At 48.1% G+C, this 71900-nt stretch overlaps 1 protein-coding gene and 1 long non-coding RNA gene across 2 annotated transcripts; both read right to left on the bottom strand.

Annotated features, from left to right (window-relative positions):
• Positions 1–25553: 25553 nt before the first annotated feature.
• Positions 25554–34175, bottom strand: Ckap4 (cytoskeleton associated protein 4). The gene is made up of 2 exons (XM_021235099.2): positions 33628–34175; positions 25554–27917 (listed from the first exon to the last, which is right to left on the bottom strand). The coding sequence occupies exons 1-2, from the start codon at positions 34048–34050 to the stop codon at positions 26616–26618; spliced, it is 1725 nt and encodes a 574-aa protein (XP_021090758.1). The 5' UTR covers positions 34051–34175; the 3' UTR covers positions 25554–26615.
• Positions 34176–51614: 17439 nt separating this feature from the next.
• Positions 51615–67237, bottom strand: LOC110343475. The gene is made up of 4 exons (XR_002385766.2): positions 67190–67237; positions 64882–64990; positions 63111–63326; positions 51615–52014 (listed from the first exon to the last, which is right to left on the bottom strand). It is a non-coding gene; the product is annotated as an uncharacterized LOC110343475 (long non-coding RNA).
• Between the last annotated feature and the right edge of the window lie 4663 nt (positions 67238–71900).

The raw sequence follows: 71900 nt of genomic DNA, 5'->3' as shown, positions 1-71900 counted from the left end.
AAAGCTGAGGCCCTGACAATCCTGCTGCAAACAGAATGAGGTTGATATGTGAATATCAACATATATCAAGTATAAGGTACAGGTCCAAGGTCAGTCTGGGCTACATAGTTAGTTCCAAGCTATCCTAGGTGACAGTATGTGACCTTGTCTCAAAAGACAAAATAAATGAAAACATAAGACACAGTCACCTAAATCCTGGGCAATAGCCCCAGGAAAAACAAGTTATTCAAGGATTTGCTCCTTTATCTGGGCAATGCAACACTCTCTGACCAGTCATCCTGCCCAGTCTAAACCTGTTCTAATTCTTTTATTTGCAACAGCATCTCCTGTTTCCCAGGTTAACACTGAACTTGTTGTATAGCCAAGGATGGACTTGAACTTCTAATCCTCCTGCCTGCTCCTCCTGAGTACTGGGAATATAGGTATTAATCCACCACATCTGTTTCTGCAGTGTTGGGAACTGAACCCAGAACTCAAGCCATACTCCCATCCAAGGCTTGATCCATCCTTTATATTCAACCAAATGATCCATAAGCCAGTAGGGTCTGAGCGTGGCATGCCCCCACTCACAGCCCTGCACAAGCGCTCTCCTGGGCACACCCTCTGCCATGTCCCCATTGCTACCACAGCCACATCCCATGGATGGCCACCCCACAGCCCTGTTCTCTGACACTAGATGCTCCCCAGTTCGGGTCCTAGAGAGCCTCCCCTCCATCTTTACCCACATAGTTAATGCTTGCTCACTCAGAAAGTATTTGTTCAGGTCCTGTTATGCACCAGGCACTGGGAGACGGAATTGTCACCCGTCAGACCAGGCCCTCTGGCACTCCGTGGGGATTACTGGAGTCTTAGGGGTAGAAACTAAAAGTAAATGGATAAGACAAACAAACTGAATGCAAAGAAACAAAAATCACAGTGTTATGGGACAGAGTAGCTATTGTAGACAAGAAGCTCTAGAGGCGGGTAGTGAGGGAGTGGCCTGAAACGGGCGTGGTTGTCTGGGCTGAGGGACAAGAGAGTGTCAGAAAAAAGCAGACAGCACATTCTAGGTGAGCACAGTACACGCAAAGGCCCTGGGGCAGGAAGGAGGACTGGGCAGTTAAAGGAGAGGAGACGTGTGTGCAGGTGGTCCCCGTAGCAGGTCTGTGGCCATAGGCAGGGCGCTGGACTTCTCCCTGCCATCATCAGCTCGTTTGACACCTCTGCCTTTGCATGGGAAAGGACAGTCCGTCAGCTTCTTCATGGCCCACCTTTCTGAGCAAGACTCTTCCTGCAGGGGTGCCAGCAACTGACTTTCTTCTTTTCCCTGATGCTGTCTACCAAGTTACTCAGCTTCTCAGTACCCAGAGTATCTCCATAAATTTCCATTCTATCCTCCGAGTACTATTAACTCAATCTTGCAGGTAAATTAGGCAAAACAGCAAAATGCCCTCCTATTAGATTATATAGAAACACGTACTCTAAATTTTCCTCTTGGGCCACAATTATTAAGGACGTGGGCTTTGAAATCAGACAGATTGTGTAACCTGCAGACTACTGTCACGGGTAAACTATTTCCTCTCTCTTGGCCGAGCGCATCGTTGTCCTTACTACGCAGTGTTCTGGGAACTGTTTTGCAAAGCAAGGCCTTTGATCATTTTCTCAGAGCATAGAGCTGCATGTATAGCTTCAGCAGCGACTGAGTCAGCCCTTCCCATCCCCTGCGGGCACAAGCCCATCTCATCGCTTCCACTACATAAACCTAGATTTGTGTGGCAAGGATCCCAGCCACCCACCAAAGCTCGCACAGCAGCAGGACAGAGGGGCCTAACCCAGAACTGAGCCCCCATCTCAGCAGTGGCTGTCTTTTCAGTGTAGACCAAGTCCCCCCTCCCCTCTTCTCCTGGCCTGTGGCTTCTAGAACTATTAAAGGAATAAGTTCATATCGTTATGTGGTATTAAGTGTATGGTAATTAATAACAGCAGCCAAGGAAATTGGTAGTTAAAGTTTTTTAAAGATCAGGCCTAGTTCAGGCACACGCCACCCTTGATCACAGCACTTGGGAAACAGGCAGAGGGTTCTCTGTGAGTTCAAGGCCAGCCTGACCTACAATCTGAGTCCCAGGACAGCATGGCTACATAGAAAGACCCTGTCTAACAAAACAAAACAAAGCAATGCATATCTCAGGCTTGGAGAGGCAGCTGAGTTGGCAGAGTGCTTGCCTGGCATGAAGGAAGCCCTGGTTGGGTCCCCAGCACCACATGGCCCCGGCATGGGGATGCCCTCCTGTAATCTGAGCACTCAGGAAGTGGAGGCAGAGGATCGGAAATCCGAGGCCATCCTCAGCCACATGGCCGCTTTGTGAGCAGAGCGCAAAAGAGTCCATGAGAGCCCAAAATAGAGTGATACCAAGAACTTATTTGGGGAACACTCATGAGTGACAATTAAGCTAGAAAGCCACCATGATCTTCTGCCCAGGGACACTAGAAGCTTGGATTAGATCTCCGACCACCACCCAAGAGAGCATGCACAATTTTTTTTCTGTACTTATCAGTTCACATGTAACACCTCAGACCACACCCTAAGGACTGGAACCCCCAAAGCTATTGGATAAACAAATTCTCAAAACACTGCTTTGAGGGTAGCCCAGGCTACATTAAGATCCTGTCTCAAGAACAACCAAAGTGACTCTAAGACACCCCTACACACACACACACACACACACACACACACACACACACACACACACACACACACACACACAGAGGCCTTGTGAGCACTGTGAGCATTTACGGTGACTGAACAGGTCAACAAGAAGTCCATGCTCTCACTGAGGTGAAAAGTGTAAACACCAGACTTCATTATCCAGGACTTAAGGGGCCTTCACCCTTCACTAGACTAGAGCCATCGTCACAGAAGCTGAGAGTCTCAGCTTCCCCGTGGGAGACCCAGAGCCTGAAGGTCAAGAAACTGATTATCCTACTAACAAAAGTATTTTTTCCACCTTGGTAAGAACTAAAAGATTTTGTTTCCACCTGACACGAAACAGGCTTGTCTGCAGGAATGTAGCATCTTTGTGGCTATTTTGCCTCCCGCAGGAAGAATACTAAGGAAAAAGCAACCGACTCTTTCCATTCATGGCCGGCAGCGTCTCTCCCCTCCCTCTGTAATTACCCTGTGCACTTGTTGGTCACTTAGGCTTGGCAGCCCTGCCACCTCCACCCCTGCCTTTGCACTTATGAAAGTCTCTTAAATAAAGCACAAAAGAAATTGCTTTTCAGAATGCATACCCATGGTGTCCAGCCACTGGTCCCCAGACTTTCCACAGGAAAAGGTCCCTAAACATTGTACCATAATAGTTGTGGTGGTCTGAAAGAGAATGGCCCTCAAAGGACGCGGCACTATTAGGTAGTGTGGACTTGTTGGAGTAAGTGTAGTCTTATTGGAAGGAAGTGTGTCACTGTGGGTGGGGGCGCTTTGAGGTCTCATTTGCTCAAGCTACACTCAGTACGACACTCAGACCTCTTCCTGTTGTCTGTGAATCACGATGTGGGAATCTCAGCTCCTTCTCCTGATTGCCACCATGTCCTGCCATGATGATAATGGTCTAAACCTCGGAACTATAAGCAACCCCAATTCAAGGGTTCCCTTTCCTTTGCCATGGTCATGGTCTCGTCGCAGCAATAGAAACCCTAACTAAGATGACAGTATCTCTCTCCTGGCACCAGGAACACTATTTCTGGCAGCCACAGGTATTATGGGTAGATACACACCTGCTGAAGGCAGCCTCTTGTGCCCAGCCAAATCTGGTGCTGGGTGGGGTGGGTCACGGCAAACACACGGGGAAGGAGGGCCAGGAGGCAGGTTGTAATAAGACCCACCTGTTGGAAACAGTCTAGGCAGCTGGCTTCTTCATAAGGCCGTGCTATACTGTTAAAACACAAACCAAAACACAGTGATCGTGGAGAAGGGGGGGGTCCGTGTGAAGTGAAGGGGGGAACGGAAGGTTCTGGAGAACAAAGGAATGAGGGGAATGGGGGGATAGGAGCTGTTCTTGCTAAAATGACACTATTCTCTTTGCTGTACTGTTTTGTTTGGGGGGTAGGGAAAAGGGGCTCCTTTGAACAGGCTATTGTTACATAACCTAGCGTGACCTTGACTCAAGGTCCTCCTGCCTTGGCCTCCCGAGGGCTAGCATTGCAGGTGTATGCCACCATACCCAGACCATATGTAAATTTTTATGTATTTATTTATTAATTTATTTGTAGGGGACTTGAGGACCATAGCTTGTATAAATCAGAGGACAACTTACTGGCATTAAGTAAGCTTCCAGGATCAAACACAGGTTATCAGGCTTTCCAGCAAGCCCCTCTGAGTCTTATCATTGGCATTAATATTGCTTTTTAAACTTGTGGCTAAGATACACACACACACACACACACACACACACACACACACACACACACTCACACGCATACACCCATGCTTGCATGATGTCTTGGCATATTTCAAGAGGTCAGTGTTCTGTGTACCTACTGTAGTTCAAGGTCATCTCTCTTCTGTGACCCTGAAGACATCAGATGTGAGGAGTCTCCTTGTTTAAGGGAGACTTAGTGGAGAAAAGTTCCCTGGCCTCATGTTTTCTCTGCAGGAGCTGCAGTGGGCACGGCTTGGGGGCGGGGTGAGAATAGAGACTCAGAGGATGGAGACTGGAGGCCAGAAGGACCTCTGAGGACCACATTGCACCTCCTGGAACAGGCCCAACAGACTGTGTGTAAGAAAACCAACACTGCTGTACACTCAGGGAAAGATTCTGAGCCTGAGCTACACTTCAGGTGATGGGAAGCCAGGAAGAGATGCAGGAAAAGGAGTCAGTTGAGAGGAAGAAAGAGAAGAAAGGAGGCTACAGACCACGCAAGTCTCATGGTTTTCCGTAAAGGGCGTGTCTTAGTTAGGGTTTCTACTGCTGTCTAAAACAGAGTGACCGAAAAAACTCGGTGCGGAACGGGTTTGCTTCAGCTTACAGTTGTGGGCCATCACGAAGAGAAGTCAGGCAGGAACCTAGAAACAGGAATCTGGAGTCAGGAGCTGATGCGGATGCCATAGAGGGGCGCTGCTTGCTGGCTTGCTCAGCCTGCTTTCTTACAGAACTCAGAACCAGCAGCCCAGGGATGGCCCCACCCACCAGGGGCTGGGCCCTCCCCCATCAACCTCTAATCAAAAACAAAATGCTCCCACAGGCCAATCTGGTGGAGGAAATCTCTCAACTGAGATTTCCCTCTTCCCAAACGACCCCAGACTGTGTCAAGGTGACAGAAACAACACAGGCAGAGGGAGAGTGGCAGAAGGAGCAGCCAGATGCTGCGGAGCCTGTGTGAGAACAGGAGCGCTGCCTTTATCTCTCCCTTTCATGCTGGAAATGGCACAGAAACGGATAATGGTGACAATGACACCAATCTAGAACCCAGCATCAAGAAGCCTCTTAGCAGCTTGGCTGAAGTAGAAGGGAACTGTGTCACAGCACATAGTGGGGGCTTCTACTGTGAACTGTGTCACAGCACATAGTGGGGGCTTCTACTGTGAACTGTGTCACAGCACATAATGGGGGCTTCTACTGAGAACTGTGTCACAGCACATAGTGGGGGGCTTCTACTTCTACTGTGAACGGTGTCACAGCACATAGTGGGGGGCTTCTACTGTAAACTGTGTCACAGCACATGGTGTGGGGGCTTCTACTGTGAACTGTGTCACAGCACATAGTGGGGGCTTCTACTGTGAACTGTGTCACAGCACATAGTGGGGGCTTCTACTGTGAACTGTGTCACAGCACATGGTTTGGTGTTGGAAGCGCCTCAGGTACCTTGAACTTTTGGAGCAAAACCTGTACTTTCTAAAGTCTAAAGATGTCCGTAATTGGCCTACAGCCCTAACAAAGGAGCCTTCTGGGTACTCAGAAGAGAAACCACAAAGGTAGATCATAGGCACACCATGATCCAGAAAGCTTGTCCAAACTCAGCCAACCCTAACCATCACCCAGTCAGTGGCCGTTAGCCCACCCATTCCTCTCCCTCCTGAACTTTTTACCTTGCCAATATCCTGCTCTATGTGCTTAAACAATACCCTGCTACGTGCACACCTGGCACCCAAAGCAACCCCCTCACCCCCTCACCCTCTCACCCCCTCCCATTCTCCTGCTCTACTAAGTATATTAGCTGGCCTGAGGAAAATAAAACTTGCCACTTGATTAGACACTTGTCTTGTGGGCTTTCTTTCCTGTCTCTTGTCCCCATCCCCGGTCCTTAGGTCTCTTGCTCCAGGTTGACGTCCTTCCGGTCGATACAGTTTGGTGCCTTTAACGTATGGATATGTGATAGGGAATGTTCTTCTGTGTATATGTTTGTCTTATTGGTTGATGAATAAAACACTGATTGGCCAGGCAGGATGGTAGGTAGGACTAAGAGACAAGGAGGACTCTGGGAAGTGTAGGCAGAGAGGAGTCGTCATGTGATCCCAGGAAGTGACATAGCTGGGCAGAATCAGAATATAAGCAGGGACAAACAGGAAATCGCTCTCTTCTCTTCTCTTCTCTTCTCTTCTCTTCTCTTCTCTTCTCTTCTCTGAAGAGACACTGAACAGTCAAGATGTAGGATGCCAAAGGAGTAAGAGGTTCCTGGACCTCTCTCCTCCAGTAAGACAAGACCACATGGTGATACTTAGATTTATAGAAATGGGTTAATGATTAAGAATAAGACACCTTAGCCAAAGGCCAACAGCTTTATAACTATATAGCGTCTGTGTGCTTCTTTGGTGCCAGAGAAGGGCTGCAGGACCAGTGGGGCCAGAAACATCACGTTACAAAATGGCACCTTCAACGTGCTGCACAAATTTCAGCCTGACAAAAGCTTAAAAGAGATTTTAGAAACAAAAGAACAGAGACAAGCATGACTTTTGGTAGCAGCATTTTCTCAGGTGGGCTCTATTTTGCTAGAGACAAGCAGAGACTCGAGAGGCTCCTTTAAGGGAAGTTTCCTGACTCAGCATAAATGGGAAAACTGCATGGCTCTTTTAAGAGGCCCTGCTAACAATTGAATGGTGTGTATGAGCAGCTGGCAGAGGCAGTGACCACATCTGCAAGCCAACAGCATGATGATTGATGGCAGCATGGACTAAGGTGGGGGGCACAGCTCATGGTGCTGGCAGTAAACATGCCCCCACCATCTGGGAAAGACAGTGACTAAAACAGCCATGACTTTAACAATGTTTAACAGACAAAGACTCGTGGCTAGAAAAAGATAAAGATTTATAGTAAAGGCAGATTCAGATGAAGTAAAACCTACAAAAGGTTTAGAGTGTGTTTTAAAAAAAATAGGTTTGGGAGAGAAAGAAAAAAGAAAGAATTAGAGTAGCCAGGTATGGTGGCACACACCTTTAATGCCAGCACTTGGGAGGCAGAGGCCAGCAGATCTCTGTGGTTTCAAGGCCAGGCTGGTGTACAGAGTGAGTTCAAGGGCAGCCAAAGTTACACAGAGAAACCCTGTCTCAGAAAACAAAAAAGAAGTAAAAGAAATAGAGTAATAATAAATAAATAGGTCACGTAAAGATGGAAACTATGCAGAGAGTCTGGACACTGTAAGGTATTGTTCTGTCTTTGAATTGTTTGACTGCTGTGGAAATAACAACCGCTAAAAGCAATGCTGCTGGATTAATCCAATTTCTATATTTCAAAAATGCTTTGACTTCAAAATTTAAGTTTAAGGACAAGTTGATTTGGAAAAGAATTTCTGCTTTTGTTTCCACAGAAAATGAAAAGCTGTGGATTCCTTCCAGACTAACATGGTTTGATCAAACAAGACCCCCTGAAGCAGTGGCCCAGGAGATTCAGCATCCAAAACAGCTGAGACGATGCAGCCTTACAGACTGCAACAACCAATATTTGGTCAGGTTTCTGTTTTCTCACAATCCCATCATATTTCAATCCCCCCTAACAGCAGGAAGTAGTTTGGAGAGAATGATGCCCAAAATTCCCAAATATTGTTTATATGTTTGTTTTCATTTAAATAGGATTGATTATAAATGGTTAATGATCACAGTCAAAAAAGTGGGAATGATATAGAAATAAATACTTTGCATTGGTATGGATATTCATTTATTGATACAAATTTAAGGTCAATTTTGTGTTATGTATATTTCTCTTCTTGTTTAGGTATTTTGTTTATATAGCTCATTTAAAAATGTAATGTATAATTAAGTACAGATTATAGATAGTTACCTTTAATAGTCAAAACTTATATTAGTTAGGCTTTCTAGATATACAGAGATATATATAGATAGTCTTCAAACCTTTCAAAGACCTATAGAATATATGGTATTTTAATGGTTTGGGGTTTTTCATGATAGTGAGACACAACTGCTCCTGACATACCAATTACATCTGAGAGGAAGATGGGCATTGAAGAAACTGGTTATGGAGTTTGCTTTCAATGTGGCAAGATTAGCCATTTGGGCAAGAAACTGCTCTTGCCTGGACTGTTTGATAGACTGGACATGTAGGACCCACAGGAAGATTACTGCTAAATTTGCAAAACAAGACAATACTGAGGGTTCCTGTTTAATGGAAAAGTCTGCCAGACATGCTTCAGGACACAGAAAAATGACTGACAGACTGCCAATTCAGGTGGACAATTTAAAATTTCCTGCTTTGCTGAGAAGTCTGGAAGACACACTATGGTCTATAGGCTGAAGATGAATGCCCAACATTACATAGGAACTTTGGATGGCTGTCGAGGCAGTAAGATGCCTGTCAATTCTAGAGTTTATATAGTATCCTTCTGAGGTCTTTGATGGAGCTGAAGACAAATAGCTATGTGTGGGAACACCAGACCTTGTTCAGAGACCCACTTCCCCATCAGTCTGGGAGTAGGCAGCTGTAAGACAATGTTTACTAAAAACAGGTTTACTAAAAGCAATACAATGCCCGGGGCAATAAGTTCCTGAAAAGGGTGTGCCCACGGGAACCACCCTGTCCTTGACCTTTTCCAAAGACTAACCGCATCCTCAGACCCACCCATCCCCACCTCTGGTGTCAGGGTATATAATAACCAGCCAGAGTAGGAATAAAGGAGAGCCTTCTGGAGGAGCCTTCAGGTCTATGTGTTGTCAATCCCCGACATCCTCCACACGGTCTCGGACACAGGCTGCGCAGCGGATGCAGCAGCTATGGTTATAGTTTTCCTTAGTTAGGATAAAAAATAAGTTACATATAAGACTTTATACTCACTAAGATAGGATAGATGATGGAAAATCTTGCTAAATGTTAATGGACTAAATGTTGTAATTACAATTCTTACTTGATAATTGTTTTTCTATATATATAATTTTACTATGTTAAAGTTAAAACCCTTCTTTTTATTTAGACAAAAATGAGAAGATGATGGAGAATGTTCTTCTGTGTATATGTTTTTCTTATTGGTTGATGAATAAAACACTGATTGGCCAGGCAGGATGGTAGGTAGGACTAAGAGACAAGGAGGACTCTGGGAAGTGTAGGCAGAGAGGAGTCGTCATGTGATCCCAGGAAGTGACATAGCTGGGCAGAATCAGAATTTAAGCAGGGACAAACAGGAAATTGTTCTTCTCTTCTCTGTGGAGAAACTAAACAGTCAAGATGTATGACACCAGAGGAGTAAGAGGTTCCTGGACCTTTCTCTGGTAAGATGTGGAGATACTTAGATCTATAGAAATGGATTAATAGTTAATAATATGGAACCTTAGCTAAAGGCCAACAGCTTTATAAGTATATAGTGTCTGTGTGTTTCTTTGGGGCAGAGAAGGGCAGCAGGACCAGCAGTGCCAGAAACATCATGCTACACTCTTCATCCCCCAACAGCATGATGACCACACCCATCACTCCCCAAAGCATTCTTTGTTCGTTTAGGAATTTGGTTGCCAGTACTGGGGATTGAGCCTAGGGTCTCCCATGCGCATGGAAAACACTCTACCACTGAACTACCCTAGTCCTTGGAATCATTTCTTCACGTACACAATCCCCTCCTCCCTTGGCCCGTTTGCAGCATCGGTTTTTGTTTGTGACTTCAGTGGACACTTAGGACTGCTAAGAGCCATCTTTGTTTTCTTCTCTTTCTTTTTCCTTTTGTTGTTGTTGAGACAGAGCTTCACTATGTAGCCCTTGGATGTCCTAGAACTCACCATATAGACCAGGCTGGCCTCAGATTCACGGAGATCTACCTGCTTCTGTCTCCTGAGTACTGGGATTAAAGATGTGCACCACCGTGCCCAGCTACTCGGAAACATCTTTAACTCACAGGCTCCTTTCAAGCATATGACACCACTTCCTCAGCCCCCTTCTTGCCTTCTATGTCTTCAAATACTTCACTCCTACATGCTGTAAACTCCCTGATCCATTGTGGTTGTGAGCAAGAGCATGATCTAATTACAAGAGCCTTGTGGAAACCCACCATGGCTCTGTGTGCATTACAGGCTGGGGTACATAAGGACACTGTTTGAGAGACAGGAGCCCAAGCAAGACAGGCTCATGGTCCAGGAGACCGGGGACAGCTCTCAGAAAACATTTGTCAATGGGATTCTGTCACTGGGTGTGGACAGTGATAGGGAGGAAGGTTTCTGACATGAGATGCTGGCAGATGGGAAAGGTATTTGCTCCCAACTGGTTCGCTGGAGAAGGAGGCTTCAGTGGAACAAATAATGAACTCATATGGAGCATGGTGGATCTCATAAGCTTGCCCCATGCATCAGTCTTAGTGGAAATCTACACACAACAGCCTGGAAGAGCGTGGAGAGTGAGAACTCACTGCAGTCAGGATGGAGCCCTCAGGTCTGATGGAAAAGGATTGCACAGATCCCAAGGGGGTGTGGCCTAGGAAGTAAGACAACCGGGCACAGGTGAGACAGGGAGGGGTGGACACCTGGAGGAGGAGGGTAAGGGGCTAAGAGGGATGGCATGGAAGACCCTGTCTTTGGAAATACTGGTGACCTGGGAGGGGCCGTCTTGGTAGCAGAGGGGAGCTGAGGGTAGAAGATGGCTGAGTGACATAGGCACTGGAGGTGATTTTAATCACCGCCTGCCTCCCCCGCAAGTGGAGATAACTAGAGAGGTTGATTAGAGCCAGGAGGAGGGAGCAGGGTGCCCCTTCCTCCCAGGTGAAGGGGTGATTTTTTCAACAGAGGCACAGTCCTCAGAAAAGCACCTCTAATGGTGACATATGCCATTAATTTCAGCACACAGGAGACAGAGAGGAGGGAACACCAGGCCTAATATCAAAATCCCAACTCAATAAACAACAACATAGAAACAAGGCAGAGACACTAGATTTTTACCTCTAATGAGCTAAAGGACCTTGCCCCAAGCCGGGGCTTCCTCATCTGTAAATGGGATTAATAATTGAACTCGTTCCCACACATGCTATGATGAGTGGAAGAGTTAGGGTTAAACAGTAGAAGTGGCCCTACTTTCACAAAGCTCTTATTCTGCCCTTACTGCTGAGCTGCTCTCCAGCCCTCTATTCCACCTCGGTAGAAACAGAATGAGAAGGCACAGCTCTAATGTGTTTTCTTCTGGAATTGTTTTCTCAGTACACGTTAGTTTCTGTAATAAGGTCAAGCATGTTTATATTCAATAAGTCATCATCATGCTCTTCATAGATTTGGTCTCCCAAATGCTCAATAAGGTAGGTTATTCTGCTTAGAATAACTCATTTTACACGTGAGGAGCCAAGGGGACAAGTCTAGGTAACTTGTGCCTAATCACACACCTAGCTCATATGCCCCCAAAACCTGTGTTTCTAAATGCTAGGTTGTCCCAGCTCTGATAGCTTTAAGAACGAGACCAACAGTGTGGGGAGTGAGAGTCTGGTGGGGGGTCCTGAACAAGTCTCCCTGTCCCAAGTTCGTAAATTTGGCACTGCATTTGTGCTACTCTGAGTCTGGCAGAAGTAAGAACACAGCGAAGATGCATTTATCTAGAGTGACCCTGTGTCTGCTGCTCTCAATGGCAAGCGGAACTTTGAAGGTCTTTTAAGACACTGTCCTTGAGTCTGTCAATTAAATGATCCCAAGTATATATAGACATCAGGAAAGAAGAGAAGGGTCTTTGTAGTGGGGGGGGCACAGAACATAGGTGATATAAAAACAGGGAGAGGGCACGCATGTCATGCACAGACATATATGCAGGCAAAATGCCCATCCATTGAGAAAATGGAGGGAACACCAGGGGCAGAGGGGGGCTTTAAGCATGATGGAGGGCACAGGGGACATGAGGAGGGAAATGTTAACCAAAATGAAGGGTGTATATAAAAATCCATATGGAAACTTACTATTTTGTAGGCAATGAAAAATATAAGTTAAAAACAAGAGAGGAAAGATTGAGACAGAGACAGAAAAACAGAGAGAGGAAGGGGAAGGGGAGGAGAGCTTGGAGAAAGGGGAAGGGAGATATCCTTCTGGGTTTCTAAATTCCATGGGTATTAAACAAAAATCTCAATGTCAGCTGTGGGGTACCTCCTTGTGAGCTGCAGGTCGGGATCCCCAAAGATCCATAGAACAATACAAGCTCTTGCCGTCCCCCATGGTTGCCCGAGCCTTGTTATTGAAGACACCACACGCCTTGGTTGCAATGTACAGAAAAATCGAGTTAGATCTGAAGGAAGTTTCCTCCCTGCTGGTAGCTTTCCCAGTGCCAGAAGGCGTTGCACAGGCTGCTGGGGGAAACCCCACCTATGAACCCTACAAGCTACAATACCAACCCACACTATGTACCCACTGGCACAATGTTGGCATGGCTGTTACTAGTTTGGATTTGGGGCCTGCTCTGTAAGAGGAATTCACTTGTGGTAATATAAGCACAGTCAAATGGCCTTAGGGTCTTAGGCCCCAGGGGGAAATTATACTGTTGTTTTTTGGCTAAATTAATGACACGGAGCTGATACCTAAATATTCTGTTTATACCCATAGACAAATGCTGCTTTCAGCGCTAAGGAGGGCATCTTCTCTTTGCAATGGGTGGTAAAAAAAATTCAGAGATCCAAGACTGCTCAAGGCCCTAAGAATAATGAGATAGCTGAGCACGGTGGAGCACACAGCACACAGCACTCAGAGGCAGGTGGATCTCTGTGAGTTCAAGTCCAGCCTGTCTACATAGTGAGTCCAGGGTAGTGAGGGCTCTGTAGAGAGAGAGACCCTGCCTCAAAACAGATAAACAAACATGAACAAAAAATCATCATCATCATCATCACAACAATAGTAATAATAACAACAACGGTGTGGCAGTTAGATGCTCAGCCCTAAACAGGGCATTTATGTCTCCCCATCCAGGGCTCAGGGAGCATTGAGGAAGGGAGGGAGGGAATAATATAAAGGTTGAAAGTAGGGAGTAGGGCCGTAAGATAGCCATCTTCTGGGCATGACTGCATCGTTCAACCCTGTCTTGCAGCTGCTGCAGTTAGTCCTGCGGTGGCGGCCTAAGACAGCACCTGTTAACAGTCAACCATGAAGGGAGGAAGGAGGGCTTGGCCCTGATCCCTCCCTTCTTAGTGAACCACTGGCTACTAGAAGGTTCTCAGGGGAAGGGTGGTATGGTGGTCTAATTAATAATGGCCCCTATAGGGCCATAGATTTGAATCCTTGGTCATCAGGGAGTCTCACTGTTAGGAAATGTGTCCTTGTTGAAGGAAGTGTGTAGTTGGAGGTTTCTCGTCCCACCCACCAGCTCCCAAATAACCACTCTAAGGCTTAATATTAATTACAATTGCTTGGCTGATGGCTCAGGCTTCTCTTATTGGCTACATATAAATTAATCCATTCTAATCTTTTCTATTTTTTCAGAAGGTTTGTGGCTTATTATCTCACATTTTACTTCCCCAGCGGCTGCATGGTGTAACCCTTCTTTCTTTCTCTATCTGTTTGGAGTTAGGCTATCTATATTCTGCCTGGCCATTGGTCAAAACAGCTTTATTCATCAACCAATAAAAGCAACACATATTTGCAGCATACAGAATGACATCCCATATCAGAAGTGTATCACTGTGGGTAGGCTTTGAGGTTTCAAATGCTCAAACTAGGCCCAATTCTCTCTCTCTCTCTCTCTCTCTCTCTCTCTCTCTCTCTCTCTCTCTCTCTCTCTCTCTCTCTCTTGCTCTCGCTCTTGCTCTCGCTCTCGCTCTCTCTCTCTCTCTGTCTGTCTCTGTCTGTCTCTGTCTCTCTGTGTCTGTCTGTCTGTCTGTCTCTCTGTCTCTCTCTCTCTGTTACCTGCTGATCCAGATGTGGAACTCTCAGCTCCTTCTCCAGCACCATGTCTTGAAATAAAATTAGGGCCGGACGGTGGTGGCGCACGCCTTTAATCCCAGCACTCGGGAGGCAGAGGCAGGCAGATCTCTGTGAGTTCAAGGCTGGGCTGGACCAACAGCCTGGAAAACAATACAGAGAAACCCTGTCTCGTAAAAACAAAAAACAAAAACAAAAAAAAATTAGGGACTGTTATCTGTGGATTTCTTTTTCTGAAAAGTCTAATTTCCTTCAGGTTTACCATCTTCCCTATTGTCACCTCTTCCAGGATGCATACATACAAAAGTCAAAATATTTCTTTGTTAACATTAATGTTTGAGTTTTCCAGAGAAGGGATTTCCTGACAGCAATCTTCAACTGCTTCAGAAAGAGAATGAGGATCCACTTCCTTGACTTCATCTGATTCGACTGGAGGCATCTGAACTGCCCCACATCATCGACTCCACCTGACAAGCACTATCCTGAAACTGGCTTGAAACTACATCACTCTACACAACTCCGGACCAAGGAACTGAAACAGCACATCTTCTACAATGTCTGCCTTCATGTGGCCATGATTCCCCCCATGACAATAATGGACTAAAACTCTGAACCTGTAAGGCAGCCCCAGTTAAATGTTTTCTTTTATAAGATTCGTTGTGGTCATGGTGGCTCTTCACAGTAATGAAACCCTCACTGAAACAGGTGGTGGCCATTGTCTTCAGCTGCACATCCAATGATGAGTCCTCTAGGCTTCAATATAGCCACAGACCGCCCTGGTTAAACTCAGAGGGGTACAGAATAAAAAGACATGAAGGTAGGAAAGGGTAAGTAATAAGGAAAAACATAGGAAGAGAGAAGAGAGTGGAGGGGCAATGGTAATCAGAAGAGATTGTATGTGTGTATGAAGTTGTTCAAGAACAGGTTTAATGAGTGTTTCCAAAGCACAGCCTGTGGCTGTCTGGGCTGAGCCTGGAAGAACTTCATTGCTGATTCACTTTGCATCTCTGCCAAGGGACACCCTGAAACCACCACGGAATTTCCATCTCCTAAGGAAACCAGCCCTCCTGTCGCAAACTGCAGAGATGGGGAACCACCAGTGTGTGGTGTCTGCATCTTTAGCGGTGTTTTTGGAATTAAGCATTCACCCCCAAGAAAGGCTAGGAGGCCACGCTCTCGTGCTGAATGCTCAGCAACTTGGGGTACTTTGATAAGCCTCCTAACCTACCATGTGACTCTGGGAGAGCCTGGTGAAGACTTTCCCCCCTCCTGGGCTTACTTTAAAATGTTTGAGCCCCCACAAATAAATTTCCCAGCATGCCCACCTTAGAGCCTGGTCTTGTTTCTTGTTTCCTTGGTATTCTTGACTGATTCCCATTTGTTCTCTCTGTTCAGGATTACAGAATGCCCCCACTAAAAAAGATCAAGAGGAAAATCTGGGCCAAGTATTGTATCTTTTTATTTTGACCAAGTTTGTAATTTTATTGAGGGCTCTTGTATGTTGTCATAGAGAGCGAAGTTCTAAAAAAGTGTCCATGATAACTAGGAGAGAAGCATAAGGGACAACTGAGATAGTTAGCTGGAGCATTCTAACAGGGTTTGGACCTATAATTTGGCTCACACACTAAGAGTCCTTAGCAAGAAGATTTAGATTAAAAATTAAGAATGCATGACTGTTGCATGCTCAAATAAAAACGGCCCTCCCAGGCACACAGGACATCGTAGGACAGAGAGCTAAGTGAAGTGGAGTTGTGTGGGAAGTGTGTGAAACGGCCATCATAATCTTGAACTCACGGAAGCTGTGAGTGTCTTCCACACAAATTATTCAAGATAGCATCTGCAGGCATCCATCATGGAGGGAAAAGGAGCTCACAAGTCCGTGATTGCTGGCGACTCACATGTAGCCAGATGTGGTTGAGAGGAGGAGAATTAGTTCAGCAGTGGAGTCCCCGGGAAAGGTGCCCGTGTGTCCATAAACAACTACTCACCCACTATACTGTAAGCAATTCTAACTCGACTCGTTGTGTCATTAAGAAAAACAGAAATAGAAGATGAAGGAGGAGGGGGAGGAGGAGGAAGAGGAGGGGGAGGAAGAGGAGGGGGGGAGGAGAAAGAAGAAAAGAATGCAGATGACGGCTCTCATTGGGAAGATGAGGCAACCAGTGGGAGTGTGAGGCCAACAGAAAAAGAGATGAAATTGATCCACACACATCACATACATGAATTTAAAAGTAATAAATAAACCCATTGCATACATTATGTATGCATTATTATATTACAAAAGACAGGATAGGATGATCATGTTGAGTTAAATCACAATTTAAGAGAGATCGTCCCATTTGCCCTAGGGTTATGTATTATTCCACAGAAAGTAAACAAATAACTTTTCAGTAGTGCAATAGGTTGTAATCCTTCAAGTGTCATATCTTACAAGTCACAAAGACTTTCCAACAATATGGTCTTTAATGTCAGCCACCTGGCCCCACCCAGTCCTCTGCTCCACACTGCCCTCTCTTGGAGACACACGGAAACAGCCACTAGGAGGTATTTGATTTTTAGGAGTCTTGCCTAACGCCTAATACAGGCTTCCTTGGGCACTGTAGGCCTTGTCTTTTTGCAGACTTCACTTTCTCCTGCATTTCTTCTTGCCTGCTGGAGCCCCAGTTCCCCCTCTGAAGAATGGAAGAAGATACACAGTGTGGAAGTCAGTGAGAGAGCACACAGTGCCCAGGTTGGGCTGAGGGTTGACCTGCCTGTGCCTGAGGTCTTATCTAGCTAGTAGACCCCTGACTTTGGAGGAGAAACCACACAGTACAACAAGAAAACCCAAAGATCTTTAATGTGCAATGCTGTGACATCACAGGCCTCAAAAGAGTCCCACAAAGCTCAAAGCTTCCATTCCTCAGGGTAATTCCATGTACTCATCTCAGAAAGTCTGAGGATGAAAAAACTCCAAGTGCCCTTAGGAACCAGAACCCTATATGGGTTAAGAAGCCCGTGTGGGTGAGCAGCAAGAACCGTGACAGGGCCTCCAGTGTGCAGACTCGAGACTCTAAACAACATCTGCTGACCTACAGAAGGCAGCTCGTTTCATAAGCTTTAACTCCCCAGCTCCCGGCACCATGGCCAACTGTTAATCACTGTTTACTGAGTATTTTATTACGTCCTACTACTTCAAACCTTATAGCAACGCCACGAAGTCAGTCAGTGCTACAGGCTTCACCTCCATTTGTGAGTAGGGAGACTGAGGCACAGAATATGAGAAGCATTCCTACTGGCAGACAGATTGGCAGGGGTTGGCTGGAGTTTGAACTCAGAACCCAATTTCTTAACTTCCAACGTGGGCTACACAGTACAAGCATGCAGGCATGTATTCTGGGCATATTGGAAATCGGATTTTGCCAGTTGTAGAGAGGGAGGAGTGATGAGCAAAGGGGTCAAGACCATGCTGGGGAAACCCACAGAAACAGCTGACCTGAACAAGGGGCAGCTAACGGACCCCAGTGTGACAGCTGGGGAACCAGCATAGGACCGACTCAGACATCCTGATCGTGGGTGTCAGTTGGGGACCTGGACAGTCTATGGGGCATCTGGCAGTGGAACCAGTATTTATCCCTAGTGCACAAATGAACTTTGGTAGCCCATTCCCTATGCAGGGATACTCTCTCAGCCTAGTCACACTGGGAAGGGCTTAGGTCCTGCCTTAAATGATGTGACAAACTGATGATCTCCCACAGGAGGCCTCACCCTCCCTGAAGAATAGATGGGGGGGGTTGGTGGGGAGAATGGAAGGATGGGGGAGAGGGAACTAGAATTTGTATATAAAATAAGATTAGTTTTTAATTTAAATAAAAATTAATTTTAAAAAAGAAATTGGATTTTGCCAGAGATAACCCATTCCCTAAGATGATCAGCTGAGCTGTGTAAGATAATACATGTGTCCCACAGGGTGTGACATTAACACAGATTCACAGTTAGGGGAGGTCATTATTGAAGTTAATGACTAAGTTCCACTTGATTTGCTGATCTAAGAGTCACTGCCTGCCCTTCTGGACTAGGTGGATGTGGGAAGAAGAAAAGTCCTTGGAACCAGTCTTCCAAAGATTCATATGAACAGAACTCTGTATCATTAGGCTTCCAAAGGTAATTAATGATGGGGAAGGTACATGTGTTGCAGATGTGCAAATGTGGGTCTTTTTAAATACCAGGCATGGGATTGTCTGTAATAGTATAGTCAATGATGCCAGAGCAGAAACTAAGATGCCATTCCTGTAATCCCGGGAACAGACACTAGATGGCGCCACGGTCTCTTCTGATGCTGGGTCACATGGTCCCCAGCAGAAAAAATTCAAAAGCTTGAACAGTATTCACTTTTTTACTGGTGCATCAGGCATAGTCTCAAGATGAACAGAGTTCACCTCAGCCAACAACCCCACTCTACCCAAATAAGTGTGAAGATGTCTGCTGACTACTGTTTATCAGTCTCTGGTGGAAACAGGGCCTTGGTTCAGACAAAAGCCGTTCAGCACTCCCCAGATGCCCACCTTCCTCCCCAGACCCCCACCATCCTCCCCAGACCCTCACCATCCTCCCCAGACCCCCACCTTCCTCCCCATACCCTCACCATCCTCCCCACACCCCCACCTTCCTCCCCAGACCCCCACCATCCTCCCCAGACCCTCACCATCCTCCCCAGACCCCCACCATCCTCCCCAGACCCTCACCATCCTCCCCACACCCCCACCTTCCTCCCCAGACCCTCACCATCCTCCCCAGATCCTCACCATCCTCCCCAGACCCCCACCTTCCTCCCCACACCCCCACCTTCCTCCCCAGACCTCCACCTTCCTCCCCAGACCCCCACCTTCCTCCCCAGACCCCCACCTTCCTCCCCAGACCCCCACCTTCCTCCCCAGACCCCCACCTTCCTTCCCAGACCCCCACCGTCCTTCCCAGACCCCCACCTTCCTCCCCAGACCCCCACCTTCCTCCCCAGACCTCCTGCTATCCCCAGGAAGCTCCAGAAGAATCGGGACAGGTGACAAAGTCAAGGAGAGCTGGAGCTGAGAGAGAATGTGGATATAATTTTCTCTCTCTCTACTTTGCAGAAAGGAAGCTGGTGGAAGCCCAGAAAAGACAGTGAATTACCCAGGGCAGCACAGCCTGGCAGACCAGCACCCTTATAATTCCACTTGGGCACTCCCCTTCCCTTGAGAGCCAAGCAAGCTAATGAGAGGTGGGGTGAGTTCTAATTGTGTGTGTTCCTAGGACTGACTTAGGTGTCCTAACACAGGGGAAGCTGCACCCGATGTGCAATGTGTACTTCCACAGGACATCACCACGTATGAGCACAGGTGGCGTGCTTTCACCACAGGCCCGTTGCCCAACAGGTCTTGCTCATAGGTGTCAGGAACCAACATGCTTGCTTTGCTGCAAGGAAGTGCCACGCCTTTCCCACCAAGGCCAGCTGCTCTCAGCCTCTGCTTGCTCCAGTGCTTCTCCAGTCTTTGCTTAGGCTGGGATGGAGCCAAAGTGAGTGATCAGGGAGCGGGGTTTGGCCATGTCTCCTGAACAGCTTGGTTTGGCAGCTTGGGTGAACAAGTTCCTCTGTCTGAGGCTTTGTCTCCACCCCAACCTGGGGACAAGAGGCAGGGCTACATTAGAGCCTCTTTAATCTTAACTGTGCAAGGCCTGTTTGTTGCACGGTCTGAACCTAGCACAATTATTTGAAGTGATTCCAGCACCGCATGGGACTGGTGTAAGTAGGTCTTCATAGGTTCTCTGATCTATATACTGCAAATATTAAAGTGTGAGTTTTCTCTATTTGTTTCTTCCCCTTAAAAATTAACTGTAAGGCCAACTGTCTTGCCATACATCTGTAATCTTAGTATTAGTCTGAAGCAGGATTATTGTTAGTTCAAGGCTAGTCTGAGCCTACGTAGTAAGACCCCGCATCCCCTCCCCCACACACAACCCCTTTAATTGAGGAATTTTCCTCACATACTAAAAGAACCATGGGGATAATTACGGCTGGAGAGTTGACTCAGCTGTTAAGAGCACTTGCTGCTGTTGCAGGGAACCTGAGTTCAGTTCCCAGCACCCACACTGGACAACCCCCAACCACACACAACTCCAACTCTCTGGCCTCTGAAGGCCCCAGAACATGTGGCATGCACACACAGACTCACACAAGAGAGACCTAAATAAAGGAGTGTGTGTGTGTGTGTGTGTGTGTTTGATTTTTCAAGACAGAGTTTCTCTATGTAACAGCCCTAGCTGTCCTGCTACTGCTCTATAGACCAGGCTGGCCTTGAACTCACAGAGATCTGTCTGCCTCTGCCTCCTGAGTGCTGAGATTAAAGGTGTGTGCCACCACTGCCAGGCCTTACGTCTTGATATTACTCCTGGTACCAAGCGTGGTGACTTGTCTACAGACAGAGAAGACAGGCCTACCAGAATTGGAGGGTGCCATTCAGCAAGAGGGCAGCCCTGCAAGCCATTGTAACACAGAGAGAAGAACTTCTAACCAGAAGCTTGGGGTGTGTGGCCCTAGATGGAGCATTCAAGTCAGCTTAGGGTTTAGGCTTGGGTCTGACAATCTGATCGGGATAGGAGGGAGGGGCAAACGTGCTGAAGGTGTCACAACAAGGGTACGAGAAACCAACTGCAAGTGAGACCCCAGAAGAGCAGGCTGACGGCCAGAGCCAGTTACCGGGAAGCTTTCTTACCACACTGGAGTCTAGTCATGCATGCAGCCAGAGGAGGGCATGCAAAGGTTTAGTGGGGAAGGGACAGACAGACGTACACTTGGGAAAGGCTGTGCTTGTCCTCTCTGGGGGTGTCCCCAAGCAAAGACAAGCCAGAGGCAGGAAGGTCAGTGAGGAGGTATGCCTGTCCCTGCAGCACATGTCACAACGTCTTCATTGCCATCCAACCATTTCCTGAGTATCTCCTGTCTCCCCACTGGACCAAGATCACAGTGAAGGCAGGACCCTGACTGTCTCTCTGTCTCCTGAATGTCCAGAGTGGTGTCCCACAAGTATCATGAGCCAAAAGCCAAGTTTCCTTCTTAGCTAGGGTGGCCTTGATCAACAGAAAGCAAAGTGGGGTCAGCTGCCCCTGATTAAGGGGGCACAGGGGAGGCTGGGAAGGGAGGAAGGTGGTGTATTGGGGTCTCGACCTTAGGGATGTGGAATGGGGGTGTCCTCGTTAGGGTTATCATTGCTGTGATGAAACACCAAAAGCAAGTTGGGGAGGGAAGGGTTTATTTGGCTTACACTTCAGCATTGCTGTTCATCACTGAAGGAAGTCAGGACAGGGAACTCAAGCAGGGTAGGAACCTGGAGACAGGAGATGATGGAAAGATCATGGAGGGTGCTGCTTACTGGCTTGCTCTCCATGGCTTGCTCAGCCTGGTGTCTTATAGAACCCAGGGCCACCAGCCCAGAGATGGCACCACCCTCCATAGGCTTTGTCCTCTCCCTTCAATCAATTAAGAAAATGCCTACAGCTGGATCTTATGGAGGCGTTTTCTCAATTGAGTCTCCCTCCTCTCTGATGACTTTAGCTTGTGTCAAGTACATAAGGCCAGCCAGCACAGGAAGGGAAGAGGCGGGAAGCAGGTAGCTCCTGAGCGTTAGCTTAGGTTATGTGGGGAGCCCTGGCTCCCCATTTACAGGTTAGGGGTGAGAACTTGGGTCTAATACCAAGTGAGATGGATAGAGAGAGTCCTCTAGGTATTTAGTAGAAAACCAAATCTGTATCTTAGATGTCTGGGCTGGCAAAGAGATTTGGGAAGTGATATTCTGCACACACAAGTGCGTTGACTCAGGTCAACTGTCTCTGTGGGTTTCCCCCATCATTACCTTGACCCTCCTAGCTCATATAATCCCTCAGGACTCCTAGATCTCAGCCCAGTGCTTGGCTGTGGATGTCTGCATCTGCTTCCCTCAGTTACTGGATGAATGCTCTCTGATGACAATTAGAGTAGTCATCAATTTGATTACAGAAGGCCAGGTCAGGCACCCTCTCCACTATTGTTATGAGTCTTAGCTGGGGTCATCTTTGTGGATTTCTGGGAGTTTCCCTATGCCCAGCTTTTTTTATATGGGTGCTAGGGATCCAAATCCTAGTCCTCAAGCATGGACAGCAAGCAGTTTACTGACTGAGTCATCTCTCCAGCCGTGCAATGTGTGTTAGCATGGCTTCCTGGTGACACCGAGCTACCTCTCCAGCCGTGCAATGTGTGTTAGCATGGCTTCCTGGTGACACCGAGCTACCTCTCCAGCTGTTCAATGTGTGTGTTAGCATGGCTTCCTGGTGACACCGAGCTACCTCTCCAGCTGTGCAATGTGTGTTAGCATGGCTTCCTGGTGACACCTAGCTACCTCTCCAGCCATGCAATGTGTGTTAGCATGGCTTCCTGGTGACACCGAGCTACCTCTCCAGTTGTGCAATGTGTGTTAGCATGGTTTCCTGGTGACACCTAGCTACCTCTCCAGCTGTGCAATGTGTGTGTTAGCATGGCTTCCTGGTGACACCGAGCTACCTCTCCAGTTGTGCAATGTGTGTGTTAGCATGGCTTCCTGGGGACACCAAGCTACCTCTCCAGCTGTGCAATGTGTGTTAGCATGGTTTCCTGGTGACACCGATTCACCTTAGAATGTGAGAGCCTGTGGTATGAACTATATTATCTTATGTTGATGAAGAAAATGGGACCCAGAGAAAATAAAAGATGGACTTGCCTGGCGTCACCATCACACTGTGGATGGCAGCCGAACAGGATCCAGACATCTGGAGATGCCAGGCAGCCGGGGCAAACTGAGCACCCCGGAGGCTGATGTGGTCACAGCAGGTGAGGTTTTTAGGAAGAAACACACCACAGAGATAACGTCTGCAAAGCTCCCCCAAGACATCAGTCTCCTAGGCTGCCACTCCAGAGGGGACAGCACACTGTGTCTCGGATGCAGTACTCCTATGTGAGCTACGGTCCAGTGAGGAAACAGATCAAATTAGCAATCCGATGAGGGAAATGTTATACAAAGTGTTGCCTGAAAGACGTTTGAAGACTGAGCCTGCACGGCTTGTGCCTCCAGCTGGTGTTTCCAGGCCTCCTTACCATGAGTGTGGTCCTGTCGCCTTTTCTGAGCACCCGTTTGTGCCTTCCCTTCACATTTCCTCCATGTCTCTGACAATTTGTTTCCTTAGTTTAATAGTGAATGCGGTGAGTCACTCAGAAAACAGCAACACATTCTCTCTCCGCTGAGCTCTAGACTGGAAGTCCCTTGTGCATGCAACACACATGCCAGCTGTGACTTAAGACGCTTTCCAGTTGTCAGGGGTATCCTGTCCCTCCTTGCCCTTGCCCCACCCAACCCATGCCTTTAGCATGTGCCGTGACTTGGCTCTGGGACCTGGCTGCAGCACCTCTCCTCCAGACCCCTTGTCTGAACCCTCAGGAGTGTGAGCATACTTCACTGGGTCTCCTGTGTCTCCCTGCTCTCACCTCAGTCCTACAAGGCGGACGGGGTGTGGCTTATAGTGCAGCATGGTACTACCTCACACTGCCTGAAATCTTTTGTTGGCTTCCCATAGTCTAAGACTCAGATTCACATAAGCCTCCAGGACTTGGTTCCAGGCAGAATCCTCCAGCCTCAGGCCCACTGCACTGCCCCCAGTGGCAGGAGAGAAGGGCAGGGCAAGAGAGGTCCTCAGCGTGACTCCCTCTTTTCCTGCCCTGAGAACTGCTCCCAACCTCTCTACTCTGGGCCACTCCAAACCCAGCATCTCTCTCCTGCAGACCTGTAGCCCCCATACCTGTCAGCACTGGACTTCATATACGCCCTCCTTACACAGTAATTATCTGTTTAAATCACACTTATACATGCAAGCACATGCCTAAGAGCGTTTAGCTGCGACTTTCCCAGTTCCTACCTCCAGGGTCTCACTCCGTAGCCAGGCTAGCTCGAACTGATGCCCTCCTCTCTCAGGCCCAAGTGTGTGCCACTATGCCTCGCTTCTTTCAACCCTCTTCCTTCTGGTTTGGCGGCATGTGCGTGGGTTCTATGTGCCGGTCGGCTCACTCAGCTCTCACAAGCACCATGTGAGAGGCCCTCCGTCACCATCTGCGGTGGACAGCATCCGCACCAGCATGCTGACGGTCCCGCCTGTGTCTCACTGCAGTCTCTACTACTGCTGGACCTGCAGTTTAATCCACATCTTCAGCATCCCACAGCTGTCCTTATTCAAATGAAACAACCTGACATTCCATTAGATTCCCACCTCTCCTCTACTGGCCTTCATAACCCTCTTGTAACCACCTCTAGAACAATCCTGGCAGAGCTGGTCAGTACACCTCCACCACCACCCTTATTTCTAGGTGTAGATCCTCCAGTTCTGCAGGACACCAGTTTATGGAACTGTGTCGACTGGGCTGTAGGAACTAGGATCACTACCATATCCCAGGTCTTTACCTCCTGATGTTTAGCTGTCTGACTGTGGGCCCAATAAATGTTCAACAAATGAATGAATGAATGACCAGTCAACTGGAAATGAGGGTGTAAACCACATGTGCACCAGAATCCTGGCTCCCTCTATTCCATCAGTTGGAGAGACTTGCTGCTTCCTCAGGCTCTGAAGCAGGACAATGGAGACCCGATGGCAGAGGAGGAGGACACAGTAAGAGAAGAAAATGGATTCAAATCTCACCTCATAACGCTAATGCATGCCCTAATGCATGCTGCTCAGCCTGCTGCTCCCGTCGAGCAGGAACTGGTACGTGGGCATGCCTGCGCACCGGTACTGCATAAGCAGCACCTATTGTATCAGGTGGCGGGTGGGAGCCCAGGATTCACAGGAATGCCCAGCTGTGCCTTAGCCATCCTAGATGCTTCCAAGACAGTGGTCCACCCCTACTGACTACACGCTAGAACCAGCTGGGCAGTCACTCAAAGACCGTCGTCAGTCTCTTAGGCTCTCATCCTCATCACGGAGGAAGAGCCTAGCAAGTGCCTTGTTGAGATGGTGAGCAATGGCGAGGAACTCACCTGCTAAGAGAGCAGCAAGCGTACGGACCTGGCAGCCTGAGGCCCGGCATCCACACATGTGCTGCAACACACACATGTGCTGTAACACACACATGTGCTGTAACACACACTGTAATTCTTCAAGTTTTAAAGTGGAAAACCCAAAATTTCCTAATCCCGAATACTTCACAGTGATGAAATAGATCATCATGACTAAACTCTCCGTCACAACCCATCACCTCTGAAAAAGGTCGTAACAAAGCTCAAGTGTTTATTAAGAATTAAAAATACTGTAAATAAGCCATACAGTTCATTTCACAGTAAACTAACAAACCTTGTTTTTCTTTGCAGTTTTCTTTTTTAAATCTTTTTCTTTCCTTTTTTGGGGGAGGGGGGAGGCGGGGTGGGAGGGAAGGACAAGGCAGCCATTGAAGACAACACAGCTCACGGGGCACAGGAAGAATGGGCGGGGCACGCGTGATCCTCACTGACAGTCGGCTCAGGCGACAGGAGACCTCCTCAGGGATGCTGTGATAAAATAAAAAGATCTGGCCTGCATCTCCCAGGGAGACGCACAAATCCTCTGTGGAAAGTACAGCTCAGACACCACAACACCAGGGACTTCACACTTACTTGTGACCCCCCCTAAAGTGGTGACTTAGGTGGCTCCCCAGGAAGGAGGACAAGGCCCGGGGTGCTGTCCTCACACTCAGAGCCTTGTGAGTTTGCATAGTTACCTTTGACAGCACTGCTGGGACAGAAAGGGACCCTCAAGCAGAGGCTCGGGCTCTCCTCCGCCCACTCTGGGCTCTCCTCTATGAGCTTTTACCAGTTCTAAGTGGAAGACAAGTAAGACGCATAGAAACTCTGGCCAGGAGTATAAAAAACGCAAAATCAATTTCCCTTAAAGACAATGAAAACGAAAAGCACCCCCTTGCCGCCCCCGCTTTTGTTGTTTTTACTATAAATCTGTCAAACGGGATTTCTTTTTTCTTTTTCAGGTTAGTCTGCTCCCTGTTAATCCCCAGCTAAAGCCACCGCCCTCTTCCTAACAGGAGCCACACCCCTTTTCCTCACAGGGCTGGGCCTTCAGGAAGCCAAACCAAAAGCAGAAACAGGATTTCAGAAACCAAAGGTGTGTGGTAACAACTGCAAACTAATTAACCCTGCACAGGACACCAGACTGTACCGAGATGGCGTCTACTGCCTTCCAGTGGGGGAGTGGCAGGAAGCCGGTGCGCGGGCACCCAGGAGGAAAGGATGGTTTTTTCTCTAGCTTTTTTGGTCGTAAGAAACTGGACTATAAAGCAGTTCATTTAGATCTTCTCGTGAATCTTTTCAACTTTCACAAACAACCTGTCGAGATCATTCCTCAGGTCATCCAGCACGCCCTTGGCTGACTCCAGGTTGTTCTCGTTTGCCTCAATTTTGACGGAGTAGGCAACCAAACTGTCCACCGCAGTCCTGAGCATTTTCAAGTCTGACTCCACTTGGCTCACTGAGGACTTGAGGTGGTCTAGAGAGGAGAGCCTGTCCAGGAAGTCCTGAGGAGGCGTGGCCTGGGCGTGGTCCTGGCTGAGCAGTGAGTGCACCCGTTCTTGCAGAGACTCCACCGTGCCAGGGAGCTCGCCCAGGCTCCGCTGCAGCTCCTTCACGCTGCTGGCCAGCGTCAGCTGGGCCTCCTCCAGGCTCCTCACTGTGCCGGCCAGATCAGAGGAGGGCTCCGGGCTTTCCAGGTGTTCCTGCAGCACAGCCAGGCGCTGCTCATGCTCCTGGCTCTTGGACAGGAGCGACTCCAGGCTCTCCGTGTGGCGTGCAGAAGCCACCTGCATAGAGTAGACCCCGTCCTCCACGTACTGGAGCCTGGCACCCAGGCCCTCAACCTGCCTCTGGAGGTCATCTAAGGCGCTGGAGTCTTTGAAGACGACGGCCTCCTCTGCCCCACGGGCCTCAGCCTTCAGCTGCTGCAGCTCCTCTTCCAGTCTCCTGATGTCCGCGGGGAGGCGAGAGGAGGACTCCTCAGACCGCAGAAGCTTCTCCGTGAGGGCCTCCAGAGCCAGGCGCTCCGAGTCTGCAGCCTGCTTAAACGCCTGTTGCTCCTGCTTGAGGCTCACTAGCTCCCGGACCTCGGTGTAGACATCAGACTCCATGGTCTGAAGGGAACTCTGCAGGGCCTCGATGTCCTTCTCCCTAGACTTCACGGAGGCCTGAACCTCCTTCAGGGCTTTCTCCAGAACTTTCAGGTCCTGACTGCGATCGCCCTGGGACTCCTCCAGGGAGGCAACCTTCATCTTGACGTCATTTATCTCCTTCTGGCCTCTCTTCTGCACATCCGTGAAGATGGCGATGTTGTCATTGATGGACTTGGTGAGCTCCGTCAGGCGCTCCTCCACCGTGTTCTCCAAGGATGTGAAGTCCCGCTCTCGGGCGTCCTTTACCACATGGATCCCGTCTGACAGGTCTTTGAGGATCTCATTCTGCAGCTTCTGCAGAACCTCGCTGATCCGGTTGATCTCACTCTCCCCTTGCTTTACAGCTTTCTCTGTGAGGTCCTGTTTATGCTGAGAGCTCCTCAGGATGGACTCAAAAGTCCCAAATGTGGCTTGCAGGGACTGTACCTGCAAGCAAAATCCAGATGTTACCACAGAGAACAGACCTGGCGTGTTTGAATACAAGACCGCTACTTTCTGCACTGTCTGCTGTATCCTCCCAAAGTCAGTTACACGCTGACTGCTGTGATAAGGAGTCAGCTCATCACCCAGCCTGACCAGTCAACACGGTCCATCTGCCTCTCTGAGGCAACGTGACGAGCCAGGGATGGCAATCGGCAGGCAGGCTGATGAGGAGGGAAAGGCCTTTCCCACTGGGTGAGGGAGGCCTGCATCTGCTCAGACCAGGAGACCATCAACACCCATCCACCAATCAAGACAGCACGCAGAGAGACAGAGCTGAGGCATGGCCAGATCAGTTCTGAAGATGTAACTCGATCCCTGAGTACAGCCACACCTTCCTTGAACTTTCTAGTTTGGGCCAATCAGAGCATTTGCATTCTCCTCTCCTCTTCTCTTCTCTCTCTCTCTCTCTCTCTCTCTCTCTCTCTCTCTCTCTCTCTCTCTCTCTCTCTCTCTCTCTCTCTCTCTCTCCCCCCCCATCTGCTATTTTAGGGCTGGCTTATCTAGCTCTTGCAACTGAGCATCACGGATTTCCTCAGTAAAGAACCAGAGGTATGCGGAGGCCCTGGGTACAACGTGAAGAGACCAAGTGCGGTCTCACATCCAGCTGCCCCCCCCCCCCCCGGACTTGAGTGTCCTCATTTGAAAATACAAGCAGTAGGCTGACGACTCCTTAGAACACTCTGGTTTTTGTGAGCACACTGTGACTTTATCTGCTGCTCGAGCATTCTGTATAAACTCTGTTCTGAACTAGGCTCAGTGCTGGCCCTCCAAGCGAGCCAGTCTAACACACCGAGAGGCTGTGCTGATCAAAAAGCTAGTTCTTATCATGATGTGACATCTGTGTCATTTAGTGGGGAAAACTTTTAAGGAAAAAAGAATAATACGGCCAGCAGTGTGGCCTTGGTCCTGTAAATTCTAGGTCTGACTCCCATTCTGGAACATGTAAAAGAGACTCGCTATGATGTCATAAGGTTGGTACCAGCTAAATCCAGTGTGGCAGTTCTTTAGGATGAATGATGTCACTAATGTCAACAACTAAATGTATTTCTTAAAAGGGGGGAGACAGATGTTCTAGACTAAACTAAATTTAAGAGTTTTTTCAGGGGCTGGAGAGATGGCTGAGTGGTTAAGAACACTGGTATCTCTTCCAGAGGACCCCAGTTTAATCCCCAGCAGCCACACGGCTGCTCACAATGTCTGTAGCTCTAGTTCCGGATGATCTGGTGTCCTCCTCTGGCTTCCTCAGGCACCAAGCATGCATACATGCACACATGCAGACGCAAGACCCAACCACACAAAATAAAAACAAATCTTGAGGGGGGTGGGTTCTCTCAATTTAAAAACAGTACAAGAGTGTGAAATCAGGTAAATACATATATGTACATATACACATATGTGTATGTATATATTTATATGCGCGCGCGTGCGTGCGTGCGTGCGTGTGCGTGTGTGTGTGTGTGTGTGTGTGTGTGTGTGTGTGTGTGTGTGTACTCACAGACAAGCACTGGGACTGGAGATACACCTTAGCTGGTAGACTGTTTTTCTAGCCTTCACAAGATCCTAGATTCAAGCCCAAGCACGTAACAAGTAGGATCTGGTAGCATATACCTATAATCTTGACACTCAGGCGGTAGAGGTAGAAAGATCAGAAGTTCAAGGTCATCCTAGGCTACACAGTGAGTCTGAGGCTAGCCTGGACTACATGAAACCCTATCTTACAAAAAAGTGACATAAATAAATAAATAGAACAATGCAGGCTCCAGGGCCAGAATGGGTAGGCAAATTTTAGGTTAACGCTGTGCTGCCTTTGGATCTTGAAGTTACACAGTCTGTCTGTGTCTTAGTTTCCGGGGGTGGGGGCAACACAAAAATAGTACCTGACTCGCAGGACTGTCACCGTGAGAGCTAAATGAGTCAAATGCACCAAGTGCTCAATTGCGCCTAACTAGATGCTCATGCACAGCAGCTACCGTCTTCACCACGGTTACTTTATCCTAAATTCCTCAGAAGCTCAGGGAGTCCTAGTGGCCCTCAGGGACGAGGACAGGATGCCCTAGCCACAGAGTGCTCACCATGCTCTAGGAACCCAAGATCATATCCACTTCCCAAGCCCCAGGTTGTTGGCAAACGGGGGTCTCTCAAGCCTCTTCTATCTCATCCATCTGTGATTTTCTTTTAAGGTAGATGAGAATGGGGTTCCCAGGGGCTCCAGAAAGTAGACAATTTCCCTCCCCAGCCAAATCTAACCTGAGACATAAAGACACGGTGAGAAGGCACTAGAGAGAGGTGACCTCTAAAACTAGGTTAGTAAATCACAATGCCCTGCTGTTCTAAGCACAGCACTTAAAATAGAAGCATGAGCGGCTGAGCCCAGCACCTGCAACACGGCAGGCTACTTTCAGTGCTTTCTCAATGGACCAGAGAATGCAGGAATTCAGAGCAATGCTTGATAAGGCTTGGGCGGGCAGGCCTAGTCCCTATTTAATCCCGGGTTGGCTCTTTACAAATGGCTAGGAGGTGATTTCGATCAGAAACTATTACCAACCCCCAAAGGAACCCTGTGTCTCCCATACTGAGGGCGTTGTAGGTTGTTCATCTTTATACACAGAAAGTTCATAACAATTAATATTCATTAGATGCCTGTTCTTCTAGAATGTGTGGGATATCCACTGTACAGTAGGTAATGGGTAAGATGCCAGAAACAAAATAATGGCTAGATCTCTTCCCTTCCTTCAGGGAGCCTTGCTGGAGTAAGGATGGACAGTCCTACTAATGGCTGACAGGCAACGGGGCACTTCCTATGCACCAATAACTACAGACGGAAGGGGTTGAGCCAAGCATCACAATCCCAGAACGTCTGGTCTCAGGGCCTGAACTATTTCAAAAGATGCTAGAAGGTTACCACCCCCAAAGCAAGCCCTGGCTCCTCCTCACAGAGCCAAGAAGAGGACATGGGGGCACAGAGACCTCCTCCCTACCAATCCCAGACCTCTCACAAGCAGCACCCACCAGCCTGACCCACTCGGGCTACTGCTTTATGAAGCCCTGGGGTGGACCAGGGCAACGGGGGCTTCTCTAGGGGCTGTAGTCGAACCGCTCACATGTGCTGAAGCCCTGGACTTCTTGTGGTCCAGTGGTACAACCATCTACACACTGAAGTGGGTAATATGCACGATACACTACATACCATCTACACACTGAAGTGGGTAATATGCACGATACACTACATACCATCTACACACTGAAGTGGGTAATATGCACGATACACTACATACCATCTACACACTGAAGTGGGTAATATGCACGATACACTACATACCATCTACACACTGAAGTGGGTAATGATACACTACATACCATCTACACACTGAAGTGGGTAATATGCACGATACACTGCATAGCATCTACACACTGAAGTGGGTAATATGCACGATACACTACATACCATCTACACACTGAAGTGGGTAATATGCACGATACACTGCATAGCATCTACACACTGAAGTGGGTAATATGCACGATACACTGCATAGCATCTACACACTGAAGTGGGTAATATGCACGATACACTACAGCTATTTTAATATCACCACTAACTCTTCCCAGAGGTGGCCACCACTTCAACAGCTCTGCAGCCTTACGGATTCCTGCAAAGCCTGTGCACGGGTGTGCGTGACACATGTTTGCGTGGATGTGCTGTGCGGTGTGTATGTGTCAGCAGAAGCTGACACTGCTCTCCACCTTATTTTTTTGACACCAGGGTTCTTACTGGAGCGGAAGCACATCCATTTGGCTGGACTGGCTGGCTAGCAAACCCCAGAGATAACTTCTTGTCTGTGCCTCCCCAACACTGGGATTTCAAGTGCGGACTACCAGAGCCAGCTTTTTACATGGGTCCTAGAAATCTAAACTCAAGTCCTAATGCTCTCATAGCAAGCACTTCACTGAGCGGCCATCCCCGTCTCCCCTGCCCCCATTCTTACAATGAGAAACTGAGGCCCAAAGAGGAAAGTGATCTGCACACAGCTACAACCGCGGAGGGGTGAAGCCAAGGGGGAGATGGGAAGGCTGCACACAAAATAACACCCAGTGTCTTCAACCCCGGATTCAAGACAGCCCCAATTTGGGCCTCAATTTCCAGCTTCCCTGTCATTTCCTGAGTGCCACTCTGTCACAGGAAGGCCAGTCACCTCCTGTCTTCAGGCATGTTCACGATTGTTTCTCTACCTGTATGATCTTCACAGCTTTCTCTTCACAGTTCTGGCGGCTGCATTGTGCCAAGCACCCAGGGACAGACCCAGGGAAATTCCACAAGCTCTTCCTTCCCAAAGTGCGTGCAGTCACCCACCCCTCACGTCTACCTAGTGTGTGCCTTAACACTTGCCTTGGGCCTTTTCCGCCCTGGGGCCCACACAGAGCCACGCAACTACCAGGCTTCAATAAACGTTAGGACCCATTAGTAAGTGGCGGGGTGGGAGGGGAAGCAGGAGCTAGGGACTGGACTCCTCAGCCTGGCTGTCTGAGGCTGATCTGACGCTCTGCAGGCATAGCAGAGTGGCCTACTTGATTCCCTCAGAGAAGTCACCCCCTCACAGGCTGACTCACCCCAGTTGCTCTTCCAGGCTTAAGAGGAAATTCCTAGTGCTGCACGCTTAACAGAAGCAGAGACTTGGCAGGGCAAGCAGCATGCTGGGAAAGGGAGACAGTGGTTCCGGGGGTAGAAAGAGGCGGGAGTTTTTGTTTCCACGCAGCAACCGAGTTTCATTGAGCAAGGATATGGTGGAGGGTGGAGGGGACCTGGAAGGGGGCCGCGCTCTGGCTGGAAACTAAGCAACTTTGCTGTGGGGTTGGATTCAGCCGTTCCTGAAACAGCTCGCTAGGGATTCTTGGTCACATGGTGGCCCAGGCTTTCTCATACCATCTGCAACTCAGTCAGATGGGGCCCTTGTCAACTGACTTTCTGTCTCTAAACCTCAGTACTCTGGTCTGCAAGATGGAGTCACAATTGTCAGTCCTCCCTTCCTCTCTCCAGGGTTAACTCTACAAATTAGAAAATAAAATGCATGAGTCTACACACCATGTAACTGCGACTCGATACCTTTGGCCTGTGTTGCCTCTACAGCTGGAGTGGGCTACTTCAAAGGCCCACATGGGCTCACTAAAGATAGACACCATTCCATCTGAACTTAGCAAATGACTAAGCTCACTAGCTTTTCCTTCCTCCAAAGCTCTGGGTCTATTAAAAACTGGCTCGGATGACTCCCACTGGCAGAACCGAGGTGAAGCCTTGACCCAAGACTTCCAGAGATGCAATGTGCTGGCCATCCTTCCAGCCTCCTTTTCAGGCAACTCTGCCTATTCAGCGGTTCCTAATGCAAAAAGAATGGGCTCCGTGGGGCCTGCCGGCTTCCTTACAGGTCACCGCTAATGTCCTGTGACAGGCCCTTGGCCCACCCTCCCACGATGGTCTGGCCATCCTCGCAGCCTGCCCCATCCCTCTCCAGGACCACTAACAATGAGAGTCTGGGGCCGCCCTGGCCACTAGGGAGCTGGGGCCCCAGCTCTTGCCACGGGGCCTGGGCAGGAAAGGACGAGGGTCTCTTCAAGGAGGGCAAGAGCGGGGTCCCGACCCCGCCAAAGCCGGGGTACCCACCTTCTGCTCGACGCCCTGCAGGCTCTGGCCCAGCTCGTCCCTCTGAAGGGAGAAGTCCTGGTGGCCGCGCCGGACCTGCTGGACCTCCTCCAGGACGTGATGGACACACCAGCCAGAGAAGGCGGCCGCCGCCACCAGGGCGAGGTAGAAGAGAAAGTTGAGCAGCCGGCCAAGCCTGCGCGAGCAGGACGCCGAGGACGCGGCTGCGGCGGCCGAGGACCTGCCGCGGTGGCCGCCCCGGTGCGCCTGATTCTGCGGGTGCTGCTGCTGCTGCGGGTGCGGCGCCGGCGGCTGCGGCTGCTGCGGCGCCGGCGGCGGCTTCTTCGCCACGTCATCCGCGCCGCCCGACGGGTGGGCGCCCTTGTCCGAGGGGCTCGCGGCGCCGTGGCTGCCCTTGGAGCCCCTTTGTTTGGCCGAAGGCATGGCGGCGGCGGCGGCGCGGCGGGATGGGCGAGCGGGGCGAGCGGCCCGGGACGTGGCTCGGGCTCCCGCGGGGGCTGCGCTGGCGGCACGCGGGAGCGGCGGCGTCGGAGCGGCCCGGAGCGTGCGGCGGCGAGGAGAGAGGCCGGCCGCGGAAGGAGGAGGGGGCCTGGCTCCGCCGCCGCCGCCGCGGCGCCGACCCCGCCTCCCGGGAAGGGAGGCCGAGCCCAGCCGGAGCGCCTGCCACGCAAGCCGGCCGCCGCCCCTCCTCCCGTCGCTGCGACCCCGCGGAGGGCGGGCGGGGCCGGGCAGGGCGCGGCCGGGCGCGGCTGCCAGGGTGGCCGAGCCTCCCAGTGCCCCCGCTGCCCTGGAGTGGAGTCGACAGGGGTGACCCTGAGCGCTGCGCTGGGTGTGCAGGGAGGATGCAGGGGGCGCGGGGAGCGCGGCTCTGGAGGGTGGGGACCCGACGCCCCCTTGCCCACCGCGAATCCGCAGACACCCCTCCCCCAAGGCCTCACTGCAAGCCCGCAGCTGGGCCAGGCCTGCTTTTCCCGGGGGCTTTTAGGCTCGAAGGCCTGCACACAAGCACCTTGGGTATGAACTGTAACTTGTCCAAGGAACTGAGTTGCTGTGTGGCCCTCTTGGCCCCCGACAGTCGGCCGTAGACAAGTCCCCTCCTCAGCCCCCTTGGCTCTGTTCTCTTTTGGGGTATCATACAGTCTCACCACAGCTCCTGTTGCAGGCAGGCTCTGGGTTGAATGTGGGAACGCCACCAGCACCCACACTTAGAGGGACATAGGTCAAGGTCACTTCTAGGTTTGAGGAGGAGGAGGAGGAGAAGGAGGAGGAGGAGGAGGAGAGGAAGAGGAAGAGGAAGAGGAAGAGGAAGAGGAAGAAGAAGAAGAAGAAGAAGAAGAAGAAGAAGAAGAAGAAGAAGAAGAAGAAGAAGAAGAAGAAGAAGAAGAAGAAGAAGAAGAAGAAGAGAAATATAACAATGCCAAGACCCGGCTTATCAACTTATATGCGTTCTGAAACCCTTACAAAAGCCTTGAAAGGTTGGGACTATATTGGCCCATTTTATAGGAAAGAAACAGACTGATCCCCGGCCCCAACAGAACACCTCAAGGTCACACAGCCACAATTCTGTTGCTTCTGATGGGACTCACGTCTGCCTGGGAGGGGAGCAGGGCCTGGGGAGCAGACTTGCCCACTTTCAGGTCAGATCCATTGGTTCTCCAGTCAGGAGCCTCTGGGGCTCACCCCACACACAGCCAGCTTCTGCTGCAGCCGTGGGGTGTGCCTGGCAAAAGTAGGGGTGCCATTTCTTCTGTGTGTAACCTCCTCCCGCTCTACTTAAAACAAAGTCTTCGTCTTTAAAGTCAAGCTCAAATGCCACCATTTCATACTTGGGCTGTTGCAGGCCCAGTAGCCCTCTTGGCATAGGCAATGGCAAGGAGACATTGATGTGCCCCTTTGCAAGAGCAAAGCTTTGCCGAAGACCCCCTGTGTGCCAGAGATGTCTGTAGGCTGCTGGCTACACCTTCCTTGAGGATGACCATTGCTCCTCATTCTCGTCAAAGCTCACCTTAAAACCCGGATGGGCACATGTGTGTCTGCGACCATCCTTGTCAAAGCTCACCTTAAAACCCGGATGGGGACACGTGTGCCTGCGATGGTGGGATCTGTGTTACACCTGGGGAGCATGCTAAGGCCAACACCTCAGAACTGAGAATGTAAATGTAAAGAGAACTTGGAAAGCAAACCTTGAACTGTACACAGGGTACACAATTAAGAATGATTTGGAGAATGGATTTGCATAGTGGAAGAACAGGAAGGATTTTTCTGAGGCGGAAGTGGGTGGGCCCAGAACACCTGTCTTGACTAGAAGGGCGTGTGCTGCGTCTAGAGATGAGCCTGACGCAGTGGCTGCCGACTGCAGAAGACAGCAAAGCAAGCAGAAGAGGTACTGTTAGTGTGGGGAAATGGCACAGAGTAAATTAAATTTGGACTGGAGCCCACTCTGGTGAAATCATCTGCTCTACCCAGAAGAGAACACCCGCCATGGGCTGAATAGCAGGAGCTATAGCAAAAGCCTCCTACTTCAACAAAGCATGGGATTCCACAGCCTGCAGGACAGACAGAGAGACAGATGAAAACAAAAAGCTGGGTTGTCATAAAATGTTCGAGACTATCTTGCTTAAAAACCACCTAAGTTCAAGGTGTGTTTAAAATCGCTGATGTGCGAACAGAAACGCTCCTTCATTACGTGTATAAGAGGACAGGGCCAGTAACTCGGGCAGCCTGCTGGAACCCAGCCCAGCTCTGGCCCAGAGGCAGGAGCCCTGTCTGCTTTTTGAGCCATGGCTTTACCACCAAATTCTGTGACCTTGAGGAGGAACTTAACCTCCCCTCTGGATTTCAGGGCCACATTCTCTGTAAAGTGCATCTCTAAAGCTCGTTTTTATTATGACATTAATCTGTTCCATGAAGAAAACAACCACTTCATTGTTAGTGAAAATAATCAATGATCTTTGGTTGTTTGTTTTTTGAGTTTCGTGTGCAGGGCAGAGATGGGAACGGGAGGTTTCCTCAGCTCTTTGCATGTTGAGCACTGGAAGACTAGAGAGTGGCAGGCTAGAGCAACGGCTCAGTTGATACCGTCCTTGCGTACAAGCACAAGGGCCTGAGTTTGATCCCCAGAACCCATGTTGAGTCACACCAAGACTGGGGAGAGGGTTTGCTGCACAAGCTTGAGGACCCAGGGTTCGAGTCCCTGGGACCCACATAAAGAGGCAGTCCTGGTGCAAGGTGGGACAGAGAAGTGTGATTGCTGGGGCTTGCTGACTGCCACCTGCTCCAGGCTCCTAGAGAGACGTTTGTCTCAAGGGAATAAGGCAGAGGATGATGGAACAGGAAATCTAGTTTACATATGAGTGCACACGGACTTGTGCACTGGTGCACACATACACAGACACACACACACAGACACACACACAGACACACACACACAGACACACACACAGACACACACAGACACACACACACAGACACACACAGACACAGACACACACAGAGACACACACACACAGACACACACAGACACACACAGAGACACACACACAGACACACACACAGACACACACAGAGACACACACACAGACACACACATACAGACACAGATACACACACACAGACACACAGACACACAGACAGACAGACACACACACACACACACACACACACCAGAGGCAGTGAGGGTAATGGTTAAGACTGTCTCTGGAATAAGTTGACTTGGGGTCGCATTCAGGCCCAGAACCTCCTGTAGAACATGATGACCCTGAACCTCAGTGACTTCATCTATCAAATGGGATAATAAGAATGTGTTTTGCACTGTGAGGGTTGCAGGAGTGATACCACACGACGCCAACTTCATAGTAAGTCTCTGTGAAGAAAGGATAGCTTAATGCTGTTGGCAGAGCTGCTTGGGACAGGCAGAGCTTCACAGAGCTCCTGTGTCCAGATTCAAGGATTTTCTTTCATCATCGTTTCTGGGAGCTCCCCACGCTGAATGTGGCTCACAAACCACTGGCTATGATGTGTTTAACTATAAAAGGCAGTCAGTGTTTTCCTGTGAAGTAGGGTGTTTGGTTACACCCATAGGAGGAGGAACCTGCCCAGACCGTCATGGAAGCAAAGCTTGTAGGCACTGAAGGTTCTGGAGATTTCCATCTTGCTGACTTCATCAGTGTTGGCACAGCATGCCTTCAGGGGACTTGCCCTTTCTGTTTCCTCCTCATCTCAACTCCTCTATCCCTGTTTCCTTCCCCACCCTAAAATGTGTAGGATGAGATCAGGACCATGGAGGAGGGGCCAGACAAATGTCTTCCAGCTGTGCCAGGATGCCTCCAAACAGCCTCATGTTTGCATGGACTAAATTATAAGAGTTATTATAAATTATAAATTCTGAGAGTCTTGGTTTCCCACACTTCAGCCCGAGTGCCTGAATGAAAAGCCCCCCCCCGGGAATGTCAACTGCTTCTCCTCTGCACTGAAATGATAGGTCCCCAGAAGCCACGCCACAGGTCCCCAATGCATTCGAGAGTCAGCGGTGCAATGCTGCTTCGTAGTTCTGCTTTGGACCACCAGGACCACCCATCTCTCAGTGCCACGGATTAGCAAACCGTTTTGGCCTTTCCTTCTCATTTTACCCAGCATCTCCCACTTCGCCTGAGATGCTGTGCCCCTGATGTCAAAGCTGCTCAGCACCAGGCGCCCAAAATAACGTCTCTCTGTTTAAGGGCATGATGTCCTATTGTCTGTGTCCAACACATCTCCACTAGAATACAAGTCACATCATCTATTATCATTCATGCTACATCACAGGTCTCTCCCGAACCCTCCTAGGATGTCCCAGATGCCCATCCCCCGTCACTCTCCACTCTTCAGTGCTGCGCTGGCCCCTATCCTTGGTATGCCAGAAATCTTTTGTTCCTTCCTTCCCTTTTTGTTGCCTGGGTAACCTTATGCCCCTGACTTTTTCCTTTCAGGGACCACTTTGTCCTGCAGAAGCTTTTCCTCCAGCATTCATTTTTCTCTACCACATAATTGTTTGCTGGCTCTTACCTTTTTCTTATCACATATTTAAGCTCCAAGCTCCATGAGTAAAACATTAGCTGACTCAGTTTTGTATCCCCAGTGCCTAGAATGATGTCTGGTATATACAGTAGGTGCTCAATGAATGTTATGACTATCACATTGCCAAAAACCCCTTTATGTAAGAGCCAGCGAATGGGAAGGGTGCTTTAAAAATGCCACCTACACAGCACGTCATGGCCATTTCGCCCATTGCTGCTATGGTTACCTGTACAAGATCAAGTGAGTCAGACTTCAGGCATAAATGTCAAGTGCTCTCCAAGCCCACCCCTTAATGAGCTTTTGGGGGAGGTTTGTGGGATCTGGTGACGGTCCCACAAATATGCACATATTGACAACACTAATTTGATTCTGTGTTTTTTTTTTCTTAAGGACGTGAAATTTGAATGGGGGTTATATTGGGGGAATCTCTGAGGAGATGATGGAGGGCATAAAAATCAAAATACGTTGTATACATGTATAAAATTCTCAAAGAATAAATAAATATATTTTTAAAGGAGGAAGCTAGGTGAGAAGCAGAGTTCATCTCTCCCTGCTGTGGATACAATGTGACACACTGCCATCATGATTTCCCTGTTACCATCTCGCAAATATAGACCCTTACACTATAGACCAAAATGAACCCTTCCTACCTTAAGGTGCTCCTGTCAGCTATTTGAGCATAGCAAAAACAATAACAAACCTCTGGGGAACGTTGGACTAAATAGCCAATCACGTGAGATACGGGACCAGCAAATACAAATCTGGGGACTGCAGAGATGGTTCAGCAATAAGAGCACACACTGCTCTCACAGAGGACCTGAGTTCAGTTCCCAGCACCCATGCTGGATGGCTCACAACTGTTGGTAGCTCCAGCTCCAGGGAGATCCAGTGCCACTGGCCTCTGGGAACATCTGCACTCATGTGCATACACCCTCACACAGGTACATGTAATTTAAAATAAGAAAAGCCAGCCCGGCGCACACCTTTAATCCCAGCACTTGGGAGGCAAAGGCAAGCGGATCTCTCTGAGTTCGAGACCAGCCTGGTCTACAAGAGCTAGTTCCAGGACAGCCTGCAAAGTCACCGAGAAACCCTGCCTCAAAAAAAAAAAAAAAAGAGAGAGAGAGAGAGAGAGAGAGAGAGATAGAGAGAGAACGAAAGGAAGGAAGAAAAAATCTTTAACTGGGCCACACACCTTTAATTCCAGCACTTGGGAGTTAAAGGCAGGTAGGTGGATCTCTGTGAGTTGGAGACCAGCCTGGTCTACAAGAGCTAGTTCCAGGCCAGCCTCCAAAGCCACAGAGAAACCCTGTCTCAAAAAACCAAAAAGAAAAAGAAAGAAAGAAAGAAAGAAAGAGAAAGAGAGAGAGAGAGAGAGAGAGAGAGAGAGAGAGAAAGAAAGAAAGAAAGAAAGAAAGAAAGAAAGAAAGAAAGAAAGAAAGAAAAAGATCTTTTACTGGGCGTGCACACGCCTTTAATCCCAGCACTTGGGAGTTAGAGGCAGGTGGATCTCTGTGAGTTAGAGGTCAGCCTGATCAATATACCTAGTTCCAAGACAGCCAAGGCTACACAGAGAAACACCATCTCTAAAAACAAAGCCAAGCAAACAAGATCTTTAAGGGACTGGGGAGATGGCTCAGTGGCGAAGAACACTTGTTCTTGCAGAGGACCCAGATTTAGCATCCTCATGGTAGCTTTCAACCAGCTGTAACATCAGTTTCGTGGAATCTGACACCCTCTTCTGACCTCTTCAGGCACCAGGCAAATGTGGTGTCTATGCAGGCAGAATACTCACATACAGAAAACAAAGAAACCTAAAAATGTTCCAATAAATCTTTTAAAATCAACCATATTTCTATATACTGGCAGTGAACAATAAACTTTTTTTTTTTTTTTTTGGTTTTTCGAGACAGGGTTTCTCTGTGGCTTTGGAGGCTGTCCTGGAACTCGCTCGGTAGACCAGGCTGGCCTCAAACTCACAGAGATCCGCCTGCCTCTGCCTCCTGAGTGCTGGGATTAAAGGCGTGCCCCACCAACGCCCGGCCCGAACAATAAACTTTTAAAACAAATAAAATCTCTCTGAGGTCTTGTCTTTGATAATATATCACATTATTAAAATCCATCTATTTAGGGTGTAGGACAACCACAGGGAAGAACGGTGAAGGGAAGGAAGCCAGCAAGGCCACCTAGCAGAACCTTCTATGATGATGGAGAAGCTGGCAAGGATGCTGATGGGCGTGGCAAGGGTGATTGATGGGCACGGGACATGGTGATGCTGCTGATGCTAACCACTGTGGCCGTGCCGATGGCTGACACTGCAGGACCGACAGGAAGCTGCACTAACTAACACATGCCTTTGTAATCTTTCACACTCCTGGTTGCCTGCTGTATCCTGCATGCAGCCTCCATGGCAGGAGCCGTTCCTGCATCTCGTCCCAGGTGGGTACTGCTACAGCTTTCCAACGAAAGTGAGCAAATGACTCAAGGTGACAGGGCTTGGGAACTGTGGTGGGCAGCTAGGATCCCGGCAACTGAGCCTACAGTTACAACAGCACACACATGTAGAGACATGTGAATGAAGGCTTAGTGTGTGAGTAGCTGGTCCAGGCCACTAGCCTTTGGATAAGATGCAGACTCTCTGTGCTCATCGGTTCTCACAGGAAGGGGAGGGAAAGGAAGGCCTAGCCTCAGTCCACCGGTGCAAGCTCTCTTCTACATTGCTCCTTCCACGGGGTGGGTAAGGGGAAGCCGGGGAAGGAAGCTCTGCTGAGCACAGGACCTCACATCCTTCACAGCCAATTCCTGCTCTTCTCCTTCAGGACAGGTCTTCCTTCTCCCCTCCCTACTCTGTGCATAGCCGCCTGTGCTTCCCCGAAGCTGTCCTGGTTTGCCATTATCTCAGGAATTCGGCTTGTCGTTGCTTTCCCTGGCTCTGTTCCCATCTTTCCCTGGCTCTGTTCCCATCCTTTCATGGCTCCGTTCCCATCTTTCCATGGCTCCATTCCCATCCTGGACAAAGCCCCTCCTACCACACCTCCAGCTCCCAGGTGGGTCCTAGTACACATCACAGCCAGACATAACTCACATTTGCTCACAGCCAGCCATGCCAGGACAAGGCAGAGGCTGTAGTCTCTTCCTCCTTTTCTCTCCAGAGCAAGGTGGCTGTCTTAGGTGGGGTCTGTTGTTGAGATGAAACACCGTGACCAAAAAGCAAGTTGCAGAGGAAAGTTTTATTTGCGTTACACTTCCATGTTGCTGTTCATCACCAAAGGAGGTCAGGACAGGAACTCCAGCAGGGAAGGAATCTAGAGGTAGGAGCTGATGCAGAGGCCATGGAGGGTGCTATTTACTGGCTGGTTTCACATTGCCTGATAAGCCTGCTTTCTTATAGAATCCAGGACCACCAGTCCAAAGATGGCACCACCCACAATGGGCTGGGCCCTCCCCAACCAATCAATAACTAAGAAAATGACCTACAGCTTGCCTACAGCCCAGTCTTACAGAGGTATTTTCTTCATTGTGATCCTCCCATTTCAGATGAGTTTAGCTGTGTCAAGTTGACACAAAACTAACCAGAACAGCATTTTACACAGCGAGTGCGTATGCATCTGTGTGTGTGTGTGCAAGTGTGTGTGTGTGTGTGTGTGTGTGTGTGTGTGTGCGCGCGCACACGCGCATACGGTTTGTGTGGGTGAATGGGTGGGTGGATGATGGATGGATATATTCATTCATATATATTTGCCCAAGTTCCCTAAACCATACACCACAGACTGGTTTGAATGGTGGATATTTCTTTTCTCCTGGTTATGGAAGTGGGAAACGAAGGTGAAAGTGCCAGAAGATTTGGTTTCTTCTAAGGCCTCTTTTCTTGGCTGGTGGATGGTCACCTTTTTGCTGTGTCCTCTTTCAGTGTTTGTTTCATGCACATTTGTCTGTGTCCTCTCTTGATGAGTTAGATGAGGACGCCCTCTAACAAGCCCATTTTAATTTAAACAGACCTTTAAAGTCAGTCTCTAATGCAGTCACATTGTAAGGTGCCAGAGGGCTTCAACATGTGAATATAGGACAGCTTAGCCCACAACTGGTGATGATGGATGGATGGATGGACTGACGGACGGACAGACGGGTGGGTGGATGGGTGGGTGGGTGGATGGATGGACGGATGGACGGACAGACAGACGGATGGGTGGGTGGATGGGTGGGCGGGTGGGTGGATGGATGGATGGACAGACAGACAGACGGATGGGTGGGTGGGTGGGTGAGTGGGTGGATGGATGGGTGGGTGGGTGGATGGGTGGGTGGGTGGATGGATGGACGGATGGATGGGTGGGTGGATGGATGGACAGACGGATGTGACAGCACGTGATCTAGAATGCTTACCTAATTTCAACATCTTCCATTGTCAGCTATTTACCCCTTAGGTGAAGGGAATATCAGGACTAAACTTTGAAAGTTTAGTGGGAACATGTATTATATGTAAATACAATAATTTCTACAAGGTTCAGAAAATACATCATAAATATGTATTGTTAATTTAACAAAAACTGAACAGAAGGGATATGCAGAGTGATGGATTCCTTAGAAATTAAGACAGAGAAGTAACTATAGAATCCCTACTCCCTACCAGGGCTTTTACTCTGCCCTACTTTGCTCAAGCATCTCCCATGCCTACTTTTTAGAGTCAAATCGCAATAGCAGGAGCCGTAGGGGTTAGGGTGTGGACCCTGCCTCTGGAGCCATCTACGCTGCCAACCCTGTGCCAGCCCTTGCCCTCCTTACCTGCAAGCTTTTGTCCTTTGTTCAGGTCCAAGCCCTCTGACCTGGGAATCCCCTGCATCCTCTAGGACATCTGGTCCCAGAATGCCCTTCTCTTTTTCCAGGCCAGTCCTCCAACCCTGTGGGCCTGAGTATAAGTGGTGAGCATGGTTGGGTGTGTCTGACGTCATCTGGAAGACACCGCGAAGGTGGTTCCAGAGCCTCAGTTTTCTTTATTTGGGAAGTTGCATCACAGAACCTGTGAAAAGTAATAAATACTAAAAAGTCCACCATAAGGTTTACATATATATATGTATATAATATACAAGTGTGTGTTATATATAAATATTTAATTGAGGTGTGACAACTAAGTAAGTCCAGGCCTCTGTCATTCAGAAACTACCTGGGTATCTTCAACTATTAAAAAAAAAAAGCCAATAGACCCTCTCCAGGCTGGGATCCACCGTCCCTGAGGCCTAGGACACTAGTGAGATCATAGTGAGTATTTGTGAAACACCCCGCATGCTTTGTTTCAGGAGAATGTCTATAACGGTGCAGTTGGTCTATTATCTTATCTGCCCCCAGCACTCCCCCACCCCCATGTGCATTGTTTGCTGAGCTATCCTGCTGCTTATCACTGGCTACATACTGGACAGATGTACGGAGGAAGCACGCCTTCCATTCAATTCATATACTGACTGCACAGCACTGAGGAACCAACCCAGGTGAGGGACGATAGGAATGAACGCAACAGTCCAAAGTCCCCACCTCCTGGGGTTCTCGGGCTGGCCACGGAGATCGGACAACAGCACACCCGTCAAAATTAGAGTATATGGTCAGGGACAGCAGTCAGAAGGGGAGTTTTGATTTTAAAATCCCCAAAGAAGCAGGAGGTCCAGCCCTCCCTCTGAGAAAACTGGGAGGCGGGGCTTCCGAGTAGGAAAAGCAAACCGAAGGATCAAGACTCTGTGGAGCATCCAGGAAATCAGAAAGAGACCAGTTAGCCAGTTTGCATGAGCAACTCATTCCATAGTTACTGTTGATCAAATAAAAGGGAACACAGCCTGGCCCACAGCTCCAGCACGCTGGTAACATTGTCTTCATGAATTACCGCCACCATCTCTCTCCCAGCACCACAACCCAGCACCCACAGCGATACTTGGCACCAAATAAGAACTCAGAAACCTACGGAAGCTAATCTCACAGTCTGAGGCCACCATCCCTAACCATCCATGCTCATTGCCTTGAAGCTCTGCTGCCTTGGGGACTTCCTGTGTCCTTACATCTTAATACCTTAACTGTATGTAGTACAGCATGAGTTTCCCTCCGCTGCGAGTCTACTCTTTCAAAGAGACACAGAGAGGGCAAGAGTTTGGATTGGGACTTCCAATCACTTTGGAGGTCCATGCTAGCTGGGGCTCTGATGGTATGGCAGCCAGGAGTAGGGGCCTGCTGTTTGAGACTGGGATACACCTTCTAGGTTTCTGCCTCAAAGGCAATTAACAAGGCAAGGACATTGACTCGTGAAAAACTTCCAGCTCTCATGAGTGTTACGGTAACTTGGGAACCTGTCCAGTATGTAGGAGCGATCGAGAGCCACTTAGTGTATCTTTTGGTCTCCTAGAGGGCTTAACGATTTGGGATTAACCCTTGCTCTTTCCTGGCAGAGAAGAGCCCATGTTACTATTTAACTTAAGCCTCTCTTGTTTCAACAAGCCTAGCTAGATCCTCTTATGCTTGCTTCAAGAGCATAAAATACCATTCCTCTCTTGACCTGTTTTTCTGATGTGCAGGGGAAGAAAATCAGACAGGAAGTTGACTGATGGAGCTCCCACTCATGCTCTGCAGCGCAAGCTCACCCACCAGCCCCCAGAGACCTCTGAGTCCCCATCGAAAGCCCAGGCCTTGGGTTGTGATCAGTGTGGCAGGAGGAGGAGGGATCATCTCCTACTGTCCCAAAGTTATCTTCTGGGTTTCCAAAGGGACTCCCTGCAGCAGGAGGCCTCCCTGCCCCTCCCCCTTTCTAGAATCAGAATCCCTCTCTACCCAGCCAAAAAGGTGCTTTCTGAGGAAGACAACACTAGGCTTAGAGTAAGAAAGACACTCCCATCTAGAAGAAGGCAAGCTGGGTCCCATCAGGGGCACCTGTGTCTGCTCTCTGGGTCCCTAGTCCTTTCTGTCATCCATACTGTTGCCATTTGGATGAGTTGACCTCCAAGGAATCTAGATCCACTGCCAATCTCAACATCAATATTTGGTGTTAATTTAGAATACTAGACAGCATGAAAAGTCATTTTTAAGTGATTACTGTGTTCTCAAGTACTTGCCAAACAGAAGAAATGTCAATAAATATTTGTCAAATCGCAGAATGGGTATCAATGTTCTGAAGTGGAGGCTGGTGGATCCCGGGAGCAGGAAGAAGGCATTTTCCATCTTCCAGAAACAAGAGTCTTGACTGCCATCAGCCTTCAGTGAGGACCCTTCCTCTGTAAGAATGACTCGAGCTGTGTTGCTTTCATAACAGCTGGATTTGGCTGAGATTCACAGGCCAAGCTGCCTGGGGCTGAGATTACATTTGTGACTGAACTAAGGTGCCCTGTCACAGAGCCAGGTTCCACCTCAGCCAGTCTATGGAGCTGTGAAACCCAAGAGTTACGATGCTGTGGGCTGTGTCGCTGAAGCCTGCCTGGATGGAGCTCTGGTTTCTCTTCGGTTCTCCGAGGCAGGAGTTGCCTCTGCAAGGCCCTCTGAAGAGTCCTGGGAACTCTTCCTCTTGCTCATCTGAAAGGGTGTTAGCATGTCTTCTCTGTAAATCCCTTGTGTCTCTGCATCCTGCGGTTAGTTACCAGGCCAGTCCCGCAAGGGCCAAAGGTTCAGTGGAGGGGAAGGGAAGAGGAAACGCCTGTCAGGAGCCGAGCCAGGTGTCTCATCTTCGAGCTCCCTCTGACTCATCACTAGCCCGGTAGGTAAATTCATTTGTTTGTGGAGAGAAAAAGAGGCTGACAGGAAGACTCAGGAGCGGCAACCCCCCAAGCTAACAGCCTGGGGAGTGGCACAGATGTGACTGAAGCCCCCACAGGCAGGCTCACAGCTTGCTTTGGGGTGTGGTCATTGGGCTAAGTGGGAGGGCTCTCTGTCTACCGCCCCCATGTTCTCTCTCATGGTCCTAAAGGCTCCCCTCCCTTCCCATGGAGGGTAGGCTGTTTGCCTCCCGAACCTGTCTCCACGTTCAGGGTGGCCTCAACAGCTCTTGTAACCTGCTGCCTACATGTTTGCTCAGCCTTGTCTCCCATAATTCTCTGCGCCGGCAGTATCTGCGGGACCTCTGGGAAAGCAGATTAGTACGCATCTACGTCAGACCGCAATGCCGACTATTAATGGTAGGACGCCAGTATTAGTATTTCTTAAAGGCTCCTTAGGTGACAAGTATGTCAGTCCTTGGTGAAAATTACCAAAATACCAGCTCCATTGAAGGCTGAAGCAGGAAGATGGCAAGTTAAAGGTTTACATGGGGAACAGAGTTGGTCCAAAGTCAGCCTGGTCAACAGAAAGACCCTGTCTCCAAATTTAAAAAATGGTTAGGGATATGGCACAATGGTAGAGTATTTGCCTAGCAAACATGGGGCTATTTAAAAAAACAAAAACTACCCTTGGAGCTAGAGAGATGGTTCAGTGGTTAAAAGGACTGGCTGCTCTTCTAGGGGACCTGGTTTGGTTTTTCAATACCCACACAGCAGCTCAGAACCATCTGTTAACTCCAATTCCAAGTAATTTAATGACCTCTTCTGGCCTCTGGGGGCCCATACACGCTTGTAAATATGCATGTAATTTAAACGCATGTTACACATAAACTAAAATGACAAAAATATTTTAAGCTACCCTGTGTCCCAGATAAAACCATTCCTCACCATTCCCTACACTGAATTTCCTAAGGTACTTATGACAGCAGCTGTCCCCACAAGCCCTACCTCACTGGCCCATTGACCAAAATTCTGCCTATTGACATCTATATGGAGTGGCGGGGAAGGGAAGACTTTAGGCGCTGTTGAATACTTGATAATAGTTCCAGTTTCAGTGTGTGGTTCACTCCAGACATACTAAAGAAAACTGCATTAGATAATCAAGTGTATAAAGGTTTTACACCTAGGAAAACCAGAAATAAATAAAATTAATCATCTCTTAAAATTTTGTGAGAAACTGGAATATCTAAGCATAGATGAAAATGATTTGGTTAAAAGGGCAGAGTAGATCATATTCAGCTATATAAAATGGAAAATTAATTTTTTTGAATAAGTGAAGAAAGCGTCTTAGAAGACTGTGCTCATGAGGGCACAGAGGAAAAGTATTTGTTAGGGTGACATGCCGCTGTGTGCTATCGTAAGTGGCTTTCTGGCGGCTAAGGAGGTGGTTCAGCCGTCAAAATCACCTCCTGTTCTTGCAGAGGATTGGAGTTAGGTTCTTAGCCCCCTCACTGGGTGGCTCACAAAAGCCTGTAACTCTATCTCCAGGGGATCTGACTTGGTCTTCTGGCCTCCTCGGAGGCCTGCCCTCATGTGTGCATGCCCACACTTGGATGCACACACATGCACACACATGCACACATTGAAACTAAATAAATCTTTTTTAATGGAAGGGTGTTCTGAAGGTAGGAGCCCCCCAGTTGTTTGCTCTCTTATTTCCTTGTGACCTAAAATGCAAGACTACATTTTTGCCAGAGAAATTAAAAACTAACTTAAAACTCTAGAAGTGATCTAAAGCCATGAACATAATTCACAAAAAAGAAGATATGATTATTTAACACAGTGTATTAGCAATCTATTTATGGTATAAAATGGAATCACTTTTATTTTTGCTACAACATTAGCTGAGATTAAAGACAAATCCCAAGAAATACAATGCCCATATAAGTAACAGGAAACAGCTGCTTCATGCTGTCATTGGTTCAAGCACTTTGAAGACAAGCAGAAATGAGAGCTAAGTTCTGGTGGCACTAAGATGGTCACTGGCGGGAGCAGACCCTTGCTGGTGGCACTGTTAAGAGGTGACCCAAGCAGGAAGGCTCTGACCTCGCCAATGGATTGTGCCAATGGACCCATGTTGTAGCAGCATTATTAGGAGGCATTAGAAACTCGGAGGTACAGCCTCACTGGAGGAAGGCGGTCACTGAGAGCATGCCCTTGAATATACCTGGCTCCTTGTCCTTCTGTCTCACTGCTTCCAAGCTCTCACGAAGACAGCATCTTCCTCTACAGCATGTCCCAGTGCCCAGTATACTCTGCATCATCCCAGACCTAAGAGCGATGGAATTAGCTCACTTTTAACTAAGCCAAATAAATCTTCCTGCTTCAGGTCGGTTTTCTGGTGCTATGTCATCGTGTCCAAAACTAACTAACACAGGGAAGTGCCAGCTGTAGCACTATCCTCCTCACCACCACCACTAGGCAGCCTTCTGTCCGGAGCTTGTGGCAAAGGAGGGCCTGGTCAACTTCCCCAAGATTTTTTCCAGTCAGAGCTGAGGGCTTCTATGTCTCTAGCTGTGACTCAGTGAGAAGGCAGCTCCAGAAGCCACCTGCTGCAGTGTCTTGACATGCAGAGCGCGAATCCATGGCAACAATGGGTTGGCTTGCAAAGAGAAGCCTATGGGGCTGTGCGTCCTTGGGTTCTCATCCTTGAGGTCATTTCTGCAGCACATTACAAATGAAGAGAACCTCTCTTCCCACACAGTGACACAGTGAGTGAATCAGCCTTCGGTTTACCACCTTGCTTTGGGACAGTGGGCTTTCTCTACTTTGCAAGAGCTTGTGGCTAACCTCTGGACAGGGATTGTGTAAACTGTCCAATGCCTTTGAAATCAGCCTGCATGGAAGTAGTTAGCCTGTGGGAATCTGAAAACACTGTAAGTCGGGTGTTTCCTCCCTTTCTCCCTCCCTCCCTCCCTCCCTCCCTCCCTCCCTCCCTCCCTCCCTCCCTCCCTCCCTCCCTCCCTCCCTTCCTTCCTTCCTTCCTTCCTTCCTTCCTTCCTTCCTTCCTTCCTTCCTTCCTAGGTAGCCAGTTGTTAAACATCTCCCAATTTTGCTGAAGGAACTTCATGCCAAATTTTTGGCCCTAGCAATCCAGAGAATTGAGAATCAGGCAGCCATCGATGCTGAGCACCCCCCCAAATCCCACCTGGGACTTTCAGCTGCACCATCTTACAAATGAAGAGTACCTCCTAGGGGAAACTTAGGTGTCAGAGGTCTTCCAGCCCCACCCTCAAAACAAAGTTCTGCCTCAAAAATATTCAGCCTACTTTCAGTTAGACTCCCGGGGCAGCCTTCTTTCCTTGGACAGCTGGCTGTTGCCCTGCTAGCAGGGAGAGACAGTAAAGTCTATGTGCACTGTCTGCTCTGGATGAGACTGAGCTCTGCAGAAAGCACATTGGCCTCTGAGTTCATCCTGGAGCCCAGGCAGAGGCAAAGCGGAAGCCTGCCTGCCTGCCTGCCTGCCATATGGGGGAAGAGAGAGAAAAGGAAATGCCCAGGCTTCCTGCAGATGTCCATGTTTCCAGCTGGCTCTCCCGGGCTGCGTTCTAGAGGAAGAAAGACAGCATCTTTCTCCGTGCCCTGTGACTGCCTGCTGGCAGCGAGGACCCAGGAGTGCCCAATCCCTCTTCTTTTCCTCCTCCCCTTGGAAAAGAAGCAAGAATGAGGGGCGGGGATGGGAGGGGCAGAAGCTGAGCAGGGAGGCCTTTTCAACTGTCTTCTGAATTATTTTTAGTGACATGTGGGGCCACTTCAGCTATTCATACTGACTACATCCATGGCTTCCTTTCTGAAAGCTGTCTCTAAAGAAATAAAAATTAAAGGGATTGTGTATGGACCTGCTCATCGCTTAACTGTTTAGAACAGGGTCGAACAATTAGAATCTAGACAAATGTCTAACAGGTGGGAATGTCTGAGTGAACGTAACACAGCAACCCAATTTAACACACGCAGTGATCATAAAATGGAAACCCGCCCATGTTACCCAACTGGAAACTTAGACTCGGGCCTGCAAGATGGCTCGGGAGATAAAGGTGCTTGCCACCAAGCCTGGCAATCTGAACTCCATCCCCAGGATGTTGGGGAGAGAAAACTCCTGAGAGTTCTCCTCCAAGTGTCACATGCACACCCTGGCATGTGTGCCCCAAGTCCCCCACAGTAAACAAGTCAGTGAGTAAAATAACTGAAACACTAGGGTTAAATTTTGCATTCCAAATGTCAGACAACATAAAAAGGGGGAAGCCGACCAGGCCATGCTGGAAACTGGAACCATACAGTGGTTTCTTTGTGCGGCGAAGCTGTTACAGGCTTCACTTCTGCTTTTCTCTGCACTTTCTAAGTTGTGGCGGATAAACTTAATAGAAATGGAGCTCATTCACTGAGCATTTCTCTCGTACCCTTAGGATGGATTCCTCCATTCTCTCTCATTGATTTTAGAGTCAAAGCCTCCTTCCATCTCAACTTTCCCAATAAGAAAAGAAATTAGATAAGCAATCTATATCAAATTGTATATATAAAGAACTACACACTGAAAAAATAAGCATCTGAGTAGCAGACCCACACTTCAAGGCTAGTTCAAGGCTTAGCTCATTTTTTCAGAACTTCTCACTTGTCTGTGAACGCTTGTGTCCATATCTGTTCCATGTGTGTACTTTCATACTCCCCCCCCCCTTGGCTGCTCTTCCTCACATGCAGGGTATAGTGTTATACTGTCCCCATTGTCTGCCCTTCCTCACATGCAGAATTCACACGGGCGAATCTCAGAGATATTTCGGAAAAAAAGCAGTAAAGAGACTGTCATGCTAAACCAGGAGTTTCTGGGTTTGGCAGATGTCTCGGTGGTTTGGAGCACTCATTGTTCTTGCTGAGGACCTGGGAAAAATTCCCAGCACCCATATGGTGGCTCACCACTATCTGTAACTACAGTTCCAGGAGCTCCAACACCCTCTTCTGGCCTCTGTGCACAGCAGACATGCACACGGTACACGTGATACATGAGAGCAAGACACACACGTACGAGTTCATAAAGAAGTGCTGGGTTTCAATGTTCATACAAGTTATATTTACCACATGCCATAGTCCATTAAGTGTGTGACAGTATTGTGTCCAACAATTTAAACGCACACACTATTGCTAAAGCAATCACTGCGACTCATCTGAGCCCTTGACATGTCCTAGTCCTTTGTAGGTGGGAATCTTGACTCAGTGAGAGTGGCTACTGTCATATCAGGGCGGTGGTTGACGAAGCTTGAGTTGGCTGTGGTGATTTCTTCAAATAGCATGGCAGTGTGATCCTATTGATCAAATACCTGACATGAGCAACTTCAGGAAGGGAGGGTTCATTTGGGCCACCATTTAAGGGTACAGCCCGGATGGCAGGGAAGTCTTGGTGGCTTTTCCTTTTCACAAGAGACACCTCTACAGCAGGCAATGGTGCTGTCTCGTTTGTTTGACTCAGCTAATCCTTTGATATCATTTCCACGATGTCTTCTGTGCTCCTGTCAGTGATGGCATTTTGACAGTCACAATAGTAACTTCAAAGACTCTGACCCCAGATCTGCAAAACATGACAATATTGATGAAAAAGTGTGAGATGTTATGGGAATAACCAAGTGTAACCCAGAGTGAAATGAGCCCAGTCTGATGGGAAAATGGTGTTGGCAGACCGGCCATGGTAGACTGTGGGTTCCCATACCTTTCACCTGTAAAATCACAATAACCAGCCTGCCAACAAAACCCAGATAACACTGCCTCCAAATGAGCCAGTTGCCTGAGCTGATGCTTTTCAAAATAAGAAATACAAATGGGCAACTAATATATGAAAAATACTTATTATTGTTAGTCATCATGGAAATGCAAATCCAAGGCACAATGAGATTCCATGACATCTGTTAGAATGACTACCAAAAAATGTCCATGTGGACAACAGTATGGGGGCTTCTCAGAAACGTACGACTTGATCATTATATGATCAAGCTTTCCCACTCTGACTAAACCAACGTACCAATAAGAAGCCTACATGTCTGTGTCTATCAGGATAGTGTTCATAATAACTAAGACACAAAATCACCTTAGGTGCCCTTCAGTAGATGAGCTGATAAAGAAAATGTGCTATGTGTTCACAGTGAAATATTATTCAGTCATGAAGAAGAATGTCCAGAACTAGATAACAAGAGCCTATTGTGGAAACACCACCCACTGTGGCTGCAGGACACTAAGGGATCAAGCTGTAAGTGAGCTGGAGGCTACCTCCTGGCTCTCCCGCTTCCATGGTGCTGGGAAGTGACAAGCAGGCTGCTGGGGGTAAAGGTCACTGACGGTCTTACCTGACTGTGTACACAACATGTACACAATACTACGATCTGCCAGGTGAGGTGTGCCTACTGTTACGGGCATAAACAACTGCTCTCTGATTGTATTTGAGGCCATCCCACAGGAGGGGATTTGTGTCTGATGGTGTAAATGAGGTCAAAGCCCATGCATGACTTTAGGTCGTAGACCCTAGAGGAGAAGCTACTATCGTTGTTTTCCTAAATGAGTTAGGAGTCCCCACAGCAAGCTGGCTAGCAAGGCTCGCCACCAGTAAGCTCTAGGTTTGAGTAAGACCTCTTGCCTCAGTGAACGAGGTGAAAGAATGGTCAAGGACGACTCCAGACATCAACCTTAACCCTCCACATGCATGCATACACATGTGCATGTACTCACACATGTCCACACATACGCAAATGCCCCCACACACCACATCTACACCTTTGTGGAAAAAGAGGTTGAGAGGAGAATGATTTCATTAGCACACACTGCATGCACGTGTAGAAATGCCACAGTGAATGTCATTAATGTGTATAATTAATATGCTAATAAAAAGTAAAAACAATTCTTTTTGAAATTGTGAACATCTTAAGAGTACAGTAAAGTGAGGTGTAATAAACAAGATGTACCCAGACCCTTTCCGAGAGCCTGGGGGAGGGCAAGCTACCTTTTCCTCTCTCTTCTCTTTTTCTTTCCTTCCTATTGCAACCTAGAGATCAGCTGCAGTCTCGCCACATCACAAGATAAAACACACTAGAAATTTCGAAATCAGTGCCCTGAGGAAACTTTAGGCCTTACCCAAGATCCCCATAAGTTGTTTGGAAACGTGTTATCTGAAGTTTACTCTCCCAGCCAATTCAGACTCCATGAACCTGTACACTGAGATGGTCCGCTTTCCTCTGGTCCAGATGGGACAGCAGGCCTTCCTTAGTTTCCATGGACACCCTCATGCCCCACTTAGAAGGCAGCCTGAGTAAGCGGCTATCATCAGAGATGTTGGGGAGCTGAGGAGAAACTCAGACAGCGCCAGAGAGAACTTAGACACCCTTGTGAAAACCAAACCAAAGCAAACTCTGTGGCACTGGTGCTGGGGAATGTGTTCTTACTTTAGCTGATTTGCCTGGTCTCTCCCGCCCACTGCTTTACACGAACACATGGGCACACCAGTAGGCCCACGCCAGTGTTCTGTGGGCTCTGATGACAGCCCTGGAGCTTTCCAGGTGCCCAGCTGGGCAAACGGGTCTTTCACTGCAGCAGAATCCTCTCCTCTTACAAGGCCCTTGTGTTTATGGAGAGTAAACATTTTTTATCTGTTTTCATTTTGTTGACTTTGTGTCACTGAAATGAAATACCTTAGCAACCAATTTAATAAAGGGAAGTTGTTTGCTTAGCTCATGATTTTGAAGGCTTCACTCCACTGGCCTAGGCCCCTGGTGTCTAGTGGGAGTGGTGGTAGATACGGGTGAGAAAGGGCCGCATCTCAAGCCATGAAGAAGACAGTGAGGAGGGGGCTTTTTACTGCATGTCTCAGTGACTCAGGACCCCATGAAACTCCACGATTCTGCACTGCATCTCAATAGTGCCTCCCTAGGGACAAAGCCCTTAGTAAACATTCAACTTCCAAACTACAGTGTGTGTGTGTGTGTAAACATTCGACTTCCAAACTACAGTGTGTGTGTAAACATTCAACTTTCAAACTACTGTGTGTGTAAACATTCGACTTTCAAACTACAGTGTGTGTGTAAACATTCAACTTCCAAACTAGTGTGTGTGTGTGTAAACATTCAACTTCCAAACTACAATGTGTGTGTAAACATTCAACTTTCAAACTACAGTGTGTGTATGTGTGTGTAAACATTCAACTTCCAAACTACAGTGTGTGTGTGTAAACATTCAACTTTCAAACTACAGTGTGTGTGTGTAAACATTCAACTTTCAAACTACAGTGTGTGTATGTGTGTGTAAACATTCAACTTTCAAACTACAGTGTGTGTATGTGAACATTCAACTTTCAAACTACTGTGTGTGTGTAAACATTCAACTTTCAAACTACAGTGTGTGTGTGTGTGTAAACATTCAACTTTCAAACTACAATGTGTGTGTGTGAACATTCAACTTTCAAACTACAGTGTGTGTATGTGTGTGTAAACATTCACCTTCCAAACTACAGTGTGTGTGTGTGAACATTCAACTTTCAAACTACAGTGTGTGTATGTGAACATTCAACTTTCAAACTACTGTGTGTGTGTGTGTAAACATTCAACTTCCAAACTACAGTGTGTGTGTAAACATTCAACTTTCAAACTACAATGTGTGTGTGTGTAAACATTCAACTTTCAAACTACAGTGTGTGTATGTGTGTGTAAACATTCAACTTTCAAACTACAGTGTGTGTGTAAACATTCAACTTTCAAACTACAGTGTGTGTGTGTAAACATTCAACTTTCAAACTACAATGTGTGTGTGTGAACATTCAACTTTCAAACTACAGTGTGTATGTGTGTGTGTATGTGTGTGTGCTACACTTGAATATCACATTTCTATGATGGCAAACAGAAAACAAGGGCAAAAACAAGTAATACCTTAATCTTTAAGTCCCCTGAAAACTCACAGTTCATGCAAGAAGTAACCCCCACAATCACGGGTGCTGTAATAGAAGCAGGGACAAAAGACCCTAGGATTCATGGGGCTGGAATGACCTGTAGGTCTGGGCTTTTTCCTGAAGACGGAGTTTCTTTCCAGTCAGGTCCCGTGGCCCTTTAGTCCCAGTAAACACACAGAGGCTTCTATTGATTATAAACTGTTTGGTCGATGGCTCAGGCTTCTTATTGGCTAGCTCTCTCTTAATTATTAACCCATTTCTATTAAACTATGTATTACCATGAGGCTGTGGCTTACCCATAATGCTCTGGCATGTTACTCCTGTGGTGGCTACATGGCGGCTCTTGGTGACTCTTCTGTGTTCCAGCCTTCTCCTAGCCTGGTAGCCCTGCCTGTGCTTCCTGCCTGGCTACATCCTGCCTGTCCATTGGTCAGAACAGCTTTATTCATCAACCAATAAGAGAAACATATTTACAGCAGACAGAAAGACATCCTCCATTATTTTCCTGTTTCATTTCTGGGGGCTGTGATAAAATACTCTGACCAAAATGCAACTTAGGGGAGAAAGGATTTACTTAATTCACAATCCCAGGTTGGAATCTGTCATAGAGAAGTCAAAGTCATAGGAACTTCAGGCAGCTGGTCACGGCACATCCACAGTCAAGAGCAGAGAGAGAGAAATGCGGGGATACACACATGCTTGCTCGCTCAGTTCCGTTTCTACCCTTACTCAATTCAGTAGGCTCTGCTAGGGAATGGTGTTGCCCACAGTGGGCTGGGTCATCCCACAACCAATTGGCTTAACTAAGACAATGCCCGACAGACATGCCCATCTGCCAACCCAATGTAGACACTTCCTCACTGACATCAGAGGCCCCTTAAAAATTCAGGGCTTTTCATGCAGACATCAGAGTTATTTTCTCAAGCTATATGTTCACCTCACATGCCTCATATTTTCCCTCCAAAGTTTCTCTTTGGAGGCAGCTGCCAAGGTTCTTCTCGTTGCTTTGCATGACACATACACAGCATTTGACTGCATCAATCTCGAGGCCCTAACTACCCACCAACCTACAGGACACCTTCCATCTGCAAGTCAGGAGGTTGGACAACAGAGGACACAGAGGGGTCTGCAGAGAAAGTCAGTGTGTGCTGAGATGCCATCTCTCCAGCTCCCCACAGTGTTCTCTGTATACGTGGGCTATCTTTGTATCTGTTACAGTGATGAAAAACTAATACAACAACCTTATTATAGAAACTCAGATATAGGACATGCCCCTTCTGCTAGGAAAACATACAGCAAGAAGGCATTCAGTATAAAGCAGAAGATAGCCCTCATTGGACACAAGATGCTAGCAGCTTGATTTTTGACTTTCCAGACTCAAGAACTATGAGAAGTGAATTTTTGTTGTTTGTAAGCCACCCTACTCTATGGTATTTTGTTTTAGTATCTCGAATGGACTAAAATGTACATAACACAATCAACAGTCCCCAAATCCTCCCTTGCAGCTCCCACTGATATATAATATATTTACCTTTCTGGTCAGTTACACAGTAAAGGTCACACATATAGACTATTCCACAACTTACCTTTTCAACTTGGACATTCTTCATGTGTACAAATACAGGTCTATACTGGCTGCTCTCTGCGTAGCATAAATTCCTTCAGATTATTGACATTGGTCCTCTGTTCATGGAGTTTTGAAGGTGGTTTTCCAGCTTGTGTTATAACAGTGTGTGTGGTGGGCACACGCGCGCACGCACACACGGGTGCATGCAGAGAAGGCCTATGGTTGACATCAGGCATTGTCTCCATCACCCTGCACCTTCATCCGTTGAGACAGAGGGAGGGCATTAGTTTCTTTTCTGTGCCCAGAAGGGACTTATGGAAGAAACAGTGGGTTTTGACTTAAGGTTCCAGAGGAATAGGAGTCCACCATGACAGCAAGCAGCAGCACCACAGCAGCAGCGGGAAGCTGAGAGCCCTCGTGTTCAACAGCAAGCATGGAGCAGACATGAAGAGCTAGAAGTCGGGTGGGACCCAGCAATGTGCTCCCTCCAGCAAGACGGCACCACTGAACACACCACCAACGGGGCCAAGTGTTCGAATCCGCACGCTCACGACGGACATGCCTCATTCAAACCACCACCACACAGGCCGCGGACTCCAGGCATCTGTTCTCCAACAATGTGCAGGCTACCAGCACCTGCCTCTATGCTTGACTTTTCACATGGCTCCTGAAAGCGGCAACTCGGGTCTTTGCTCTTACACAGTACACACACCACTGACCGCGGCACCACCAAACACATTCCAGCCTTGTGTAAGGGAATTTTTAAAACCATCACAGTTCTTTCCAGAGTTTTGAACACCTGTCTGAGAGGCTTCTAGCTGGTGAAAACAGCACTGACTGGGTCTCCTCCCACCCATCCTGGGTCCACAAGCAGCCAACAACCAAGCTGCCTTGACACACTTGCCCCACCTGGTGGTCACTACTAGGTACTGCACAGTACCTAGCTTCTGAGAGTGATCAACAGTCCTGGCTTCTGAGAGTGATCAACAAATCTCACTCTCCTTGATGAAAACTCATCACCAGCGACAAAAGGGGCCTCCTTGAAGCCACAATCTAGCTTTCCAGGCTCAGCGTTTTAGCTCCATAACATTCTGTTCTCCAGGACACAATGGCACTCTAAATGGCTAAATCCCAATACCTGCCCTCTGCTCGACTTGAGTATCAGACCACCCACTCCATCCCATGGCTGCAAATGAACTCCTTCCCGCTAAGCATGCACAGCCCTACCTTTCCTTTCCTCTCTGAAGAGTGTGTGTATGTGTGTGTGTGTGTGTGTGTGTGTCTATGTCTGTGTGGGTGTCTGTGTGTGTGTCTGTGTGTGTGTGCCTGTGTGTGTCTGTGTGTGTGCCTGTGTGTGTCTGTGTGTGTCTGTGTGTGTGCCTGTGTGTGTCTGTGTGTGTGTCTGTGTGTGTGTCTGTCTGTGTGTCTGTCTGTGTGTCTGTCTGTGTGTGTGTGTGTATCTGTGTCTGTGTGTGTGTGTCTGTGTGTGTGTCTGTGTGTGTGTCTGTTTGTGTGTGTGTCTGTGTCTGTGTGTGTGTCTGTGTGTGTGTGTGTGTCTGTGTGTGTGTGTCTGTGTCTGTGTGTGTGTCTGTGTGTGTGTCTCTGTGTGTGTGTGTGTGTTTCAATTCTCCTCACATGGAATTTTTCTTTTTCCAACAACCTTGTCATATACATGGAATGTCTCATATACGACATTTGAAGGTAAAGACTATTTAGGTCAACACAACAGGATCTGGAATCACCTGCCCCCCCCCACCGATGCAGGAAGACACCCTTCTTGTGGGCAGGCCCATTCCCTGACTGGGGTCCTGCACTGTATAAAATGGAGACAGGGAACTGGGTAGCAACACATAGTCACCCTTCTCTGTTTCTGACTGTAGAAGTCATGTGACCACCTACTTCAAGCCCCTTCTGCCTTGGCTTCCCCACCATGATGAGATGAACCTTGAACTGTGAATGCAAATGATCCCTTTCTCCCATGAGTTGCTTTGTCAATGATGTTTTATCACAGCAACAGGGAAAGCAGGTGACACTCAGGAGCCCTCCTCACTGTACTGGAGGACACTGTTGTCTTCCAGGCACTATTTCTTCCCTGATGTCTTCCACAGTGCCCACAAGACTACACACAAGAACTAATGAGCAGACACCAGGGTACAGGCAGCACCCATAGACCCAAGGGAAGGTGGCCACATGTTTTCTCTTTTCCCAGATGTGAAAGGGTGCACTGAGAACTGCTGTTGGCTAAGACAGTCCAGAGGGTGAAACTAGTGAGCAGAACCACACAACCCAATTTTCAGCAAATAACTTGCTTGGTCAAGCCTAGCAATCATTTGAACATATGAACCCGCTGTTTGTTACTACTCTGACAAGCAAGGAACGGTGGACTTGGGTTGCAGTTTCCAGCCATGTTCCATTGTGAAGGCACCTCTACAGTGGGCCTCATCTTTTAGTAAATGCCTGCTAAGGAGCTGAATAGGCCGTAGAGTTCTACAAAGCTGTTCCTGTCTAACTGTGTGAGCAAGCCGACAGCAAGAGACTTCCTGTTCTTGACTGTGTAAGCTGCCTGCCTGTCTCTTGGAGCCCAAAGCACCTGACGGCACTAAGACAGCCATCTTGGCACGCCTTCCTTCATCCCCTGGTTACATGTTTTCTTGGCAAGGAGGAGTAGTCACAGGGTGCCAGTGTCTCTGGTTTCATCCAGAGGTCTTCTGGTGGCCTTTGATGACCCTGTGCTCTTCCTCCTATCCCATTCAGTTATGTGCAGCCTTTTCATCCTCCAGCATGAGAGAGGAACCCAGGACAGGACTCAAAGGGGCAGCGTGCAGCTGATGTTCACAAACATGCTCTGCCCTCACTACTATTGTTATTATTGTGTGTATGTGTGTATGTTGTGTGCTCATGCCCGTGTGTGTGCACATGTGTGTCCTCCTCTGTCACCTTATTTTTTGAAACAGTCACTCACTGAATCTGCAACTCACTGATTCATAGACTGAATGGCCACTGAGATCCAGGGATCCTCTGGTCTTCACACACTCACACTCACTCACACTCACTCACACTCACTCACACTCACACATACTCACACACTCACACACTCACACATACACACTCACACACTCACTCACACACACATACTCACACACTCACACTCACTCACACACTCACTCACACACTCACTCACACTCACTCTCACACTCACACACACTCACACACACTCACACTCACACACCAATGCCAGAGTTACAGCTATATACCTGGACTGCCAGGCCCCACTTTTCACATGGGTGTTGGGGATTCAAACCCAGGTCCACATGCTTGTACAGCAGTCACCTTACTGACTAAACCATACCCCTAGCCTCATGTCTGTTCCCCCTCAGGGTCTTGGCACTTACTATTTCTGTGTACACCCTTGGCATGATGGGAGTTCTGCTCCCTTTTAAGCAACTCTTAAACTGAGGTCTTGCCTGGCCGGGCTTCCTCAAATGGCCCCTATACCCTTCTCCAGCTTGTTCTGTGTTGATTTCATCATGGCACTTGAGGGACGTGAAATCACGTCTTTCTTTTTTTCTATGCTGTGTGCATCCTCTATGAAAATCTTCATTTTAGCTAATTAATTTACTTATTTTTCTACTTACTGTTATTCCAGACAGGGTTTCTCTGTATAACATCTCTGGCTGACCTGGAACACACAGAGGTCCACCTGCCTCTGCCTCCTTAGTGCTGGGATTAAAGGTGTGCACCTTCACACCTGGCTTTCAAAATCTAAACTTCTTAAGGCCAAGTCATGGCCTCTTCTGTTCACTGTTGGAGTCTCTGGATGCAAACCCCTCAAGATACTGAGCACCTAGGGGGTGTTCAGTAAATACCCCCCACCGTGTGTGTGTGTGTGTGTGTCTGTCTGTCTGTCTGTCTGTCTGTGTGCTGCTGGAGATTAAATCCAGGGCTCTGCTCTTGATAAACAAGCCCTCTACCACTGCCCAGCTCTGAATGGATTTACAATAACTTGAACGGTACTGTCTTGTCCCCGAGTCAAGAGAGGATACATTCACACAAATGCCATCTTTGCTTCTGATCCTGGAAGGCTCCAAACATCTTCCGGACAAACTGGCTTTCGTTCTCCTGTCAATCCCTTGAATTGAAAGTGTATGTGACCCGGAAGTCCTTCTGATCAAACCCAGGGCTTTGTGCATACAGGGCAAACACTCTGCCACGGAGTTGCCTCCCTAGCCACACCCCTCACTGTACATGTATATATTTAATATGCATGCATATGTAGTTCTCCAAAATCCTTTCTGCTTAGTAATACGATTAACACAAATGCTATTGGGCCAGGCATTGATGGGATGATGGAATTACCTCTAGGGGAGCCACATTGTATGGGAAGTTAAAGGAGGCCTCATGAGGCTCTGAGAATGGGCAAATAGAAGTGGATGCAAGGTCAGGCTTGACGCTGCTCCACACAAGGTGGGAGCACGAGGGATCTTTTGGCACAGACCAGGGCGGGAGCACCAGGGATCACCTGACATAGACCAGGGCAGAAGCACCAGGGATAGCCTGGAATAGACCAGGGCAGGAGCACCAGGGATAGCCTGGAATAGACCAAGATGGGAGCACCAGGGATAGCCTAGAATAGACCAGGGCAGGAGCACCAGGGATAGCCTGACATAGACCAGGGTGGGAGCACCAGGGATCACCTGACATAGTCCATGGCGGGAGCACCAGGGATAGCCTGGCATAGACCAGGGCAGGAGCACCAGGGATAGCCTGGCATAGACCAGGGCGGGAGCACCAGGGATAGCCTGGCATAGACCAGGGCGGGAGCACCAGGGATCGCCTGGAATAGACCATGGCAGGAGCACCAGGGATCGCCTGACATAGACCATAGCTGTTTTATGGCTCATGATGGTGGAGGCGTCCCAGCACCTGTGAGCAGTGGACGTGTATCTGCAAGAGAGAATGGGCGGACAATTGCCAGGCAGGGTTTTAAGGCTCGGGGACACGTGTGAGGGCTCAGCCATAGAAAGAAAGTTCTGGAAAAGGTTCATTCCCAAGAAATGTCTGGGGGAGCATCCATGCCATCATCAGGATATTTGTCTCCGCTTTCAAGTTAGTGTCCAATCTGGGGACACTGGGCCATAGAAAGTCTGAATCTGGAATCAGGGTTATAAAAACGAATCAAATATACATGGGTCTTAAGAGTGACAGGTGGGGTCAAGGAGCCATTAGTAAATGTTCTCCCCAATTCCTCAGCTACTTTATCACTTTCCTTTCCCTAAACTAGCCTTCCTGTCTGTCTGAGTGTTTCTGTTGCCACAACAAAACACCATGGCCAAAAAGCAAACTGGGGGAGGGGAGGGTTTATTTGGCTTACACTTCCATATCTCTGTTTATCACCAAAGGAAGTCAGGACAGGAACGAAAGCAGGGCAGAAATTGAAGGCAGGAGCTGATGCAGAGGCTATGGAGGGTGCTGCTTACTGGCTTGCTCCCCATGGCTTGCTCAGCCTGCTTTCTTAGAGAACCTAGGACTGCAAACCCAGGGATGGAACTACCCACAGTGGGCTGGGCCTTCCCTTATTGATCACTGATTCAGAAAATGCCTTACAGCTGGATCTTATGGAGACTCCTGCCTCTCTGAAGACTCTAGCTTGTGTCTAGTTGACATAAAACCAGCCAGTAAAAAGACCCCTTGTTAACTTGACACACAAGCACATCACTATTAAGCCACAACCCTTCCTTTCTTATGCATCCCCAAGATCTCACATTAAAAACATAAGTAATTTTGAAAGTCCTACAGACTTTACAAATTCAAACACATTAAAATTTCAGTCTCTAAGATAGCCAATCTCTTTTAAAATCCAAAGTCTTTTAAAATTCAAAGTCTCTCCATTGTGGGCTCCAAAAAAAAAAAATTAACCAAATGCTTTCTTACTTTAAGAGTGAAACATCAAGGCACAGTCACAATGTAACCAAATGCTTTCTTACTTCAAGAGTGAAACATCAAGGCACAGTCACAATGTAACCAAATGCTTTCTTACTTCAAGAGTGAAGCATCAAGGCACAGTCACAATGTAACCAAATGCTTTCTTACTTCAAGAGTGAAGCATCAAGGCACAGTCACAATCAAATCAAAGCAAAACCACACTCCAACCAACCAATGTCTGGGGTCCACTCACCGTCTTCTGGACTCTTCCAAAGGGCGTGGGCCGCTTCTCCAGCAGCACACACAGCCGTCCTCTGGGCTCAGGCTGGCCGCTCTCCACTGCTGCTGCTGTCCTTGGTGGTCACCCCCCGACACTGGCATCTCCATCTGGGGGCTTCTGCTGCGATTGGGCTGCACCTACACCAATAGCTCTCATAGGCTCTCATCATGGTGCCAAGCCTCAGCTTCTCTGCATGAATTCAAAACCATTAAAACCTGGATGACCCTTACATGTTACCAACCCTACTATCAACATGAGGTGTTGCCTTGGCCACCTCTGGAACACATCTTTTCTGTGCTCCTGGGAAACACTTCACAGAAGACTCTGGTCTCAGCTCCTGCTAACCAGCACCAATTGTCCCAGTAACACAAAGGTTTCACTTCAATGGTGCTGGTCTCTGACTCTTCAGCCCCAGCTGACCAGAATAACAGAATCTTAATTCAAAATAGCAAACAGCCCTGGTAGAGTCTTTAAGCTTCCCTCTGAAGCGTTGCAGGCCAGGCCCCATCTTTGGTTCTGCTTTCAACATTGTTACCTGCCAAGCTCTGATAGAACATCCCACTGAGCTCTCAACACTCACAGGCTCTTCGAGCCCCAAGTTCCAGATTTCTTCCAAAATCCCCCCCCCCAAAATGGTCAGGCCTGTCACAGTAACACCCCTCTCCAGGTACCAACGTGTCTTTCTGAGGGTTTCTATTGCTGCAACAGAGCACCATGAATAAAAGTTGGGAAGGAAAGGATTTATTCAGCTTACACATCCATGCTGCTGCTTATCACCAGGAGGACAGGTGTGAATTTGAGGCCAGCCTGGGCTACATAGTAATTACAAGGCAGCCTTAGTCTATGGAGGGAGACTCTGACCAAAACATAATTTTTATAAAAATCTTAAACAAAACATATTCATAGTACTTGGTTTGTTCAGTTGCCAGCATCGTATTTTATTTATCCTGTTTGGGATTTTGAAGACAGTCGTGCTTAAGAGTGACTTAAGAGGCCTTAAGATCCTTCTGTGTGGCCAAGGTGTGTTTTAAAGGCCCCTAAAAAGTCACTTCTTTCAAACCCACAAATAGTGTGCTGCTTTTTAACTTACTTATTTGCTTGTTTGGGGTATGTTCATGCCGTGCCCTGTGACTTGAGAGTCGGTTCTCGCCCCCATCTCATTAAAGCACCGTTTCTCATGTTTGTGGTGCACAGCATACCCCATCTCGCTGCAGAAGTGCCGGGATTACAGATGTGACCTACCACATCTGGTTTTTCATAGGGCTCCGGGAATCAGGCTTGTGTGGCAAGCGCTTTTAACCCCTTGAGCCAACCGCTAGCCCTAACCGTTTTCTTGTTGTCTAGGAACACAACCATCTTTGTTAACCCATTTGAAGTGTCCTAGAAAGCAGAAGAGATGGGGAGGGGCTAGAAAGGATGGCTAGAGCAGGGCTGTCTCTCTAGCTCTTCCCAGATACGTGTGCACAAAGAACATCAGGGTTTTATTGAACAAGAACAAAAATTTGGCTAGTCAGAAGGTATGCTAGCCAGCTTCTCATGGCCGTAATGAAATGCTAGAGACAATTACCTTTAAAACAAAAGGGTTATTTTGATTTGTGGCTGGTAGGACCCTGTCTTAGACCTCTGGTGAGGCAGGACACTACGGGGGGAGCACATGGCAAATCAAATCGTTTACATCATGAGTCAAGAAACCAAGGAATATGTGGAGGGCTAGAGGGATGGCTCCGCACTCACACGCACTTACTGCTCATATGGAAGACCTAGGTTCACTTCCTAGAGCCCATGTTAGGCAGCTCACAGCCATCTGGACTCCAGTTGTATGGATCCGGCACACTCTCCTGGCCTCCAAGTATCTGCATGGTACACATATAGACACTCAGGCACATCAAAATACAATACGTAAGATAAATCTTCTTTTTAATAGAAGATGGTCTAGGATCAAAAGTCTTCTTTGAAGACATGTGCCACAGTGACCTACCAACCTCCCAACCGCACCCTGCTAGGAACAGCACCACCAACCCGTGGATCTTTGCAGATATTTAACTTCTAAACTGTCGTGGTTAATCTCGATTGTCAACCTGACTGAATTTGGAATATTGTAGAAGATAATTCTGAACGTATCTGGGAGGGTGCTTTCAGAAATTTCTACCCGAGGAACACCTACACAAGTGGGGGCGGCAGCACCCCACAGGCTGCGACCCTGGACTAAGCACCGAATTCATCTCTCTACTTTCTGGGCCTGGATGCTCAGGCTCCTGCTGCCAAGCATCCCCTCCACGATGAGCTGCATCCCACAGAAGCAGGACCAGAAATGAGCCCTTAGCTGGGTACTTCCTCCCACTGATGTAAGAGGCAGCCACGACACAGACCTGTAATTCTGATCTTCAGCATCCCAGGGCTTAAGAACATGTTACATTCTTTCAGAACTTGGGGACTATGTCTCACAATTGTTCCAACCTGCAACCTCATCAAATATTACCTGATTGATTAAGGGTCTGATTGTGTGTGTGTGTGTGTGTGTGTGTGTGTGTGTGTGTGTGTGTTGGGGAAGGCCGCCTTCACTTAACTGACATTCTTTCAAAGACTCCAACAGAAGCAGTGATGGAAGACAGAGGCAGACGGGGAGATTCAGAGGTAGGTCAGATTTGGTCCCTGCCTTCCAGATGCTACAAGTCCACAGGAGGGATAGCCATGAATAGAAATAAACGAGCTCACAAACAAGCTACACAAGGTCACTTTCACACTGACATTTTATTGTTCTGGTCTATTTATCCATCCAATAAATATATATTCAAGACAGGAAAGTTGAAGCAGAGGTCCACAGGAGTACAGAGAAGGGCAGAACTACTCTAAATGTGGGTCTCCTGGAGGTTACGGTATGGGTGATATCTGAACGGAATCCTAACTGATGAGCCGAGATTTGGGAGGTCAATGCCTCCATGTGTGTTTATCATGGTAGTGCCACAGTTTAGGAGCCTTAAAGTATAGTATGGCTTACAGTAGTTTTTACAGAGGTTACACATTCTCCAACCTTCTTTCCACCGAAGTTGGGGACACATTCTTCTTGTGGATATGGGCGCTAATGACAGACTCACATAACAGACGAGAGTGGTGGTGATTCTGTTATCTGGCTTGCTTTCTCAGCACAAGTGTACGGGGAATCACTGGACAAGAGAGGCTGCGTGAAGATGTCATATGGAGAGACAAACGCTGTGTCTCCCCAGCACCAAGCAGACACACAAGTATCAGAACTCAGCATCATGTCATCTGCCTGTTAGTCTACGCACTGAGGCCCAGACATTGTAGGACAGTGACAAAACCCTTCCCTGCTGACTCTTGCTCAGATTTCTCACATATAAGAATGTCTGCACATAATCAAAGGTTGTTTACATCATTGTTTTGAGGGTGATTTGTCCCTCAGTCATACTAACTAGCAAATATTTTCTGACATATAAAGCAGAATTTGTGGTTTTCCGATAAATACAAGTCTCAAAATTCATGTGAGAATTTCTGACTACTTAAGGGCACTGGGGGCTGATGATTTGTTAGTTGGCTTCTGAGACAGGGTGGCATGTAGCCCAGGCAGGCCTCAAACTCTGCCATGTAGCTCAGAAAAAATTTGGATTTCTGATCTTTTTGCCTGTCTTAACTAGTGATGAGATTATAGACATGTATTGCCTGGCTTATACTGTTTGGAGACTGAACATGCATGCTAGGCAAACACTGTACCGGTGGAGTCCCACCCCACCCTCACTGATAGCTCTTGAGTAATGACATGTGACTGGGATGATGCTTTCTATAATTGCTCTCTGATGTTTTTGCGAGCAAACCGATGTCTTCTCACAGCCGATTTTGTCATCAGCTAAGGGCAGAGCATGCACACAACCTCTGAAGTTCATGCCCCAGGGAAGTCTGGGAGCAGACACACCCATCTCTGTGGGTCTCTTTTGCTTTGTTAGGGAGACCTGGGGACATGGAAACAGTAACAAGGTGGGTGGGGAATTTTCAGGCTTATCACTATATAAAAATCCATCGTTTTGTGATACACTTACCATTTCTCTCATTCCTGTAAGATGAACAAAAAGTGGATGGTGAGTCCTATAGGAACAGAAATGAACACAGTGATATGAAATGCAGCCATCGACCTTTTTAAGTCTACCTCCACTCCCCATACATACTATTTCTTACCTCTGAACTTTTGTCAAGCTGCCCTATCTAAAATGTTCTAATTCTTTTTCTTCTTCTAGAAAACTCAAGACACAGTTCCAAGCCATCTCATTCATTAATTAACTTCCAGAATAAAGATGAAAACTGGAAAACTGTACCAAATGCCCCATCACGTAGTGGATGGACAACCATGTGGAGGATGGGCCCCTTGGAGGGAAAAGGTATCTATTACATCCACCACCCCAAGAGAGCAGGTGACAACTGTTCCCAGCATCCCAAAAGAGATCAGACTACTTAAATAGACTGGTAGATGAGGTGGTAGAAATTCAGCTATCTACCTCTTGACTCTTCGCCCACTCACAAGCATGTGGAGAAGCACACACCACAGACTGACAGAATTCATGAGGCAGCACCAGGGCACGTGGTCAGAGTAGAAGATATTGGCAGGCTGAGAACAAGAGTCATAACGAGTATCTTTCAGAAACTCTAAAAAGCTTTCTTCTAAACTTAGCCAATGGGGAGGGGCTGTAGAGACTGAGATGAGTGACTAGAAGAGGAGAGAAAACTCAAGAGGCTGTGATATGCAGAAATGTAGCAGAGCGTGTGTGTGCGTGGTAAGCCAGTGTCCATACAATACAGAAACCACAGAGACTGAGGACGGGGGTTCTGCTCTGCATTTGCCAATAGTGAGTTTTTCCAGCAGGTCCCCATTGTTCTCAAATTAACTATACTTTTTCCACAGCCCCCAAGTGTGCAAGCACTTAAAATCACACTCTAATGACATTGGCTCATGTTGGGTCAACTCTGGTTATTAAATTCAAGTATTTAATTAAAGTGAAATTAAATCCTGGGTTGTTCTTTGGTTTCACTTGGCCACGTTTCTAGCATCAGCAGGCATATGGATGTTGAGCCTATGGGAAGCACAGATTGTAGAGCATCTCCACAGTGGGGGAAAGTTCCACAGAAACCATCTCTGTGTGTCTGAGAAAGTGGCTGTGCCAGGCAGAAAGTACACAGACCAAGCAGGCCTTCTTACACGGTTACTTCCATCCCCCCTCTACTTCCGCCATCCCCATCCCAACAAATCTTCATTCCTCCAGCAGCTAAAGCCCGTTGTGGAGGCCTGCACAGCTCAGATGCAGGCCTCACACCGCGAGCATGGCTGGCTACTAGGCATGTGTGCCGAAAGGCACACGGAGGTGGCTGGGGCAAGCGGGAAGAAGGAGGAGAAGCTAGCGGCACTGCTGAGGTGATGAACTGTTCCTTGGAGCAGGTCCTCCTCTCTCTAGCCCCGAAGTCGCCCATCCCCCCAACACTTGGAAGCAGGAAGCCCTCAGCAAGGGGGAAATACACATAGCAGGGTCTTTTCCTCAGCACCCCAGAGCAGAGCACTGGAGGGTGAAATGGTGCTGACCACTGAGAGACTTCACACCCACCCACCTCTTCACTGCACTCCCCCTCCCCCTTCCCATAGCACCCACTGCCGCCTAAAGTCATTACATGCACGTATTTAGCCTAAAGTCATCACATGCACGCATTTATGAATGTACCTGTTTCCCCTCCTACACAGTAAAACTCCCTGCAGCCAGAGACCTTGATCATCTCATATCCCCAGTGTCTATGACAGTGCCTGCCTTGCTATGGTGATATTTTGTTTGTGCTCTAACAAATAAAGCTGGCCTGAAGATCAGAGGGCAGAGCTAGCCACTAGTTAGCCATAGAGACCCGGCAATGGTGGCACACACCTTTGATCCCAGGACTTGTGAGGCACACACCTTTATTTCCAGCACTGGGAGGTGAAGACAAGAATATAAGGTAGGTGGAGACAGGATCTCCTGCCTTTGGTCTGAGGATTCGGTAGAGGTAAGAAGTCTCTCTAGTGGCTGTCTCCTTCACTTCTCTGATCTTTCAGCATTAACCCCGATATTCAACTCCAGGCTTTTATTATTTAAGACCAATTAGAATTCGCGCTTCACCTCGTGGCAGCTGCTCCATAACAGCACGTTCTGGTGGTGCTAGGGAGATGTTCAGTGAGGAAAGTGCTTGCTGCACAAGCACAGGGACCGGTTTCTGCCCCCAGCACCCTTGTGGGAACCCAGGCATGGCCACATTGCCCGCAATTCCAGTACTGGGGAGGTGGGTACAGCATCCCAGGGCCAGGCAGTGGTGGCACGAGCCTTTGATTCCAGCACTTGGGAGGCAGAGGCAGGCAGATCTCCATGAGTGTGACACCAGCCTGGTCTACAGCACTAGTTCCAGGATAGTCAGGGATACATTGAGAAACCCTGTCTCAAAAAACAAAACAGAAACAAACATACAAAAAAAAAAAAAAAGAGGATCCCTGGGACTCATTGGGATCCAGTGTTATAGAATACTATTTTAAGATCTGTTACATTTGTTTGTGCTGTAGAACATTTCTATAATGATGCAAAGATGGGCTGCATTCCTTTATTTTGCGTTTGTTTAACTCTGAGAAGCTGTGTTAATCTACCTGTCTAAAACACCTGATTAGTCTAATAAAGAGCTGACTGGCCAATAGCAAGGCAGGAGAAATGACATGCAGGGCTGGCAGGCAGAGAGGATAAATAGGAGGAGAAATCTGGGAGGAGAGATGAAGAAGTGAGAATAGGAGGGGCTAGTCACACAGCCAGACATGGAATAAGAAGGAAAGAAAAGACATGCAGAAATAGAGATAGGTAAAAGCCCAGAGGTAAAAAGTAGATGGGATAATGTAAGTTAAGAAAAGCTGACTAGAAAAGTCAAGCTATGTGGGAACAACAGACTCTGGCCGGAAACCCACTCCTCCATCAGCCTGGGAGCAGGCAGCTGTGAGACAATGTTTACTGAAAACATGTTTACTGAAAACAGTCCAGTGCCCTAAGAAATGTTTACCGGAGCCATAAGTTCCCTATAAGGGCTTGCTCACTGAAACACCCTGACTTTGATCTTCCCAAAGGCTAGCCACTTCCTGCCCCCTGCCGTCACCGATTCTGGTGTTGGGGATTTAACCACCAGCCAGGAGGAGAAAGAGAGATGTGTGGGAGATGTGTGCGTGTATGTATGGCAGAAGTTTTTCTGAAGGGAAGCATTTTCTTGGGAAGTTCTCTTAAGCCGACTTGGGGAGCATAAAGATTTGTTAACGCAACCGACCCGTCTCTGTGTCATCAATCCCGACCCCCTCGCCACATTCTCGGATACAGGCTGTGCAGCGGGCTTGGCAAAGCTAAGGCTGGGTATTCATAAGAAAGAATAAGATTCTGTGGGTGTGATTATTTGGAAGCTGGGTTATGCCCCCCCCCAAAGAGAAGAGAGCAAAGGCAACCAACAGCTTAAAGCTTTACTAAGTTCTGTGAAATTGTAACGAATCTTTCATCTGTTTTGGTTTGCCCATCATGTGTTGCAGCTTATCCTCGCTCCGTAAGATCTATCCAGGGTTTCCTCATAAACTTGTGCTCTAAGCTGACCTTTAAAGTCAGCTGAGTGACTCCTCCACAATTTAAAAAGACACAAAGGATTAAATTGTCTTCTCAATCTTCATGGTTAGTGTTCTGGTTACTGTGTGTATTTCCTATTTCAAGATGAAACAGAAAGGGGGGGAATAAAGAAAGGAAGGAAGAAAAACAAGGAAAGTTGGTTGCTTGCAGTTAATTCCCCTCCCAATCAGTATTTGTAAATTTCCCTTTCATTTCTCTCAGTCAATCATACACTATAAAATCATAACATAACTTGCATGTGCCCACATAATCCTCTCCTTTAAGTCACCTCTAGAGCACAGTTTCTTAAACTGTGGGCCACCACCCCTTATAGAGTCATGTGGGTAGGGGCTTATACATATGTGTGCATGTATATGGAAGGAGGTGCTTGTGTACATGTGTGCATGTATGTGTAGGAGGGTACTTGTGCACACGTGTGTATGTATGTGTAGGCAGGTGTTGGGGAAGTCTTATGCTAATAAAGCACTGTCTGGCCAATAGGAATCTAGATAGGTGGGGCTAGGAATCCAGGAGGATTCTGGGTAGGAGAAACACAGGAGAGTCAACATGTAACCGCCATGGGGGTAGGAGCCCAGAACTATTCTCCGGTAAGAGACATACTTAGATTAACAATTATGGGGTAATTACTTAAAGCAGAGCTAGCCAGTAAGAGACAAGCAAGGCCAACAGCTTCATAATGAATATAGCCTCTTGTGTGTTTATTTGGGATTGAAACGGCTCTGGAACCAGGCTGGCGGGAAGGCTCCTCTCAAGGAAAGCTTCTCTTAACAGGCAGGAACTTGTGCACATGTATACATGTATGTGTAGGTACGTAGAAGTTCAAAGTGGCCACATTCAGTTGCTCTCCACTTATTTATTTACAGAGAGATCCTCACTGTGTAACTTGGCTGGCCTGCAACTTGCTATGTGGGCCAGGTTGGGCTCAAACTCACAGAGATCCACTTGCCTGTGTCTCCCAAGTGCTGGGGCAAAAGGTGTACCACTCTGTTTTTTAAGATAAAGTGTTGACTCAACTGGATGGAGCTCAGCACTTTGGTAAGATTAGCCAGCGAACAAGCCCTGGGGACTCTCCTCTCACCTCTCACTGCTTCCCAATGCTGGG

Source organism: Mesocricetus auratus, unplaced genomic scaffold, assembly GCF_017639785.1.
Source record: "Mesocricetus auratus isolate SY011 unplaced genomic scaffold, BCM_Maur_2.0 Super-Scaffold_100011, whole genome shotgun sequence".
NCBI classification, from domain to species: Eukaryota; Metazoa; Chordata; class Mammalia; order Rodentia; family Cricetidae; genus Mesocricetus; species Mesocricetus auratus.
This window is presented reverse-complemented; position numbering and strand designations above follow the sequence as displayed.

What these genes read in the sequence shown, in the direction of transcription:
- Ckap4 (XM_021235099.2), bottom strand. Translation starts at nt 34,050, where the DNA reads ATGCCTTCGGCCAAACAAAGGGGCTCCAAGGGCAGCCACGGCGCCGCG. An exon ending in TGCAGGGCGTCGAGCAGAAG is followed by an intron (nt 27,918 to 33,627) that starts GTGGGTACCCCG and finishes TTTTGCTTGCAG; the next exon opens with GTACAGTCCCTGCAAGCCAC.